The sequence below is a fragment of the Panthera uncia genome, chromosome F2, assembly GCF_023721935.1.
Source record: "Panthera uncia isolate 11264 chromosome F2, Puncia_PCG_1.0, whole genome shotgun sequence".
Lineage (NCBI taxonomy): Eukaryota > Metazoa > Chordata > Mammalia > Carnivora > Felidae > Panthera > Panthera uncia.
The window spans coordinates 32,620,479-32,692,567 of NC_064812.1; positions in this window are offsets into that span (position 1 = coordinate 32,620,479).

Consider the following 72,089-nt stretch of genomic DNA (forward strand, 5'->3'; position numbering starts at 1 on the left):
AGGACCCAGAATTCTGTGTTTTAACTAACATTTTGGGTTATTTTAATGCCCAAGTCTGAGAAACAAGAAATTGTACTATATGTCTTCCGTAATAGCAATGTGTCTGACATTCATAAACAATTCACATTCAAAATTCATATTCATTTCACATTCAAAAGGCTCCATAATGAGCTAACCAGTAAGTTTCTTGGCTAGCGAAGTTCCGTAAATAACATCAATAACACACATCCTGATAAGAACGGAAGGCAAGAAAGTATTTGGAATCTAACTAAAGGTTCGAGTCTTTTGCACATCACTGTATTCATTTATTCTGTGAGAAGCAAACCACTTTTCCAAGGGAAACGGATTTATTGCCCATAATTTATGGGAAACCAAAGTGTACATCATTAACTGATTGGTTCAACTTCAGCCAGTCAAGGTGTCACAAATGAAAACAATAACGACCAGTAAAGATTGTGCACAAAGTGGATTCACAACTGACCTGGTTGCTCAGACAGTCGTAATTTGATAATTCCACATGGTTCAAGGGTTGAGGGTGGGCAGGGAGGGCGAGAAGGGAGGATACCGCAGAGAAGACAGCAAGGCAAGGTGGGAGATACTTCCTTCCACACAAATTCAAAATCCCAGCTTTTTTGTGAGACGTATGTGCTTCTGCCCTGCCCATCACCCAGCACTTGAATATCAGGTCTAGTCAATACACTGCAAATAACCCGTATTAATCTGGTGAATTTCATACTATTGAAGCCGATTTGGAGCAGCCAGTGCAGTGTCACACATTTCAGAAAATAAGAACGAGAGAGGAAACTAGAACACAGGTTTAGTGAAAACATGCTTCTTAATTTATATTAACTGCCTATTAGGATTGTGCTTACTGATGTGAAAGGTTTGGAAAAACTATGAGATATCACATTAAAACAGGAAACAGATGGTGCTTAACTGGGTATGCAGGTGAGGAAGCAGGAGCTTCCTCATGTGGCTGCGGGACGCTCGACAAGAACAGCAGCGATCTGTTTGTTCTTTAGTCCGAGTCCGAGGAAAATATCAGTATGTTTGTGAATTATTGTTCATCATGTTTAAGATGTACTAATTTACTTACATAGAATCTAACACGATAACCAGAATATCATCTGACCACGAAATCAGTGAATTGTGGTTTATTCTTGCTATTACAATTATTTCTGAATATCAAAACCATTCCTTCAGATGTTAATATAGAGCATACTGGGTTTTAGAGCATGAAAGCCTCTGCAAATTTAACCATTTGCAAGTCAGGTTAACACCGAAATAAACTAAAATAATTTATAGAATGTACTAAAACTGAATTGCAAGGAAATTTATGATAGGTAGTCACACAATAATAAAAAACCAAAGATTAATTAACATAAAAATTCTAGCTGTCATATTTCTCTAAGTAGAAATAATTGTAATGTAATTTTATTTCACTGATTGAACCTCCAACTAGGTCCTGGGTAAAGTCAATATGAAAATGAAAGCTATATGAAAGGCACCTTTAGGCCAGAAGGAAAACAGGACATGATCTCACCAGCTTCAGAATTAAAACCACTGAATTATTTGCTACACACACACACACACACACACACACACACACACACACACACACGGTAAGAGAGAGAGAGAGGAAAAGAGAGAAAGAGATCCTTTTAATGATATTCATGATTTCTTCCAAAGAATGGGAAACTTGAAAGAAAAATGAATGAGGAGACTTTAAAAAAATCTGTTTAAACTACTTTGGGAAATAGTGAAATAACTAATATATTGAGTTCCATTTTTAAAAAGGCAAAACATGTTGGCCATTTTATTAATTCTTAAGATATTGAAGCATTGGAAATAAAAATAATTTGTTTATGGAACTGTAACCAAGAAATTAAATTATTGAACCAAAATCAATCATGTGTGACATTTTTTCCTATCATAATATGGAGATATCACACTATAAGCAAAATAATAATATCAGTTTCTCAAGCACAGGACTTCTAGGTACTAGACAAATGTCTAGATTACTGCAGAGACAGCACTGGTTTTCAACTTCCTATTTGTGTCTCTGCAACCCAATGCCTGCCTGATGCACTATTGTTGCTCAATAAATATTAGTTGGACCAAGCAGGGTAATTTTCTGAAGACATGTTGGCGGAGCCTAATACATATAAGAGTGTAATGTTTCTGAATAAAAGGAGAAGCTCACCCTTTGAGTTCTCATTGTGGGCTCTCATCAGGGGCTCATCAACACTCTCTCAGGGACCTGAGAGACCTCATTTTACCCAATAATGCTGAATCACACTGTTTTTTTCCAGACTTTTGGTTAATGGAAGATGCAAATACATTCTCTATATTTAGGATGATTTGTGATACATTTGTGTGGTTTAAAGCACATTGTGAACAGTTGGCTGGTATTGGGGAAGTAGACCCCTGAAGCAACCCACAAAAATGATCCACAATCTTATAAATGTAAAGATTAGGCAGTTTTGTAATTTTTTTTTGTATTTGATAATAGCATACGAATCGTTATTTTAGCAATCATGTGTTTCGGTTTACTCTCACATTTTTTGAATCAATTTCTAAGAATAAGCCTTGGTAAAAATTTAACTTTGAAGAAATGTAGTCAAAAATCATTATTATAGTAATGTGTGCCCTTTGTATGGCAACTGAAACAAATGCTCTCCTCTTCTACCCACTATGACCGATCCCTAGCCTCACAAATTGAGAGACTTGGATTCCGGTCCTGCTAGCATCCCAGGTCTTTTGTTATATTCATATGTAAAGCAGTACTAACAAAACCTATATCATAGAGAACTAATGAGGTTTGCATAGAACGAGATACTATATGTGAGAATGTTTAAATAGCTAAAATTTTACATAAATGTAGCACAAAAGTTTTTGGTGATAAGGTATTAAACCTTGAATGCTCAGAACATGAGAGAGTAAAAGTGCTGGGATACCTTTATTGTCTGGTTAATGGAAGTATAAAAGCAGAGTGTAACAAAAACAAATCATTAATGGTTAATGTTACTTTATCTTTGATTAGTATTAAGATTAGAATTCCTGTTCCGTAAATATATTTGATTTATTATGAAAGCATTAGAAAATATCAGATATCTTGGACATTTTTTACCTAGTTTAAGTTCAAAAAATATCGAAGAGTGAACCTCTCCATAGCACTGCTATCCAAAGACTTACCAAATTCATGGGCTAATTGGATTCAGAAATTTGAGTAGCATTTTCTGAAGACTGAGAATGGGCTCCCCTAAGAAAACTAAAATGAACAGACTTGTGTGTGAACTTGAGAAGCCCACAGTCTGTAATATCCAGCTTTACCAGAGGCACTTTATCCATTTGAGGTGACATAATTTAATTGTGGGATATAAGTTACCTGAATATAAATAGATATATTTAAAATGTGTTCCACTGTATTTAAAAGCTGGATGATATTTTTATTTTTAAAACATACACATGGTATTGAGAAGAGTGTCTCTTTTTATTTCTAGTTTTACTGTGAAATAATTGACATATATCACTGTATATGTTTAAGGTATAGAGAATGATGGTTTGATTTACATATATTGCGAAAGGATTACCACAGAAGGTTCAACCAACACCATTTTTTTTCTATAAATACAATGAAAAGAAAAGAAAGTAAAGAATCAAGGGGAAAAAAATCTCATTCGATGAGAACTCTTAGATTACTCTCTTAACAGCTTTCCCATATATCATACAGCAGTGTAAGCTCTAGTCGCGATGTTGTACATTACACCCCTAGTATTGATTTATCTTACAACTGCCTATCCCCTGCCTTGGGTAACCACATATCTGACCTCCTTTTCTATGAATCTGGTTTTAGTTTGGTTGGTTGGTTGGTTTTTTGGTTTTGTTTTTGCTTTTTTTTAGATTCCACATATAAATGAGATCATATAGTACTTGTCTTTCCCTGTCTGATTTATTTTACTTAGCATGATACCTTCAAGGCCCCTACATGTTGTCATACATGTTAGGATTGTCTATTTTTTATGGCTCAATAACATTCTACTGTATTTAGATACCAAACATTTTTATCCATTCATCCATTGATGGACACTTAGGTTGTTTCCACATCTTGGCTACTGTAAATAGTATTTCTATGAACATGGGGTGCAGATACCTTTTTGTTAGTGTTTTTGTTTCCTTTGGATACACTCTCAGAAGTGGAATTGCTGGATCATACAGTAGTTCTATTTTTAATATTTCAGGGATCCTCTATACTTTTTTCCATAGTGGTTGTATCAATTTACAATTCCACCCACAGTGCACCAGGGTTTTCTTTTCTCCACATTAATGCCAGAATAAGCCATCTCTTGTCTTAATGATAGCCATTCAAACAGGTGTGAGGTGATATTTCATTGTGGTTCTAATTTGCATTTCTCTAAAGACTAGTGATGTTGAGCATCTTTTCATGTACCTGTTGGCATTTTGTATATCATCTTTGGAGAAATGTTTGCCCATTTTCAAATTAGGTTAGTTGTTTTTTGTTTTTTGTTTTTGCTATTAAGTTGTATGAGTTATTTATATTATAATTTTGGATACTAATGCCTTATCAGATACATGATTTGCAAATATTTTTCCTATTCTGTAGGTTTTCTTTTCCCTTTGTTGATGGTTTCTTTTGCTGCACAGAAGTTTTTTTAGTTTGATGTAGTCCCCAGCTATTTCTTTTGTATTTTGTTGCTTATGCTTTAGGTACATATCCAAAAAATCATTATCAAGTCCCATGTCAAGGAGCTTTATTTCTACCTTTTCTTCTAGGAGTTTGCTGGTTTCAGGTCTTACATTTAAGTCTTTAATCCATTTTGAGTTAATTTTTGTCAGTGGTATTAGATGTCAGTCCAGTTTTATTCTTTTATGTGTGAATATCCAATTATCTCAGCTTCACTTATTGAAGATTATCTTTTATCCATTGAGTATTCTTGGCTCCCTTGTTATATATAAGTTGACCACATGTCAACTTATTCCACTGACCTATTTGTCTGTTTTTATGCCAGTACCATACTCCTGATGACTATGGATCTATAGTATAGCTGAAAATCAGGTAGTGTGATGTCTTTTGCTTTGTTCTTTCTCAAGATTTCTTTGGCAGTTTAAGGTCTTCTGTTGTTCCACATAAATTTTAGGAGTACTTTTTCTACTTCTGTAAAAAAAAAAAAAAAATGTCATTGAAATCTTGGTAGGGACCGCACTGAATCTATAGAGGGCTTTTGGTAGACTTGAAATTGTAACAATATTAATTCTTCTAATTCATGAACACATCTTTGGATATCTTTCCACTTACTTGTGTCTTCTTCAATTTCTTTCATCAATGCCTTGTAGTTTTCAGAAGAGATCTTTCACCTCCTTAATTAAATTTATTACTAACTATTTTATTGGTTTTGATGCTATTATAGATGGGATCAATTTATGTCTTTTTCAAAAAATGTGTTGTTAGGATAGAAACACTACTGATTTTTGAATGTTAATTTTGTTATACTGCAACTTTATTGAATTCTTGTTAGAGTCAACAGTTTTTTGGTTGAGTCTTCAGGATTTTCTGAATAAATTTTATCATTTGCAAATTTCTTCCTTTTCAGGTCTGATACTTTTTCTTGCCTGATTGCTCTAGCCAGGACATCCAGTATTTTATTGAATGGGAGTGGTGAGAATGGGCATGCTCAACTTGTCCCTGATTTTAGAGGACAAGCTTTCCTTCTTTCACCATTGAGTATGATGTTAGCTGTAGGCTTGTAATTTATGGTCTTTATTATACTGAAATATGTTCCTTCTATGCCAAATTTGTTAAGTTTTTACCATGAGTGGATGTTGAAATTTGTTCAGTGCTTTTTCTGCATCTATGGAGACAATCATATTAATCTTTTCTTTCATTCTATTAACGTGGTATATCACATTGATGGATTTGGGTATGCCACATATGTTGAACCGTATTCACATCCCAGGAACAAATCCCACTTGATCATGGTGAATGTTCCTTTTAATGTGCTGCTGAATTCGGTTTGCCAGTATCTTATTGAGAATTTTTTTGCATCTATATTCATCAGATATACTGGCCTATAGTTTTCCTTCCAATAATGTCCTTTTTGGTTTTGGTATCAGAATAATGGTGGCTTCATAAAATAAATTTTGGAGTACTCCCTCCTGATTTTTGGTAAAAGTTTGAGGATTGGTGTTAATTCTTCTTTAAATGTTTGGCAAAATTCACCAGTGAAGACTTCTGGTCCTGAGCCTTTTTTGTTGGGAAGTTTTGATTACTAATTCTATCTCCTTACTAGTAATTGGTTTATTCAGATTTTCTATTTCTTCCTGTTTTAGTCTGGAATGTTCTAAGAATTTTTCCACATTTTCTAGGTTGTCTAGGTTTTTTGGCATATAGTTGTTTATAGTAGACTCTTACAACCCTTTGAATTTCTGTGCTTTTAGTTGTAATGTATCCTTTTTTATTCATAATGTTGTTGATTTGGATCCTTTGTCTTTTTCCTTTGGTTAGTCTAGCTAAGGGTTTGTCACTGTCGTTCAGCTTTTCAAAGAACCAACTCTTAGTTTGGTTAATCTTTCTATTGTTTTTTCAATTCTCCATTTCATTTATTTTTGCTGTAGTCATTATTATTTCTGTTCTTCTGCCAGCTTTGGTCTCAGTTTGTTTTTTTCCTGATTCCCTAGGGCACAGAGTTAGCTTGTTTAGTTGAGATCTTTCTTGCTTCTTAATGTAGGCATTTATTATTATGAACTTCCTTCTTAGATGTGTTTTTGTTGCATTTTGTAAATTCTGATATGTTGTGTTTCCATTTTTGTTTCTTGCAAGAAATTTTGTCTTTTCCCTTTAAATTCCTCTTTGACTCTTTGAGTGCTCAGAAGAGTGTTAGTATTTGTGTGTGAAGGTTCAGTTTTTTATTGGTTTCTAGTTTCATGCCATTATTGTTAGAGTAGACACTTGGTATCATTCCAATCTCTTGAATTTGTTAAGACTTGTTTTGTGGCCTAATATATAGTCTATTCTAGAAACTGTTCCATGTATACTTGAGAAGAATGTGTATTCTGCTCTAGTTGGATAGAGTGTTCTATGTCTGTTAGGTCCATTTGGTCTATATTGTTGTTAAAATCTAGTGTTTCTTTATTGATTTTGTCTAGATGATTTATCCATTATTGAGAGTGGATTAAGTAAATTTATTGCTGGCAGCATATTGTTAGATCTTGTTTTTCATTCATTCAACCATTCTATGCCTTTTGACTGGAGAATTTAATTCATTTATGTTTAGAGTAATTATTGATAGGTAAAGATTTACTATTATGTTTTTGTTCATTGTTTTATATTTGTTTTGTAAATTCATTGTTCTTTATTCCTTATTTGATGTCTTTGGTGTCAGTATGCTTTGACTTCTTCATTGTATTCTTTTATGTAATTACTACAAGATTTTCCTTTGTGATTACCAAGGAATATCTAGTTTTTAATTATGCCTATAGATAAGAACAAGACAGTGCTGCTTACTATTAACTTTCTAAGGTGTTTATTTTAAATGGATTTTTTTCTCATAAATTTTCTTGTATTAACAGATAAATAGATTGTACAAAAATAAATACTTAGGCACATTGTTTGCTGATTGTATACCTGTTTACTCTCAAAGAATATGAGCAATTTAAGATCGGAGATCATGTTCTACTTGTTTGTGTGATATTCAAAATAGTTAACCAACAACATGACATGGACACTGACCTATCAGAGCTGAGGGCTGGCCTAGGTGCGGGAACAGGGACCTAGAATACTGTTGTTGTGTACCCAGTATTAATCTTTTAGTTGCTGAACCATAGGGAAGTCTGAATTCCAAAGGAAGTGTATAACATGGCTGAAAAATGGCTGGAATGGATGGCATACCCAGACAGGATTTTAACAACTTGCATGGACATATTTCCATACTGGCTGAAAATCAGTTTCATGTCTCTCTTCAGTGCTTAGTACAGAGGCTGCTGCATAGTTATACTCAACTTTGTGTTGAATGAGCATAGTAAGTTTATTTCACCCTCACCAATTAAAGTTGAGAGAAGCCAGTCTGAGAGTATTCTGGGTGAGAACAGGAATACAGTCAGGTATGAAAACATTCCTGCATATAATCCACAAAGGAAATAGCACACAGTACCTATATACACAGACACATAAACATCCTATTGAAAATGAATTGTACACATGGAGAAAAAGAATGGTTATGTACCAATGATACCAACATCCTTTAGTTTTATAGTGTGGGATCTAGCTAAAAGTATTCAGCCAGAAAACCATTCATAATACGGGGTGAGTTGTCACCCAAAAGGCTGAGAGTTGCCTGGCTTTAATTTTTGCACCGACCCAAATTTATCTATTTCCTATGACCGAGGAGGAAGAAGCAACAACTCCTCATTAGCACTGAGTCAAAATTAATCCTCAAAATGTGAACATTACTAATAGCGTAAGTTGGAAGCAGAGGGAGAACAACACAAAAATGGTAGAAACAGTAAGGAACGGGGCGCGCCTAGGTGGCTCAGTTGGTTAAGCGGCTGGCTCTTGATTTCGGCTCAGGTCATGATCTCGCAGTTTTGTGAGTTAGAACCCTGTGTCAAGCTCTGCACTGACAGCCTGGATCCTGCTTGGGATTCTCTCTTTCCCTCTCTCACTGCCCCTCCCCCTGCTCACACTCACTCTGTCCCTCTCAAAAAAGAAATAAACTTAAAAAAGAAAAAACATAGTAAAGAACTGCCATAGCAAATGAGCAACAGAAAACTTAATGTTTTTAACAAGACTAAGGGGAAGGGTGTAACTTGTGCTAAAGTAAACTACCCTGCTTTTGGCTAAAAAGGACTCAAACACCTTACTGGAAGAAAGGCTTTGTAAGGACCAACCACTATTTTCTCATAGAGTCATTTGTCGAATACCTAGGAATTAAAGAATATCTTATGAAGAAATTATCAGTGTCAATAATGATTACTCTGTATTCATACACATGTGCTCTCCATTTGCAAGGCAAACAATGTTTTTTACGTTTTTGGGGGTTCTTCTGAGGAGAAAGCTTCATGGGCAACAATGCACTTCCTTTAAGCCTTAGAGACAGGTGCAGTTTTTACAAATGATCCCTGTGTATCAAAGCTTTGGCAGGGAGTTTGAGATGCATACATCTAATCCAGTACATCTTCCTTCTACACTTCTCACTTTTAGCTCAAACCAACTTCTTACGTCTTCCTGGGCAAGTCCTACACTCTTGACATTTCCTTTTTTTTTTTTTAATGTTTATTAATTTTTTGAGAGAGAGAAGGAGTGGCAGAGGGGCAGAGAGAGAGAGGGAGACACAGTTTCTGAAGCAGGCTCCAGGTTCTGAGAGGTCAGCACAGAGACCAACATGGGACTGGAACCCAGGAACTGTGAGATCATGACTTGAGCCAAAGTTGGAAGCTTAACCGATTAAGCCACCTGGGCATCCCTGGACATTTCCTTTTAAAGTCTTCTCTCTGTCTGGAACTTCCTTCCCCATTGTTCATCCCTATTTGACTCTCAGCTTATTCACACTTTTGCTAGGAAATCTTTCCTGATTCTCCAGGTGAAATGTGTCCCAAGAGCCCCTTTTTGTACATCTAGGATATGGCATACACTGTGCTCTGCTTCAAGTTGTTCTGTCTGATCTCCTTAAGGTACGAGGCCATGAGACCAGAGCCTCCTTCGTCTGTGGATCCTTCATTCCATCTAGTAAAGTGTTTAGCATAGAAGATGCTTGACAAATTTGACATTTTTACCATTCAGAGTGAACAAAATGGCACAAAGACCAACATTTCTGAAGGTTTCTACAGTATGTACAACACAAGGACTTCAAATCCTCATTATTTCTGCTCCAATGAGCAGGTATTGAGATTTGTTACAAAATCTCATTTAAGGAATAGTGCACAGTAAGGTGGATGGCTCCATGAGTCACAGCCATAAAGTGGACTCATTTTGCAGCCCTGTTGCCAATCTCAGACTGACATTCAATAAAGCACCTAGTGTCTATACACTTGTGCATTTTTTAGAATAATACCTCTGCTACCTCCTTTGAATGATTTATAAGTTATCATTAATAATCACTTTCCATGTTCCTAAAAAGCACTTCTATAAGAGGCTTTGATCCAGCAATGAATAAATTCAAGGCTGCCTTCCACGGATGACCCACTTTTCAGTGACCTACCCAGCTTTCTCACACATTATACAAATGACTGTTTCATACGTTAGATAAGAATATAGAAAACAGATATTAAAGAAGATATAACTGTTGCATATGTATATATGCATGTATATAATTAAGCTTCCCAAGGTAGTAATTCCTAATCAGATGTGTTTCCTGCTTGTCTTTTTTGAAATCTCGTTTATGTTCTTTTCAAAATTAAATTGCAACAAAAACTTAGTGATGGACTAAAAATATTCAAAGAGACCGTATCTCAAACATGTAGTTTTTTTTTATACTTGCGTGTGATTTAACTTGATGAATTAACAGCACTTGTCAATGAATGCTAACCTTCAGAATCTTAGACTTGTAAATAAATAGAGTTAAGATATCCAAATAAGCCTATCTGCTTGTGGCATTAAAAAAATCCTTATGAACAAGAAAAATAAAGCATAAGCAAGAGTACATTGCAGGAAAATAACCACATATTAAAATAATAACATAGATTTTTACACTTGTACAATGTGTCATCAAGGCTAATAGAAACATAATCTACTCTACCTGGCAATTCTCGCCATACAAAAACACAGGTATTTTAAAATCTAGATACTCAGCAATGATGAATGTCATCAAAAGCAGCCATGAGAATGACCCTCATATCTATGCTTCAAAACCTTGCCAAGACATGTATTCCCCATGTTGTCCTAAACAATCTATATGGCTTCATTATCTGCTGATAAACATTTCCCATCAATTCTTTTGAAGTACATACTATTGACATACTTCCAGATAATAACAGATAGCCTAAAATAACATTTTCTTAGCCCTCTTCTTTAAGGTTTTTTTTTTCTCAATAAAAATACTTTTAAAATCAATGTAGAACCATATGATTGGAAATTTTATTTTGGCCACAAGCTTCTACTAAATAAAACTGTATGTTGAGCACATTCAGTCTTTTCAAATGCTTTCACACTAAACATCACATTTTTTCTTCTGCAACAAAAACTGCCAAACAAATTAGCAAGTCTGCCTAAAAGCCTGTTCCGAAGCAATATCTTATCAAGTGCCATTTTTTTCTATTTGACTTAACTATTAAAGATCACATCAGTGTTCCCACCCCACCTCACCACTAGTTATCAGCAAACTACTGATCTATAAACTCATAGAGCCCTGGATCTCCAGACTCCATTTGTCAATCAATCTACCTACTTTGTATTAACCACAGGCTTTGTGGCCAATGTTTACTATGCCGAGGAATATTTACTGAATTAAGCAAAGTTGTCAAAGTGATAATAACCTTGTGTCATCAGTATTAATATTGACTCATCATACCTCCAAAACACATTTTAATAAATTACCTTTTCCTTGAAGAAAACAGAACATAATATAAATTTAATTTAACATAAAATCAGGAAAATCCTGGTATGTTTATTATAGGAAAGCATCAGTGGAGCCATGCTCTAGGAAGAAGGGAGGAAGGCGTGCATACTTTATCCTCTTCTATAAAGAGCTACTGTCAACTGGACGGGAAATTTACTGTCTATCACTGAATGGCTATAGGACACACCTAACTTGTAGGCAGGCTACCATCCTGTGTGTGCACTTGGACTATGCTGCTGGATTGGGCATGAACTGTAGTCCTTAGTGAGGAATCTCATGACGTGGCTTATGCGGGGCTATAGAAAATTGGCCTAAGGGAAACGAAAACTCCTAAAGGAACAGTCATAGCAAAGAGGCCGAATTCCCGCTAGGCAGGACCTATATGAACTTCATTTTCCTTTGGGATTGCTGGGACCCTCTACCTTGTTTGGTCAGGCATGGTGCCACGAAAGCCCAGGGTTCATGCTTTCCACACCGTCTGGTATGTCAAAGCACGGACCGTCTAGTTTTACCTGTTTCTCAAAGTAGTGACAGCCTGGTGATCATTAAGAGTATGCATATGGGTATCACACAGATCTGGGTGTAAGAACTAACTTCACCACCTACTAGCTGGGTGACTTTGAGAAATTTACCTAATCTCTGAGATTTATTTTCCACTTGGTAAAATGGGGATAAAACTTCTACTTCAGAGGATCACTATGAGATTAAATAAGATACTGCCTGCAAATCACTGTTGTTAGAACCGAGGAAATATACAAACTACTGCTGCTGCTACTTCTCCTTCTCCTCCTCCTCCTCCTCCTCCTCCTCCTTCTTGTTCTTGTTCTTGTTCTTCTTCTTATTATTATTCCCCAATTTGAAATGCTACCTAATTCACAAAAGCATTGTGGTAAATGTTCATAATATGTTTACTTTGATATCGCTTGTCATAAAACTCAAGACAGGATACTGAAATTCACAGAATGCTAAACTATCAAGAAAACTGGGCAGGGTTTACAGTTACAATGATGGGCAAGGCATTCAAACTAATTCAGAGCTTCCAGTCCTGGTGAGAAGAATAGAGGCAAAGGTCAATTTCAATACAATGAAATATTAATAAGCACAGTGCCCTATGGACACATACAACCGAGGCTTGGGGGGTCAGTGTGTGGTGTATTCTGCAAGGTTTACTGGGCAGAGACTGGAAGATGACTGAGACCTGACAATGAGTAGGAATCAGGTAAACACAGCGCTGGGGGCAAAGGTGTGAGAGGGTGTGTATGGTAGGGAGCTACCCTTACAGACAACAAAGCAGCATTATGAATTTGTCTTTGTGATGGGCAATGAAATGGCACTGTGGCTGGCACAGCCTCTGAAGTCACATCGGAGTGAGCATGGGGAGGGGAGGGTCAGTGCCTGAACTCCACACTCAGAGATCTGTATTCAATTGGTTTTGGGGAGAGTCTAAGTGCTGGTATTGTTTAAAAGCATTCTCAGCAACCAGTATTTAGATTTAAACGAAATCCAGGCTGACCTATCAAACGGGAGCAGGGGCACTTAGTCATGGATTTCATACTGAATCAAGGACAATGGGGCTGTGATGTAGTGTTGCATTTTCATGACATCAATAATATATCCTTAGGGCCAAGAGCAGATTCTCATAAGCCCAACTAGGATCGCATCTCTGCTTTCAAAACCAGTCATGGTTGTATCCCAGGTATCTGTTTTTATTTATGCCTCAAGATGCATCTTTTGGAAATAAAATAGAAACATTTGGAAATAATTTTGCTAGATAATAATTACCTATGGCAAATAGTTGTCCAGTGCCCTGGTACACTTGAGGAAAGCTAACAGAAAAGAGATGCAGAGCTTCCGATTTGCTCTGTTATTTTTTTAATGTGGCCTGTTTGCTCTCTCTTTGTTTTTCCATACCCCAGGATACAGGGACATGGGCTAAGTCATAGACATAATTTACTCTGAACCAGCACTCATGAATTGGCCATAGTTGGTAGCATGTTGCATTTATATGCAAGGAGCCTTGCTCTCAGTGTGGTGGGAAAAGTGCTTCCAAATTTGTTTCTCCCGGTGCTCATTACACTGGAGTTCTCTGTGATGAATAATTATTTATGTGAATAGTAACGTTCCTTTCTTAGACAAGCCATCACTGCATTCCCACCTATATCCCCTATGTGAGTTAGAAGCAGTTTGGTGTGAGATTCCACTTCCATCCAAACAAAATTATATCAGCTATATTTTATTTTCACTCTTCTGTTTCCTGGAAGTAAGAAGGGAGCCCTTGAGCTGTCTTCAGATATTCCCACCATTCATTCTCAGCCTTCAATCCCCCACACACTCAATGCTCTAAACCTTATATCCAGATGCTGCCAACTCATGACTGCCCTTCTGAGAGTTGAAAATAGAGACCCTGTCATTCTGTGTGAAGTCATATTTGTTCACAGTGGGGGTTTGGGGCTTGACGTGAGTGAGGATGAATTCAAAAGCAATATGCATTCAGATTAGTAATAAAATAGGATCACCTTTTTCTGGAACTTTATAAGTAAAGTATGACTAATTATTTCAGCTAATAAGCCTAGGTGATTATTCAAGCAAGAGAAAACAAGTATATCTTACAGGATTTCTCCAAAGGCAGAGGGGAAATGCTGCAAAAGATACTTATTTCTTATGTTTAAATAAAATTCACTAAAAGGGAGTTATTACACCGGGCACACAGCTTTAGTAATCAATCAATAAATAATAACACAAATTTCCAAAACAGAATAAAAAAGCTCTAGTACCCGCTGCTCAAAACCTGCCAGGAAACACATTCCCCAAGGAAAAAAGGTACAAATATCAGAGGGAAACTAGCAATATCTCCTAGGGATCTACAAGATGCCAAAATGTGAATGCCATTTTCTCACCAATAATCTGCACTTTAATCTTACATGAAACAATTTTTCACAAAAAAAGTGTCTGTTCTCTTGTATTTGATAAAGAAAAAGAATTAGAAATAGGCCCAATTTCTTTTAGAAAAGTAGGTTTCTTCAGCTTTCGATTGGCCTTTCTCATGACCCCCTATACAAGAAGACAGATAATAAATATAATGATTTATACTGAAAAGAGAGCAGTGAGGATAATGGCCCAAACAGTGCTGTCTTTTATTATGTTACCATAGTAAATAATAGCAGTACTGCTCACACCGTTATACTTAAGGTTGTAGCAGCGAGTCCATTATAATTCCTGTTTTTCAGAAGTTTATAACTTGGTCTTGACAATATACTCCAGCCTGAGACTAGCCTTTTTTTTTTTTTTTTGTCAAAGGCTGGTTTTCCTTGATTGTCACACAATTATTTAATAATGAAATTGGAAAACTAAATAGTACTTGCACTATTTTTTCTGGCTATATGTTGCATGTATATATCTCGAAAACCTCTTCTGGAACACACACACGCACCCACCACGGGTTTGTCTGCACATTCAACATTTATATTTCTAAAAATGGAGAGCATTCAATACATTCAATGTCTGTTAATTGGGAAGACTGCCATAAAAACTTACTACAGAATGCTTAAAAAGACATATATTAAAAAGTTTTTATATACTTTTCCTAATTCTGTGATGATAGGATGTTTGATTTAGGTATATGGTCTCATTTAAAGACCAACATAATTCAGCTGAAGGTCGGGCAATCCAATTCAAGACAAAAACAATAATGAAGAAATCTAATATCTTGATAAGCCAGAGTGAAAACAGGCAATTTTTTCATTGTATCCCTTTTGTACCCCTAATATGAAGACAGATATGAGATTAGACTCTAAGTTTAGTCTGTCTTAACTTTTACTGTTCAAACAATTTACTCAATTTGGGACATCACATTTTTTAGTAAAAAAAAAAAAATGTTACCTGTTCAATAGCAGGAGATGATCAGAAACTGTATAAAATTTTTTAAACAATAAATAACCTGTGTCCCACAAAACCTGAAACTTAAATGTTTCAGGTTAACATCAGTTAACACTGATGTTAACTCTGTTGACCTAAACAGACAAAGTCTTTCGGTATAAAAAATAATGTCTTGTGAATGAATAATTAGGAGGAAAACTTCTGACTCAATAGCTCTTGTTTGGGTCTAAGGAAGCAAAGGCCTAAATCCACACTGTTCCCTATTAAAAATAAAGGTTCTCTTTATTTTAGGTAAAGAGCTAGTTCAAGGATTCTATCTTACTCTTTCTCCTCAGTGCCTAGGAAATACAGTTTTGCCTTACAGATCAATAGAAAATGGAACCTTGACTTTTATAGCAGATTTTTCAAGACTTAATCTGCAAATATTAAGAACTGAGATTAGTTTTCTAAACTAAACTCCCCTCCAAGAGCAGCGGAAGGGCAAAGGGAGACGGAGAATCTTAAGCAAGCTCCACACTCAGCGCAGGGCCCAACTCAATATCGAAGCTCTGAGACCTTGAGCTGAGCCAAAATCAAGAGCCAGAGGCTTAACCACTTAACTGACTAGCCACCAAGGCGCGCCCCTTCTGCCGAAATACATTGTGATCACCAATAATGGAAAACCATCAGGAGTGCTTTGCCTGTCTTCAGGATCGCAACACCAGGGCATGCATAAATCTGCATATCTTAAGCCTAATGAATAATAGGTATGAAGAGGAGATTCAGATGTGTCCCAAATGCAGTTTTGAGTTTGAGAGTAAAAATGAGATTAAAACAAAACAAAACAAAACAAACAATGAAAGCACCCAAAACCATGGGCGGGCAGGGCTGGAAAGATGTGGTTAATCTTTACAACAATAATCAAAGAGAAATATCACATAGGAAAGGCAGGATGGTATAGGTATTATGAGTACGAACTCTATGGTGAGGCTGCATGGGACAGACACATGGCAGCTGGGTGAAGCCACGTAAGTCACTGTACATCTCTATGTCCCAGCTCTCTCAGCTATAAAATGGGAGGGATAACAAGATCAACTCTTGGTAAAAATTACATACCATTTGCTACTATTTCAGTTTCGCAAACAACAAAATAATGATCAGGAAGGAAAAGATACTTGCTTAAAACTACATCTATAAAAAGTAGAGCAGGGAAAAGGGTTATGCCCTCCATTAGACTTTAGAGACCTGATGATCTCTAATACCTCACAACACCTCTTTTGTTTTTCTGTCATTAGACACCCGAGAATTAACAAAAATGACTCTTGACACTTCTTCATCTTGACAAGTTTGGGTGTAAAAGGAGAAAAATGGCATAAGGTGGAGCCTCCCCAGACCTGAGTCTCCTTGGGGACTAGACGGCAGTGTCCTCACTGCCCATCCCAAAGTACTGGAGGAGAATCACTTCTGGACACAGGATTCAGGGCTCAGTGGAATGTAATCTCCAATGGTAAGAAGGCAAAACTACCCTCTGAAGAGGAAATGTTACTATACCACTCTATCTCCCCAAATAAGAAGCTATTATTATCCTCAACTGTGCCTGTGAATTTTTCACCATTCGTGGTCACGTGACCCGAGTAACACACTTCACCAAAAGTTATTATTTGCTTTAGAAGTATATTTTTGCAGAATGACCAATAAGTATGTTTCTACTATCAATCGGATTCTATCACACAGTATTATGATTCTTTGGCGGGATTGGAAAGATGCACTGCATTTTAAAACTGATCATTAAGACAGCATAATTACCATCAATTGTTTAAAGGAATGAGCAGCTATTTATTATACAACACACACACATGAATGTGTTTTCTTGTTCAATTTGTGTTGATTTAAGTGCTTATTATAGGTGAAGGATATTGATCAAGTACTTCTACACATGGTCTCAAAACAGAGAGAGAATTCCCTTTTTCTTTTTCACTACCACAAATTTCAACAAGAAATATTTTGCCAGTATGCTATGAACACCAATAGTATAACATAAACCATGGAAAAATTCCAGGCTGTGTTGACATATTTTATGAATGTTATGGGATGGCAGATTGGAGGTGTACATCTGTGGGGGTTGGCCAGTCATCCCACTGCCGTCTGTGTATCTGTATGCTTAAATGAATTAGCTAATATAAAAACAGTGCATAAACAAGTTTAATGTCATAGAATTTCCTTTATAGGGTACAGAATATTCAAATTTCAGTAAAGAAGTGGAGAATTATGTTCAACTGCTATTACTTGGGAATAGGGAATGTATAAAATGGAAAAGCTGTGGCACCCAAACAGAAATGCCTTACATATAATGCTTGGCTGTTCTCCTTTCCCTTTATTATATCACCCTGTTTTACTGGCAGCAATGCTTTTGCAACCTAGGATAGTGAGCAATGATCTTTTATCAGAGGACTGGAGAAACCATTCTGCACCTCAAGGTCATTCAATGACTACCAAATTCCTTTCTTCCTGAGGAAACACCAAGGCATAATATGCAACCCTCAACCCTAGATTCTCATCTCTGAATTACTCTTTATATAACAAACATGGTAGTCACTTATCAAGAGAGGCCCCCCTGGTAGCTGATCTAAGAAAAGAATCACTTAGCAATGTGACATTCTTGTCCTATCCTTTACATACATATAAAAATCCCTCAAAGATAAGCTCCAGCTACAGGGCTTGATGTCAAGAGCTTCACACTGAATTCTCTTCTCCCCAGCTCGCATTTAATTCCTTCATGATGCCTTTTACTGGTTAAATAGCAAAAATGACTTCGACTTTCATTATGTTTTCTCTTAATTCTTAAATATTTTGGTTGAGCAATTATTTCTCCATGGGTTCATTATCTGCTAAACAATTGGGGTGTGTGTGTGTGTGTGTGTGTGTGTGTGTGTGTGTGTGTAATAACTATACAAATGAATAAAAAGAAGCAACAAATGATCCCTTAGGGGAAACTATACATACACACATACAGTAGGTATAATTGGTGTTAATTTCAATGGTGGGATTTTTAAGTTAGACAAGAAACAATAAAACTTTTATTTTTAGCTAACAGTTTGTGGGCTAATTTAGTCCTTGAAATCCTTCCAAGCATGATAGCTTAAATTTGCCCCAGATGGACTTTCTCTTCTGTTCAAACTGCTCGACAGCAACATAACAGCCATTTATAACAGAGTCTGCAGAAATGGGCTGGCGCTTCTAGTCTTCCAAATACGTTGGTCTGTTTGTAAGGAGAGTGCCCCCATAAATCACCATGAATTAAAGAGGAACGCATGCATCCCAATCAAAACATCAGGAAGAAACCATTGCCCAATAGATAAGAACACAAACAAGTGCAAAGCATCACTTGAGTTTTTATAGAAGGCCCATATTTTTGGAAGGCAACCAGTGCTGTTTCACATGCTGTACTTTTTCTAATCTGACTGACTCACAGTCTTGTGATAGTGAGATAAGCTAGGTAGGCAAATTTTTATAGAGTTGCAATTACTGAAATTGTCATTACGCTGCTCACTGTAAAATAAATATAGATAGAAGTGAAATTATGCACAGGCTAGAAGTAGAAAGTGTTTTGCTTCTGTTTGCTAAATTAATCTCTTCCTAAATGGCTGCAGGCCAGGTAGGTTAGCATTTGTGGTTTCAAAGGTTTTCAGCGCTTGCAATGAGCCATGAAATTACTGCATGCTGCTGAAAATGGCAGCTGATGAAAGGAAAAGAGTGAATCCCAAAGGCAGAAAGACAGGAGGAAGCAAAATTACAGGCAGAAAGTCTGATTTTTGATGTTGCTCATTGTGAAATGTACACCCAAACTTTTAATAAAACATAAAACATTAATAAACCTGCTAACAATTCCTTACAATTTCTTTTGAAGTCTGAGTATAATTTCTGAATACTTATTAAAACAAGCAATGATTCAGAGGGGGCTGAGCAGTTTTCTATCTATGGCATGTGCTGTATTGGTAGATATTCTACTTGTGACTTTTGAAATAAGATTTTTATTGATGTTTTTAATTGAATCACACAAAAGGATTGATTTGCAGTTAATAAAAGTCCCCAGATCCTTTTAGTTTCTGTTAGGATTAGCTAGTTAGACAGTTAGACAGTTTTGCTACTGTCACCAGCATGTGCTACCATCAGCGCGGCTGCCCTGTTTTAAATCATCTGAACTTCCTCAGAAGAAGGTAATGCCTGAGTCTCCATGCACAGGTTTGAAAACTCTCACAGAATGCCATGTCCCATTCTCAGGGAGAACGTACATCAGTTGGGTTTTATAAAACCACAAATGCTATACCTTGCTATACACAGGCACGTCGTTCATGTCACAAGTAAACATGTTCCCAGTCCCCAAGCTTCGCTCTTGAGGACCAATTTCAAATGGACAGTTGTAACAGTTCTTAAATACATTTATAAAGGTGTTTCCCACCTCGTAACAAAAACCAATCTCTTAGACTTTCTAGCATTTCCTAACCAGGAAGAAGTTCCTGAAAAATGAACTGATCATCATTTAAAACTCCAAATTTCTGGATCTCCAACAGACTCTGTCTCTGTGTAACTGGAGTTCGTCCATACTAAAATCATCGTGCCACTGCTAAGGAATGCAAAATAATTACACATTCTCAGAGATTCCAAGCACTTACACTTGCATGATTTTATAGATTAATTACTAGGAAGACAGAGGATTGTAAAAATCTTTGGATTAAATTCTGTCACAGAAGGCATAAATAATCTAATGATTACTATGCATGCCTGGTCAAATAGTTACTGTCACTGAGTTGTCAGAGTGCTGTTTTCACTTCTAGCAAGGAAATGATCTGAACTGCAAACTGAGCTCAGCTGAAAAGAGGAAAAGCTTCAGTCTGAGCCCCCAAACCTTCAACAAAGAGGGGAGCAGCCAAGTCAGTAACAAAAACACACAAGAAGCATTCACTTATTCCTGAAATGTTTAAAGATAAAATCCTCACACACGAAATGCCTATCTACCTACTACAGTCATTTTGCATCCATCTTTAAATGACCATAAAAATCTCTCTAGCCTGCATTCATGGTGTACCCCCATTTTTTTCTTTTTAAAAATAGTCACAGTTATGCTATTTCAGGCAGAAGTAGTTTATTAAAAGTGCATTCAATTTGGAATGGGAAGAGCACAGCTTTGCCACTTACAAGCCATGTGAACAAGTGGCAGAGGGCACTACCTCTGATTTTTGGGGGATTCCAACTAATGATAGAAACACTTAGCTAATAGATTTAAATGAATGCACTTTCCACTTTGTAAACTAGAAACTTTCATACAATCGTAAGTGAAGATTTTAAAATGAGCATTTGAGACAGTGTTAGTTTTCAAATAAGATTGATGGGAAAGGTAACCAAGAAGTCTGGAAAATTAATCAAGCTGAGGATATAGACTAAGTGGCCATGTGTAACGGGGCTCCTTTGTCATATACATGAACTGCTCCCTGATTTCTGGAAGAAGTAATATTTTTTCTGCCCTATTTCCTAATCCCACCTTACTGAATTTTGAATTGAGCTACAATTTTCAAACAATTCTAATAAAGTTGCCATAATTCCTGATTTACCCTGATTTGTTTCAGCACCAAAGCTTCATTGACAAAGAAAGAAAGAGAGAAAGAAAGAAAGAAAGAAAGAAAGAAAGAAAGAAAGAAAGAAAGTCATGCTTGCCCCTTGCTCAAGCCAGCTTGAAAGAACATTTCTCGGCGTCACATTCACATACGGATCAGAAAAGATGTTGACCTTAGCAAAATAAGGTATAAGTTTTACCATCCAGTTCAATTTAGTCACAGTCATACCTACTGTCAAGTTGGATCTAAAGTCAAATTGTAAATTCAGAAGGAATGGAACTAGAGGAAGCTAATCATACTGATGATGCCAAAGGTATTTGAAAATACAGCTATTTTCCATTTAATGTTTCTGTTGTAATTGCTATTGTTTATAGCAATCCAACAGAATTATATTTATAAGTTAAAAAAAATCCATTACAACAAACCCTCAATATTCAAATAATATCAGAAGCAAACATTTCCCTCAACCTCAGAACTAGCGACTAGGAAGTTAAAATGCTAAGAAATAGATAATTCATGAATGCTTTATTAAAATCCTATTGCAAATGTGAAGGATATTTGAATATGCCTTGAAACTTTTCTGTCTAAATTTATTATTTGTCTATTCATTCAACAAATGTTTATTGAGTGTCTAGTATGTTGCAGGTATTGTTGTAAACATCAGAAAGCGAAACAGACAAATCCACACTCTACTGGAGCTTAAATTCTAATGAGCCCCATTATACAATAGGGATGTAAATCAATTTCACTTTGATTGTCTATGCACATTAATTAGAGATAAGCCTGGAGAACTATGTTAAAAAGAACTGATAGTTGTATGTAAGTTTTGAGGAAACATTGCCAGGATTGACTAGTGATGTCTGCCATGGGAGCAGGATAGAGAAAGACTGGCATGCATGCCACATTTTTGCTACTCCTATTCGAGGAAATTACCATGCAGCTACAGGCATCAAGTTCAGAATTGTTTCCCATGGAAAATATTGGTGCTAACCACACATTCCTCCTTGACCTACTTTGATGTCATTACTGTTGAGGTAAAATAAGAAAAAGAAACTTCTACTTACATTTCTATGTGCCCCAAACTAGGCTTTTGGGTTTTCACAGAAGAATAACCTTTTCTTCCCCTTGGCTGTTTGTCAAAACATAAGGCTATGCCCTTATTCATCATCAGAATATATCTGCCCTGGGGTGCCTGGGTGGCTCAGTTGGTTGGGTGTCTGACTTTGGCTCAGGTCATGATCTTGTGGTTTGTGAGTTCGAGCCCCGTGTTAGGCTGTGTGCTGGCAGCTCGTAGCCTGGAGCCTGCTTCCGATTCTATGTCTCCCACTCTCTCTCTTTCTCTACCCCTCCCCCACTTACGCTCTGTCTCTGTCTCTCAAAAATTTATAAACTATAAAAAAAAAAAAAAAAAAAGAATATATCTGCCCTTCAGTGTTTTACCAGATAATGCCAACTTCAAACTTTCTGGTATCTAATCATAACCAAATCCTTGATCACATTTTCAGGTTAACCTTATATTAGGGGAGTAGCCACAAATCAAATTTTGGCTAACTTGATAATAAAGTACTTGTGAAAATATACAGGCAAAGGATGGGAACTGACAACTCAAAGAGGAAATATAAACACAACCAAGCAAATAAAAATCTTTGACCACTAGTAACTAGGAAAATGAAAATTAAACAATAACATAAAATTTTTCCCTATGAATTTGGCAACCATTTTAAAAGGATGGATATATAGTATTGGCAAAGTTTGAGGCCAAGAGCACATTTATACTTGGAGTAAGTGATTCTACCTCTTTGAAAAAAAATTGTCATTATTTGAAAACATTTAAAGTATGTATACTCTTAGAAAGCATTTCCATTGTTAGGCCACATTCACATAGGTACATCTGTACGAGTATATATACAAGTATATATATACTAAGATAAAATGTACATTGTAGAATATTATATATAATATGATCCCATTTTGTAGAAAAATGTGTGCTTGTACATGTATTATATGTGTGTCTATCTATATGTACATAGAAAAATATCCAAAAGCATATACACCATACTGTTAAACAATGTTTTTCCTAAGGAGTTAACATTGGGAAAGGAGGATAATCTTTGAGCTTTCACTGCATAAATTTCTGTATTATTTGAATCTTTTTAATGAGAATTTAGTACTTTGTAATCAAAAGGGAAGACGACAATGAGCAAAAATTTATCAAAAATATTTAAATAAAATTGAAGTAAAATGGCATTGTTAATTTCAGACAAATAAAATGTGAGCACTACACCCACCACAAGCCTCATCCAACAAAGCGTATAAATTCAGATTAATAAAAAGCACATTAAAGGTATAACAAATGTTGTGTCCCAAATAGCACTATATTAATACTACTCAAAGTATAGTATTTGAATTACTATATTAGTACTATTACCAAATTGTAGGCAATATAGGGCACAAAAGACTAGTATTTTATTAGTGCTATTCAAAGCAAAAACTGCTAGATTTAAGAAAAAATATATAGGAATACCATCTTTAGACTTTGAAGTCTCACTCAACATTTCACATTTCAAATAAACCAAAAATAGTGACACAGTAGGGGCACCTGTGTGGCTCAGCCGGTTAAGCATCTGACCCTCAGTTTCAGTTCAGGTCATGATCTCACAGTCATGAGATGGAGCCCCGCATCAGGCTTCATGCTGAGTGTGGAATCTGCTTAAGATTCTCTCTCATTCTCTTCCTCTGCCCCTCTACCCCCCCTCTAAAAAAATTGACATAGTAAATAAAGGCTAAGACACAGTATTTATCATGTTTTTCCTGTATGAATGTCACCTCAAGATAACCAAAAGAATGAGGAAGGGAATTTTTACCTAACAAAAAGTAAATTAATGAGTAAAGAAGAAATGATAAAAATAAAATATAATACATTTTAAAGTAAAATAAATAAATAAATAAATAAATAAATAAATAAATAAATAATGTAAAGTAAATTTGTCACTATTTTGCAACTCTTAATGAAATAATGGAGCTGGGCAATGATGAAAGTCTGCTGACATCACGAACTACAACAACCAAGCAAGAAGTGCCTCCTAACAGAAGAACTCCCACCACCAGTGAAGCCATTTTGATTGGAAAAAAAAAAATTGACCCAAATCTGATCAAGCATTTCTATCTAAATACGATATTACAGGAAATAGAGAACAGAGGACCATTTTAAGCCAGACCATAGGGATGGAATCAACAAAATCCAGACTGGAGAACTATAAGACAAACAACCTGATTTCTTCAACAAACAAATTGAAATGACGCAAAATCCTAAGAGGTGAAGGAAAAATCTATAGTTTAAAACAAACGCAGGAGGCACAAAATCCAGTCACAATGTTTGAACCCAACAAAATGTTTAAAATAAGAAAAAGAAAAAATTATATAACAATCGAAAATTTCAAAACTGGGAGATATTTCATTTGGAGCAATTACTGTTAATTATCTTTAGTTGCAATGCTAACATCATGATTATGTTTTCAGAGTTCTTATGTTTTAGAGCTATATGATGTCTAGGATTTACTGAAAAATAATTCAGGAATGGGGGACATTTCAACGTTAAGGATGAGGCAAAACCAACTGTGAGTTGGTAATGTTGAAGCTAGGTGTTGAAAAAAAAAAGGAGGTACTATTCTATACTACAGAAAGTACTATTCTATATGTTTCTGAAATGAGTTTTTGGATAATGCAAAGCTTAAAAATAGGGATATAGACAATAACAAGATTGATGTTGTTGTACCAATGCAAATATTTCTCTCTCAAATATCTTTGAAATATTTATAAAAATTAATCGTTTTCAATGTACAGAGAAGATATTAATAATTTCAAAAAGAAATTTTCACAAGCAATAGTCACTGGCAACAATAAATATTCAAAAAATTAGTATCATTGGGAAGAATGTCAGTTTTCCCCAAATTAATTTACAGACTTTACTATTTTAACAAGATTTTTATTGAGAAACCTTTAGAACATTTCTCTGTATTTCATTTTGAATTAAAATTCAAAATAATAACAAATGCAATTGTGAAAAATGAAAGAAAAAGAAGGTTGCCTCGAATAATTATGTAATAGAATTAATTAAAACATTATGTAACTGGCATAACAAATGACAGATAGATCAATGGAACAGAATAGATAACCTCAAAATAGACCACAATGTGTAGAAGAATTGAATATTTGATAAAGATACTAAACAGTGGAGGAAAGAAATTATTCAATAAAGATGTTGAGGAAATTGACTATTTAGAAACATAAATCCTGTTAAATATAAACCTAGATGTATTTTCTGCTGTCTGCACAGTCCCCAATTTAGGGAACCTACCTTTTGTACAAACAACTGAATCACTACAGCTATCCTCTGTACCATATGATCACTTTCCCTGGGGCCATAGTTTTCAAATCAGGATATATGATTTATAAGATACATAGTCTTCTATGGTCTGGACTGCATCATTAGGTTCAAAAATATGAGCTGACTATCAAACTACCCTCTCAGGAATACAAAGCTGAGAAGCTGAAGAATTTTGGCAGTTAGCAGAAGAAGCATAAAGGATTCCATAAAGTAATTGAATATTTATGTCATGCAATATCATCAGGGCCATGTTAATATCTGAAAATCTCTTATGAATTAATAAATGAAAGCCAAAGCTCTATTAAACACTAGAGAAAATACTACAGATATCTCACAGAGTAAGTAGAAATGACAGTCCGGGAAAAAAATGGTTAAGCTCCTTTAGCACTCATAGATCTACAGATAAAAATAATAATGAGTTACTAATTTTACTATCAGGTTAGAAAAGATAAAAATCAATAACGTATCTCTGAATACTGGTAGGGTTGTGTTGAGGTAGGTCCTGGCTTATCCATTGCTGGTGAGAGTATAAATTTGTAAATTTAACCAATAAATAAATTTTCTGAAAGAAATTTGGGTATAATCCCTGAAGAGCCTTAGCACAGTGAATGTTCTTTCATTGTCTGATCCAGAAATGTCATTTCTAGGATTCTATACTAGTAAAATAATCAGAAATATCTGCCAAGAATACATAGAATGTTTCTGCATCATTTTTCATAGTAGTGAAAAACTGAGAAATGAGAAAATGTTAAATAAGGGCGCCTGGGTGGCTCAGTTGGTCGGGCATCTGACTTTGGTTCAGGTCATGATCTCGCAGTTTATGAGTTTGAGCCCCGTGTTGGGCTCTGTGCTGACAGCTCAGAGCCTGGAGCCTGCTTCAGATTCTGTCTCATTCTCTCTCTGCCCCTCCCCCACGTGCGCATGCACTCTCCCTCTCTCTCTCTCTCTCTCTGTGTGTGTCTCTCAAAAATAAGTGTAAAAAAAAAAGAAAAGAAAATGTTAAATAATTATGCTTCACAGCAATAAAACAATTGGTCGCTAACATTTAAAAGTGTACTAAGTGTCAGAAACTATGTATCCTGATTCAGTCTCACAACAACCCTTGGAGGTGGGTACAACTATTATCTCTACTTTCCAAATGAGGAAACTGAGACACAGAGAGGTCAAGACAGCTGGTAAATTGCTGAGCAGGATATGAACCAACAGTCTGGTTCCACAATTGGCACTTTTCACTAGTGCACTATAACAGCATTTGCGGAGTCTTTTAATATGCCAGATGCAACGCTAGCATTTTACAATGCATTATTTAATACAAAGCATAAAAAAATTCTGTTGATATTGTCATTATGAGCATCAGAAGGCTGAAGCTAAGAAAGTCAGTAACTCATCAAGGATTATAGAGCTAAAAGTGACACAGAGTTTCAAAGAGGTTTGATGCACATAAAAATGGCCATGTTACGACATGAGCATTTGTTAAGTACAATACTAAATTGTAGGGTTTGGGGAAATTAACTCTGTCACTGTGAGAAGCAGAAGTGACACAAACTTTTTGGAGTTTGACACTCTCACAAAATTATGAATGTGCAAACCATCAGTCAGCAATCCAATCCAATTTTTGCACTCAGTCCTATTAAAATGCCAGCCCACGGGCATCAAAGTATGTGTGCAATGATGTCTATTTCAGACTATTTGTAAGCAAGTTATGGGAAATAACTCAAATATCCATTAACAGGGGGATGGTTAAACAAATTATAATCTATCAGTACAATTCATGCTATGCAACTGTGAGAACGAAATGAGGTTGATTAACATGCACAGGCCTGGAGAGAAAACCATAGCCTGTTAATGTAAAGGGATGTATGAAGTAACCTCTTCAAGATAATGTCTGCCACCAGTGTCCACGGTCTTAATCACTACATAATATGGCTTCTTTAAAAGCATGAGTTTTAGTGGATATATAATACTGTATAATGCTACTAAATCACTATTTATCTACTTTTGCCCTATTTTTTTCCACATTCAGTTATTCTAAAATTTTAAGATAAACATCTTTATACATGAATTTTTGTTTGAATCCATGATTTAAAAATAAGTCATTATGTTCCCTTGCTTAACCAAAATAACTTACCATAAGATTGATTAGCTCCTTCCTAATATCCACATTAGGAATAGAAATTATATTTTGGTAAGCAGAAATCATATTCAATAAAATGTTTGCTTGTACTCTGGGTTTCAAACACTACAAATCCCCTGATAGTCCTTTTTACTGCAAGGAAAATTCTAACTCAGAATATTAGGAGATATGCCTAGAGAATGCCAGCTTCACAAGATCAGGAATCTTCTCTATCTTGTTCATTATGAGTCTCCATTGTCTAAAGCTTATGTGTGCACAGGGTTAACAAAAAAACATTGAAAGAAGAAAGGAAGGAAGGAACAAAGGAAGGAAAGAAGGAAAGAAGGAAATCTGTATGGGAAAATAATTCAAAATAATGACTCAGAGCTTACATTGTTGAGGAAGTTTATTCAGTTGCTGTGATGAAAAGAAAATAGAACTCTTAGGCTGGAAAAGGGCATACCCAGAAGTCTCAGGGAAATCCTTCTTTGTATGATGAAAGTGTGTACCAATAGCATCAGTTTCATATTGAGCATTTTTGCTGGAGCCTGTACAGCTTGCACCACAATGCTAACCACAGCCAGATCACCTTTCCTTGTACTACTAGCCACGAGACAAAGACCCTTTTCATCAAGTGTCCTTCAGAACCAACTCATAGGCAGTCCATGTTGAGGGCCAGAAGCTTCCAAGTTCTGCCCTAACAACTGCCTGGCCTATTTAATTAATTTCACATTCTTCCACAAGGCTGGTGATCCCTTGACGTGATGAGCTGATGGGAACTGCCATCTCAGAATCCCACTGAAGCAGTTGCCTGGAATCTACTATACCACTTGTGAAATAAATGACCACCAGTCCACCACATGAAGCTATAGCTTCCGATCCTCTTTAAAATACAACAGTTTTCTCTAGCCTACAATGCGCTATATCATGAATACTTAAGTGGCCCATCCAAACTCACCCCAACCATGTTCCCCTAATTCACCACAATCAAGCTACCTGGGCCATTGTTTCACCCCTGAAAAACTATTTCCCTCTGTGTGAGTATCCTATCTAGAAACCTCCTGTCCTTGGGTCTTTGCACAGCTGGCTTCTCTCTCGGTTTACATGTTGCCTCTTATGAAATGACCCTTCCTATGAGCCCTGTCTAAATAGGATTCCACCTTCATTCCCAATCACAGAAACCAGTATGCAGCTTTCTACTGTCAGTTCAAACTTGTAATTACCTATTTATTACTTTGCCTACTTTATGTCAACCACCCCTACTAGGCAATGGGTTGCATCTGAGCAAGAACTATGGCTAGTGTGCTCACAATGGTCCACCAGCACTCCATTCAGTGTTAGCACTGAATTCTGAATAAGTAATTCTAAACCATGGTCTCCCATACACTCTGCCATCATGAGAAGTCGTAAATAATAGATAAGATGTGGAAAAGAGAACCTTTAGCTTCTAGAACTCACTTTGAAAGAAAGCAAAACATGATGAAAAGAACTACAGGCTTTGAGAGCGAGAGTAAAATTCTGTCTCTTTGCTAACTTGAGAAAGTTCTTGCTAGTGTGAACTTTGATATGCCTCTTGCCCTATGTTAGTCCCCTTATACTGTTTGTAAAGTGAAATGATTGGACTATTTGATCTCATATCTACCTTACAGTTCTAACAGATCTTTGAAGATTTTTTAATATAATCAGACATCTTTAGATTTGCATTTTTCAAGTGTGGTCCCTATGGAGGACAAAGAGTTCAAGTTCAAATAATTTTGGAATCGTTTGGGTTAAACAAAATTAGATAGCTATTTTTACTCTAGAAACTCTCTTGGCCTTTAATATGCTAATGTGTACTGGGGTTCCTGAGAGTGAAAGACCGTGTACAGCAATTCCCAAAAGCACTGAAGCACTGATTCCTTGTTTGTATTACCTGGGTATAGGATACATGGGACATTTGGGGAAAACACATTATGGATATTTAAGCACAAAAATTAATATAGACTTTCAGAAACACTAATCTGATAGTGGTAAGTAGAATGAATCAGAAAAAATGATAAATTGAGCAATAAAATTAAGAGACTTCAGGAAGCATGAGGAGATTCAAGAGAAAGTGACTTGAGACATATCTATTTTAATTTGCATTGAACAGCACAAAAGTTTTGATTAGTCTTTCTTGCTGCAGAAAAAATCATCAAGACTTAGAGACTGTTTTAAAAAAAAGTCAAGAATAGGGATAGAGATTCTATATTGATGCCTATAATCTGAAAGAATTTTGATAAGATTTCTTTAGCTGACATGAATTCAATCTACACTTAATACAGAAACAATTAGACCTATTTTGGCCATCAGCTCACAGTTTCAGTCATAATAGATAAGGATAGTACCATCTTCCATATTTCCAACAAATAAAAATTTAGAAAGTTATCAATAGACAATGTGATTATTTGCCCACATATTCGGTTAATCATATTTTATTCAATGATGCCTTTTATTGGTTAGTTTCTAATCAGCAAACACTGTCTTGTAAGCTTTGTAACAATCTATTCCTACCATCTCCCGGATTTTCTCCAGATTTTTTGGGTCCACCATCTCCTCAATTGTCCACAGTAATGGTCAAAATATTTAGCTGCTCACTGTATAAAAAAGCAGAATCAAGGCTTGAGGTGATATGGGTATGATAGGTAGGTTCATACCCACTTCCTTCAATACTTTTTTTAATGTTTATTTATTTTTGAGAGAGAAAGAAGGAGACACAGCATCCAAAGGACACTCCAGGCTCCGAGCTGTCAGCACTGAGCCCGACACGGGGCTCAAACTCACGAACCTGTGAGATCATGACCTGAGCCAAAGTTGGACACTCAATCGACTGAGCCCCCCAGGTGCCCCTCTCCCAATACTTCTTGATTGAATACTTGGAATAAGCACCAACTCACAGATGATTGATTCTCTTCCTTCCTTTTTTGGAAAACGTTTAAAATTTCCATCTCTATCAGGAATCTAAACTCATCTTCTCAAATACCAGAGAGAAGAACTCTTCCTTCTTCACTGATTCCTACTCTAAATACAGTTCATATCCTGTTCTATACTAGACCTGCCATATACTATTCATGGTACATAGCCAGCTATAAAGTAGGATTTAACATTTGGATATTAAACTCACTGCTTTGAGTATGTTTTACAAACCAAGGTGTTATGTTCATATGAAGCCCAGTACCGTGTGAATACAGCATGGTCAGTGTTGCCTTAAACGGTGAGAGCTTTCAAACCCACATGAGCCTTTGGGGAACTATGTAGTCATGTTTCTGTGAATATTTATTGAAAACCAGCTCTTTTCTTAACTTTGAGAATGCGGGAATTTTTAGCAGCATAAAGAAAATACTGTTTTCTGCAAAATTTCTTTGGCCTTGTTGTAAACCAGGCACCCAGAGATGGGTTCCATGATGCATTGTGGCATCTCATATTCCTTCCAAAAGTTCTCCACAATGACAGTTGCTTTCACTGAACAAAGTCTTTCCAGGAATATGCTCAGTTAGTTCATTCCTCTGTATTATCTTCACCTTCTATGATTTAAAACACAAACATGACTTGACCATTTTTAAGTGCCTTTGTTTGTATTCTATTGCTTAGCAAGTATATTTGTACATTTTATAGGTAAAAAAAAGAGAAACTTTCTGTGAGACTACACATGGATATCTTATTAGCTCCCACTGATGCTTGCCTTCTCTAATTCACTAGAGACAATCACTTTAAAAGAAGCCCTGGTTTACAAATTAAAAGAATGTTAAAGCACATGGGTTTTTAAATTGAATACTAAAACCAAAAGGAAAGATTGGTCATATTTTAGGGCCATAACTCATAACAAATTGTTGTAAAGTTTTCTTCACTCTGCTAGGAAATGCAAGTATTTTTTGTTATATTTAAGAGTGGAAAACAGAGTCAGAATAAGTAAAAAAGAAGAGAAAGAAGAGAAAAATCCCTGAAACAGCACAGCATTTGTTTCATCAGCTCTTTGTAAAACTCATGTTTAAATAAAATATGGCTTTCAGTTTCATTTCTACACCAATGACTCCCAAAGTTTTATTTTTAGTCCATATCTCTTACATAACTCCAGGCACATATATTTGACAGTTTCCTTGTGCCTCCGTTTATATGGCTAACAGGCAGCTCAGACTTAACACATCCAACTTAGAACTTTTTATCCTCTACACGAAACCCATTCCTCCCCTCATCTTTTCCATCTTAATAAATGGAAACACCATTTGTCCTATTGTTTCCATCAAAAGCCCAAGTGTCATCGTTGAGACCTCTATTTGGTCCTATTTCTCAACTCTATACTGCACCTACCCCCTTCCCTCATCTCCATGCTACCATCCCAGTCTAACCCATCACTGCTGGCCTGGATCTCTCCTGTAGCCTTCTAATTAGCTTCTGTATCTACTCCCCACTTAGCAATCTGGTTGACCTGTCTCCAAGTTATTTATCATCAGTCATATATCAAGTCAAGTGTTGCCTCCCACTAGAAAGGACTTTGTTCAACACACTATTTAGAGAAGTATCTTCTCTCACCTCACCCCTTTTATACCCTTACATAGACTTCACATATCTTCTCATTGTCTTTTTAACACAAATCACCATGTGAAAATATTTTGACTATTTGTTTACTTTTTTACTGCATGTTTCTCCTTCCCATTCCCCAATTTGATTTTAAGAAGCAAGAGAGCAGGGGTACCTGGGTGGCTAAGTTGGTTAAGTGTCCGACTCTGGGTTTTGGCTCAGGTCAGGATCTGTGGGTTTGTGAGTTCAAACTCCGCATGGGGCTCTGCGCCAACAGCCTGGAGCCCGCTTGGGATTCTCTGTCTCCCTCTGTCTCTGTCCTTCCCCTGCTCATAGTCTCCACCTCCCCTCCCCTCTTTCTCAAAAATAAATAAACAAACATTTTTTAAAAATGAAAAAACAGAAGAGAGCAGGGACTGTGTTTGTGTATTCTTATCAGGTACAGCTGTTCCTAGAATATAGTAGGTAAGTTAAAATATTTATTCAAGAGGGAATGGAGTGGGGAAGGAGTGAAATAAAGGAGAAAGAAAAGAAAGAAGAGAGAGAGAAGGAAAAGGGAACAGGGAGAGAGAGAGAGAGAGAGAGAGAGAGAGAGAGAGAGAGAGAAAAGAGGGAGAATAAAGAGAGGGAATGAAGAAAAAGGAGAGAGAGTGAACGAATGGAGGAAAAGGAGGGAGGGAGGTAAAAAAAGGGAACAGAAGGGGAGAGAGGGAAGAGGAAAGAGCAGGGGAGGGGAAAAAAGAAGTTGCCCTCCAATAGACTATTAATAACTGCTAGGTTTCAAATCTAAGGATAAGTAACTTTAGTTCTCTAAGGTTGGAATAACTCATTGCACAATGGGAATAATAATAGATCAAAAGAAATAAGGCATGTAAAGTGTTAGTGGAGCACTTGACATATAATAACAGGAAATAAATGTGTTAATTCTTTGCACTTCCTCAGATTCTTCCAACCTTCAGCCACTTGGTCTGACATAGTCGCAACCATCCAACTCTGCTTACACACTGGTGATCCACTGTCTAAAGCCAACCAGACACAAACCCGAAATCCCCAGTGTCTTTCCCCCTTCTAGACTTCAATGTCACACCCCACTGAGAAGTGTAGAGTCTGGACTCTGAGCAGCTGCTGAAGGGGTGTGTGTGTTGGGTGGGAGTGGGATGTTCCCATGGATGAAATCTGACCAATAAGAAAAAGGAGATGGGAGGTGCTGACGTCCAGACAAAGTCCTTCTCCTTCTTCCCTCCCACCTTCCATTCTGAGGCATTTCCACCATGCAGTCCAATCAGAAATACCTGATCTCTGCAAGGGGGTGCACCTCCCAAAGCAATATCTTTGTCTCTCTTAGGTTTGTCATAAAGCAGTGGCCAGCAAGATAACATGTCACCTTGCATTGCTTCCTATCCTTAACAACATCACTTCCCCTTTTCTCACCTTCACTACCTTGGAATTGTGCCCTTAAATAAAGCATCACCTCTTAATTCTTTAATTCAGGCTCTGTTTTCCAGGGACTATTGGATAAGACTACTTTTAGTAATAAAATAGTCATACCAATTTATACTCCTATGCTCAGCACTCAACAATTGGTCAGGCCATCTTTATTTTTAACTATAGTTAAACTAGTTAAAGTCCTATAAAATACCTGCCATGGCATGAATCCAGTGGGGCATTATAGTAGAATCCCAACCATGTATTAAAATCAAGAACAAGAACAAAACTTTCTTTTGCTTCAAAATGTTTCATTAAGGACACCAAAAATTCACTTCTCTTATCTTCAACTACCCTTACTAATCCCTCTATTCCTTTAAACATGTTTTTCAAAGCCTGTTACTAACTCCCACCATTAAGACACAGCCTCTGCCAGAAATGACACCCCTCCCATCTCTGCCAGCTATCTATCTCCCACCATAGAACCCATTCCAGAAGCCCGCCCCTGCCTAATAAAAACAATGATAAGGATTATGTAATCACTAGCTGCATCATCCCTAGCGTTCATATGCATATACATATTGCATATTTTCCTGCTCTAGTGTTTTATATCTCGATTCTAGTATAATATGAGATAATTTTTTTGTAGTTTCTATAAGATCCATGTATACTAGGGTGCCTGAGTGGCTCAGTTGGTTAAGCGTCCACTTTTGGTTTCAGCCGAGGTCATGATCTCATGGTTTGTGAATCTGAGCCCCTCATCGGCTCTCTGCTGTCAGTTCAGAGCCTGCTTCAGATCCTCTGTCTCTCTTACTCTCTGTCCCTCCCCCACATGTTAAAAATAATTTTTTTTAAAGAGACAAGTATACTGAGATATTTACCTCCATGATCATCACCACCTGACCTACCCAGACCAGGTTAAAACAGAGAAAAAGCAGCCTTCTCAAAAAATTCTTCAGATGCTGTCATTAAAATTCAGTGCATAAAAGCTAAGCAATCTTAATTCTTTTATTGTTGACCATTTGGAAATATCTCTTTTCTATTAGACAGATTCCTGACAGACAGAGTAGAGATTAAATACAGTATAGGCTCTACCACTTATCGACTTCTTCTTGACAGAAGGCAAATCACTCAACATTTCTCAGTCTCAGTTTCCTCCTTTGCAAACAGAGATGATTGTACATATTTACGCACCTGCTGTTAAGAACTATATCTTAAATTATGAAGCACTTGGGCCATTATTAGGGGTAACAGTAGCATTCTTAGAAATTCCCCAATTTCTTAACCATCGCTTAAAATTGTAATGACTTGATATTGATGCAAGATTCTAATAAATGTCCTATTCATCATTTGAATTTAGATTGTGCTGTCCTTAAATGTAAGGATTTTTATCTTAATTATTTTTCTATGGTTTTTAGCTGAGTTGATTTGATATCTAATAAATTAGTACTTGAAAGTTTCCCTTATTTTATTTTATATTTTTAACATGTATTTATTTATTTTAGAGAGCTGGGGAGGGGCAAAGAGAGAGGAGAGAGAGAACCCTAAGGAGGCTCTGCACTGTCAGCATGGAGCCCAAAGCGGGGCTCAATCTCAGGAACCGTGAGATCATGACCTGACCCGAAATCAAGAGTATGCCCCTTAACCGACTGAGCCACCCAGGAATCTGAAAGTTTCCCTTATTTTAGGTTGTCTTTGCATCTACAGCCATACTACAGTGGAATACATCCCTGCCTATGAGATGATTATTCTTACCAACTACTGGGCTTTGGCAATTTCATAAGACAACTATGTATTAAACATTAGACTATAAGAACTCATGAAGAAATAAATTATGCTTGTTCATTCCCAAATCAGCCAAAAATTTTGTACAGAGCCTGGCACATGCATAAATGATTGAACAAATAAAGAAAAAATGAACAATTTTTTTTAAAAAAAAACCTCTATTAAGTATAGTGGGAAACAGCATTTGCTTAGATCCATTATTAATTGGGAACACTCTCTTATTTTTAATTTAGAGTATTTTCCAACTCACTCAGATATCTAAACCCAAAATCCATTTTTCAAACACTCTAATGACACCAAAGTGTCAGTCACAAAGAATGATTGTCCCACAGACTCTTGGCTGATTGATACTTATCTTAGCAATTTTTACTCACTGATCATAGCTTTAGATTCTGTGGAAAGGAAAAAGTTGTGAAGCACTCTGAACTGATCCAAAATTAAAACTTTTATTTGGCTTCTATTCAGGAATGCAAAGAATGAAAAACTCTGGCTCTTCTCTCAAGCCTTCCCTGAAACAGACACCCTCCCACTCCCCCCTATTCATCACACCTCTGGCTTACTCTTATCACTGCATGTATCATAAAGCATAACAAATATTTGTTACATGTTCTGTGAGCAACTGAAGGCCAGGAACCAACAACGAATTTCTTTCTTTCTTCCCAGTACTTAGGACATATTCAATTTTTTTTTTTCAGGGCTGGGGGAGTGGGCATGTGGCGATATTGACTAGGTCCTCAATAAACAAAGAACTATTGAAATGATCAGACTTGTGATCTATGATAGTATCTTCTTGGTGAAAACTCAATAAGCTTACTGCAGGGTGGATCTGAACAGTAATTAGACATGATGTGAATTGTTGAGCCCTTAGGTTATACCCACCTCCAATTTAACTATGTAAATAGCTTATTAACACTTATAGGACAGTCTAAGAGATGACGCCATCATGAGGTCCACCACTTTCACAAAGCCCTTATAGAATCAACCCAACCATAATGATTTTACTCTTTCAATGCTTAGCATGGGGGCTTCACATATTTTATGAAATAAGAAGGTTATATATAAACAAATATAAAATAAGCAAACCTATTTATTGTTTATATAACCTTTTTATATGTTTGATTATAGGTTCTCATGAATTTTTCATTATTTAAATTCTTTACATACCATTTTTTAAATTTATGTTTGACTTGATTATTGAAATCTTGCTAACTATACAGATAACTCTTTGAGGATAAGAACCATATCTCCTCTGATGATGTTCACCTGCCTAATGTCATCTCAAAGCCTTGCATACAGCAGATGTCAAATGCAACTTTATTGAATACATGCATGGGAAACTCTCTCTTTTAGCAATTCACATCGAATGGAAGAAACAGCTATAATGAAGAATTTTACACTTTCCCAAATTCCTTTCCTTATAAACAATGAAAAGTGAAGAGATATTTGACTCCTACTCTTACATTAGCAAGGCAAATTTAAACTACGGTCAAATCCTTTGAAGATTCACTTACACAGCATAGCTAAACTTTTCTCAGTGAGATAAAATGTTCGAGATAATAAGACATTAATAGTGTGTGTTTTCTATGGGTCAGTACTTTATATTTATTATTTCTTTTAAATTTCATTACAACCCTATGAGAAAAGTCCTATCACTATTGTCATTTTCACTGATGAGGACACTTGAGACCAGGAATTTAAGGACTTTGTCTGAGGCCACAAAGCTAGTACCTAGTAGGGTTGGCACACATACCCCAGCACTCATGCTCCAGTACTCTTGTTCCAAAGACCATACCAAGCTGCCCCTCAGCTCTCAAGAAGGCTCATTCTTAGATTATGCTGATCATGGTCACAATTTAATTTAAAATTCCCGGATCAAATTTATAAAATCACTAACGTACAACATTGAATATCAGTGCTTATTGCTGTCTGGGTGGAGGTATTACATAAGGCTTACAATTGACAAACTAGCATGTGATTTACATTGAAAATCAGAAGCAAACGCAAGCTTATATCATTTAAGTATATATAGGCCTTAGTTAGACTTGTTAAATTTTGGTAAAGAAACATTTGTAAGCACTTTTAAGTTTAGAAAATCAGAGCAGTGACATACATTCAAAATCTGAGAGTTTATACAAATCAAACTGAAAAGCATAAAGAGTCTGTCTTCATGAACAGTCTCCATAGTGATAATTTTGCAAAATACTGGAAAAACATTCAAGGTATTTAGAAAGACTATAAAGATGTTTTATGAAGATGGCACAAAAAAAAATACGTTCTCATGAGCAGACAGGGAGCCCAACTTGGAATTTCAAATTAACTTTTTGTATGATGCATTATTTAATAAATGTTAGCATTAATTTTTAAAGAGTTTAATTTGCATACCATTACTGGGCCAAATGGTTGACGAGGATCACAATTAAAGAAAGATGCACCATTCATTTTACTAAGAAGAAAAAATCCAACAAAGTCAAATCTTCATCATTAAACTGAATAAAGGCAGCCTATAACTGCCAAAAATGTAGAACTCCCTGACAGATGCAATTTAACTCCTGTGATGATTTAAATCAGATTCCTTTATGTATGACCCTAAGCAAAAGCTCAATATCCTCTCAAGGAATAAGTATTTTTCTTTAATACTATGGACTTTAGGGGGGCAAAAAGACATTAGAAAAGAAAAGCAAATTAGGAAATTGGGTGTGGGAATATAAATATAATTCAAAAGAATATGTCATCACCTAATGTTACACCACGGACATAAAACACTCATGCAAAATGGAAGATGCTTCACTAGCACATTAACTAGCTCTTAGTTCCAACATGGTTCAAGCTGTGTTTAGCCTCAAGAAGTTATACAGAAAGGCCATAGACCCTACTGTCTTATAGTTTATCATTTAAACCAAATTTATTTTCACACATACCCCTCTCATGATCTTCTAAAGAAAAACATACTATTTATTGAATTACTATTTGCAAGGCAAAGGATTGGTGCTCATGTGCTAAGTGACAGACACATGGTATATGTGACACAGTTAGTGTATAACCTGCTTGTAATAAGCTGCTAACAAAGCGTATCTAGAGTGCTGGGGCAGGATCTGGAAGCACCCACTCTGCAAGGTGTCAGTCCTTCACAGGGATTATCATTCATACCCTGGTTCTAGACACTGGCTGGGGCACTAAGTACATTTCACTCCTGTAGTATATGCTTATATGTGTCATGAACTTTGTGTAGTTGTTAGGCTTGAAAAAAACTTAGGACAGACTGTCCCATCCCTAGATGTGTCCGTCAGAACACAGAACAGATGGCCTTGTATCAGGTCTGTTCGGCCTTTACAAAGTCCAATGGGGGCCAAAGCTGTGGAAACAAGGACCTCAAACTCACCCCGCAGTTGGGCAACAAGGCCAATGGCCCCATGTTTGGGCAAGAGTCCTAATACCTGTTGAGAAGGAGGGGCTTAGGAGGTTCTTTTTGTTTCAAATAACTTCAAGTTGTGATCAAAGTAACTCATATTCACTCCAGAAAAATTGTAAAATAAATGTTTGGGGGAAAAAAGCCATGATGACCATCAAGAGACAACCATTAAAACATTCTGGTGTTAAGATCCTAATATATGTTTTTATACAAACATGCAGTCGAAGCCCTCCGATCTGATAGCCAGCAGTCTTTGGTTAATAAGAAAAGGTTTTAGAAAGTATAGAATCCTTAAAACTTATATACAGACAATCTGAAAGTTAACTTAATATATAATCATTTCTTCACTAATCTTTTGATAAAGAACTAAACTTTTTTTTCTAGCTACAGGTCTTTTGATGGGAGCACCATGTCATCTTTATAATATAAATCATATTCCTAGTGAGCCACAAATTATTTCTAGATTAGTTTCCCTGAAGTGGGAACAATATTATAAAGGCGTTTGAAAAATATTAGTGCAGAATTCTAGATTTTAATCCTTTACCCTGGTGTTTCACAGTTTCCTTGTTCATACATAATTTAAGCAAATTCTCTTATTGGAGTAACTACATTTATTGACTTGTATCAAATAATTCTCTTCAGTTTATATCAACAATTACTCTTTTAGCATTCAAAGTTTACTAGGCATTTTAATCCATAATTAGACTTTTTAAGTATAACACCAAGTAAAATTACATATATATGTAATTATATATATATAATATATATAATTTTTCAAAATTTTATAATACATATTATATATATAATTTTTCAAAATTTTATGTAAATTCTAGTTAGTTAACATATATTATAGTATTGGTTTCAGGAGTGGAATTTAATAGACAAAAAAACAATCTATCTCTGTCTACATATGCAAGTCAACTGGTAGAACAAAAGTGTTGGCACTCTAGGGAGCTTCCAGCTATCTGTAAGTATTGATATTGGGGAAGATATTTTATAAAAGGAGGAGGAAACACCAGATGTCTGTATAGTAGAGGTCAGGTCAAAGAGCTTCTATAAACATATTTTTACAAATTAAGATTTTATGCTCTATCATTTATTGATATCAATATATTCCTTTTAATCATCTACATGTATTGTGAGCATTTTCCCACATCACTAAACATATAAAATGTAATTTTTTTACATAGCAGCAGAGAATCTATTACCATACACCATAAAATATTTAGTTCCCTATTGTTGAGTATGTAGGTGGCTGCTATGTTTTTATCATCATATAATGGTACCATTTTAATGTATATTTCTATTTCCTTAGACTTTATTCTTTGAATATTTGGTAAATTAATGAATAAATATTTTAAAGGCATGTGATACCTATTTTCAAATTGATTATCAGAAACATTTTTTTTATCTACCACTGGAATACTACCATGAGATTGCAGGTTTCGGCACCTTACTCTATATTTGCTATTAATCCATTTTTCAATTCAGTATTGAAAGGAGTAGGAGTCTAAATTTGCATTTTTATTAAAATGAGGGTTTTATCATTTTATGACACCTGTTATAAGTATTTATTTTCAGGTGGTTGACTTTTAGTTTTCTCTATTATGGACTTTATTTTTTATATCACTAATTTTTTTGATTTAGATTTTATTTTTATATCAAGCAGTTTTAGATTTCTTAGTCAAATGACTACCCATCAATCTTTCCCTTTCTATTTTCTTCTTTCCTGTTTTTTAATGTTTATTTATTTGGAGAGAGAGGGAGAGCACTGAAGTGGGAGAGCAGAGAGAGAGGGAGAGAAAGAGAATCTCGAGCAGGCTCCACGTTGTCAGTGCAGAGCCCAATGCAGGGCTTGAACTCACGAACCGCGAGATTATGACTTGAGCTGAAATCAAGAGTCAGAGGCTTGGGGCACCTTGGTGGCTCAGTCAGTTGAGCGACCGACTTCGGGTCAGGTCATGATCTCACGGTTTGTGAGTTTGAGCCCTGCGGTTTGTGAGTTCGAGCCCTGCGTCGGGCTCTGCACGCTCAGCTCAGATCCTGGAGCCTGCTTCTGATTGTGTGTTTCCTTCTCTCTCTGTTCCTCCCCCACTCACACTCTGTCTGACTCTCTCTGTCTCAGAAATACATAAACATTAAAAAAATTTTTTTAAAAAAACAGTCAGAGGCTTAACTAACTGAGCCACCTAGATGCCCCTTTCTTCTTTCCTTTTATTTTCCGTTGAAAAATCCTTATTTACATATCTCAAAATCAAATAAATATGCCTCATGTTTTCCAATAATTTTACAGTGTATCTTTTATATTAACTCTGTACTGTATTTGAATATATTTTGTCTTAAGTTATAGGGTAGAGAAAATCTGATTTTTCCAAATTAATAAATTAATTTGGGACAAGTTGACATGTTTACTATGCTACAGTCTCTTTCAGGAACAAGACATTTCTCTCTGGTTAGCTAAAAATATTTAGCATAATTATGTATAAATATCAGGCCTCAAAATGAATTTTAGTTAATAAAATTTAAAACTATTAAAATGTTGAAGTTTCATGTAGTTTTTCTTTTTTTTTTAATGTTTTTTCAATGTTTATTTATTTTTGAGAGGGAGAGAGACACAGCGTGAGCAGGGGAGAGACATAGAGAGAGGGAGACACAGAATCCAAAGCAGGCTCCAGGCTCCGAGCTTTCAGCACAAAGCCTGATGTGGTGCTTGAACTCACAGACTGCGAGATCATGACCTGAGCCGAAGTCAAATGTTTAACTGACTGAGCCACCCACGTGCCCCTCATGTGGTTTTTCTTATTTTTCTATGTGATTCTATGATAACTATGATTCTATTTCAAGCCACTATTTGTCAGCTGAACATTCTGACATTTTAGGTTCCTCAACATGCACACCCTTGCTGACTTACAACCGAGCACTTGCAGATTCTTGGTTAGCTCTGCCATGAGTTCCAAAAGTAAAAATTGACAACTTTGATTTATGTTCTGTTTTGCTATTAACTATATGAAATAATGAGCATGGAATATCTTGCTCCTTTCTGGACTGGAGTAGGAGGAGAAGGATCATCAAATAATAGGAATTACCAGGAATATAAAACATTATTAAGATTCACTATTGTAAAGTTGCCAATTATTCCACAAGTTGAACTATACATTCAATGCTATGCCAGTCAAAACCATACCGGATATTTGGTAGAAATTGGCCAGCTGTTTCTAAAATTGATATGGAGATTGACAGAGCCAAGTTTAACCAAGACACCTTTAAATGAACATTTAAATAACAATTTAATTAAATAAACAATTAAATTTTTTTTAACATTTATTTATTTTTGAGACAGAGAGAGACAGAGCATGAATGGGGGAGGGTCAGAGAGAGGGAGACACAGAATCTGAAACAGGCTCCAGGCTCTGAGCTGTCAGCACAGAGCCCGACGCGGGGCTCGAACTCACGGAGTGAGAGATCATGACCTGAGCCAAAGTCGGCCGCTTAACCGACTGAGCCACCCAGGCGCCCCTTAAATAAACAATTAAATAAACTTTTAAAACTCATGAAAGAGAATACGGAATACAGAATTTGCAATTCTTACAAATAAATAAGAAAAAGTGAAACAATTCAAGAGAAAAATAGGCAAGAGACTTAAAAAGGAACTTCAGAAAAGACAGCAGGCTGAAAACCAAGAAATATGTAAAGATGCTCCACCTGACTAGACACCACAGAAGTATAATTTCAAGATACCACTGTGCACCATAACAGAATGGCTAAAATTTGAAGAACCGAAAATGCTACGTTGGCAAAAATTAAAGAAGAACAGAAACTGATAACTAATACACTGGTGGCGGCGGTAAACATTGGTACAATTGTTTAGGAATTTTGGCGTTTTCTACAAAATGTAACGTATCACACACCTGACAACTTCACTCTAACAGAAGTGTGTCTGCAGATGCATCAAAAGACATTTATCAGAATACCCATCGCATTATCATAATAGCTCAAACCTGGCAACAGATCAAATGTTCATAAATAGAAGGGTGGACAATTATTTTGTGATATATCCATACAGTGAAACACCTTACAGGAATGATAATAAATGAACTAAAGCTACATATAACAAATGGATGAATTTCATCAATGTTATGTTGATCAAAAGCAACTAGAAGCAAAAGAGTATGTGCCATATGATTCCTTTTACATAAGTAAAGCTCAGAACAGGCAAAATTATTCCATCAGTCAGAAGAATGGACATGTTTGGACAGGAGGGAAGGGATAGAGAGTGAGAAGGTCTCAAGGGAGCTTCAGGATGTTGGTAAGTTTTTGAATTTCTTAACCGAGGTAGTGGTTACATAGGCTCTTTCATTTTGTGATGATTCACAAATTATGAACAATTATGATCTGTTTCTGTTTTGTATATTTCAGTGAACTAAGTTTAAAAATACATCACGTTTATTATACCAAAGTCTTATCCTGGTACATTCAGTTATCTTTTCTGTCTAGGAATATGTATGACTTGTATCAATATAATCTACGTAAATATATGCGAGTGTATGTATATTAAGTGATAGACATATAAATATATTATTAAATATGTATGTGAACTTAATTGTTATTGTTCTGTAGATGATAACATATCCCCCCCTTTTATTTTTCCATCATTTCCTGTTGCATTCTGGATGCATTCGCAACTTTTGTTCTCTTCAATATCAAGGGCCCTATTTCTTGGGATACTAGTTACCCTCCCACTGCTATTCAAGCTGCCGTCAGTAATGCTACTGCATCTTTAGTTTCCTTGAGGACTTTACTTAGTTATAAACACTCCTCCTTACCTTCTGACATCCTCCAAGCCAGCTCTTTCTGTTTTCTCTACCATATATATTTTTATATATTGTTCCATAAACTCTCTATTTGTAAATTTAGTAATGAACCAAAACAGATGATTTCTTCATCTGAATTTTTCTCCACACTCCTGAGGAAAATCATTTCCTCAAATTATTTTTCTTCTGCACCTAGAGTACTAGGAATAATTACGAATTTCAAAATATATTTATAAGCTGCTTTTCATATTTGTCGTTCATTATTGAAAACATTGTGGTCTGGTCAGTAGCACCATCATGACTTCCCTTTAGAAATTCCCTGACAGGCATTAAAATCCTGCTAAGATCTTAACCTGGAGCCAAGTATTAGTTATACCTTATTATACTATTCAGTTTTGAGGGAAAAAAAAAATCTCTCGGCACCCCTGCCCGGCTTTCGGGAAAAACAGCAGAATTTGATCCTGGACAAAATTATCTATTAGTCTTTCTTCTCTTGCTAGAAAGGTGAATGGAAAATTACAAACCACAGAGCATACTAATTGCATAGTCCTTGTAGTCTTTGTTTCTTATTCCTGTCTAGCTCTTCAATGCTAATCTCAGAGACACAAAATTGAGTCATTATTTCTGTTCCCAGCCAAGACGTCCTCTTGCGTCTTGGTAAAGGGATGAGGAAAAAAGGAAAAAAAAAAAAAAAAAAAACTTTTTTTTTTTTTTTTTTTTTACATTTTTGGTGAGAGTACGGGAGAAGATAAGGACCTAAGTGGCCCTTCTCTTTTTATAAAGCAGCTCCAAGAGCAGGACCAAGCTCCCTTCTCCATTATCAAAACCTCATGAATCTGCCTTTTGTGTGGAAAGGTAGTAGAAGGAAAGGGGATTACGAGACTCTTACCATCTGCCTACCTTATGAGCCATGTTCTTTGGTAAATAGATTTTCTTTCTCTCAGGTCCAACAAATTGTTCATTATTCCTGTTTTCCATTGTTCTTAAAACTTGGCATCTTATTTTTCATGACTACTCAATGTAGAGGCATGATAGAGTAAATCAAGCATTTTGTCTCTCTAATCATCATATTCCAGAAGCATTTTTTTAAGAGGCTTTTGCTAATGGCAACTTAACTTACTTCAGTAAGGAAAATTGTTTCTCCCCACCTGTCCCGGTGTCAGTTGAGTCCAGCCATGGGAGTAAAAATACACAGAAGTAATGGCAGGAGGCATATCAGTAGCAGAAAGGGTATCGGCAGGAACTGTTGTCTGACACAGAGAGGTAAGTGATTCAGTGTCTCCAGCCACCACTACTCTCCAGGTTCAGTAACTTTTCCTCTCTAAACTTCATCCAGTAACCTCCTGCTTCTACTTCACCTTCAAGGTTTGGTCCCAGGAAGGTCCCAACACAGGTCACTGTGACTCACAATAGAAACATTAGTACAAGGATAACATTAGAGCTATCTATGGATTATTCGGCTTTTTCCTGAGGAAATCACCCTTATTACTTCTATGGAAAAAGAACCCAAGTTACAAATAACCAACTTGAAAATAAAAATTTTCAATTATTTTTTCTTATTTGCCCATGGACAGCTGTCTGACCAGGTTGAGTGTAAAATGTTCTCTGGTGAATTAAAATTAGAAACCAGGGACACCTGGGTGGCTCGGTTGGTTAAGCATGCGGCTCTTGATTGTGGCTCAGGTCATGATCTCACAGTTTGTGACATGGAGCCCCACGTCCGACTCTGCACTGACAGTGTGGAGCCTGCTTGGGATTTTCTCTCTCTCCCTCTCTCTCTCTGTCCCTCTCCTGCTTGTGCTCTCTCTCTCTCTTTCTCAAAATAAATAAATAAACATGAAAAAAAAATAAAAAAGAAATAAAGTTAGAAACCAACTTATTTTTAAGGCAGCCACCGTACAAGTAAAAGATTGCTTTGTGAGTGTGTGTGTGTGTGTGTGTGTGTGACTTGATTTTATAGTTGCTGGCATACTGGCAGAGAACCAATGCTTCAAACTATGAAGGTAAAACTACCATCCAGTTGACTTACCCCTATAAACAATTCACTTCTCTATTTTATTGTCTAAGTTTCTTGAGTTAGTATTACGATAATAAGATAATTTAGGCAATTACCAAATTGCAGCACAATTTTACATGCGAAAATGGAGATGTTTTTAATTTGAACTAATTACTGGATAAAGGCTTTAGGTGTCTCTATTATCACACAGACAAGATATACGGCAAAGCAAAATTAATTAAATGTTGCCTTACTAAAGAAATTGGCACAATGACCAAAATTGGCATCTGATCATCTTTCCTTAAAAATACCTGAACGTGCATACTAAGAAAGAGGAAAAGTTCACACATTTCTAACCTGGTAGAGACACATTTCAATAAAATGAGGAGAGATATGTATTCAATCACCAGCTATAGCAAAGGAATTCTTCAATATTTGGCTTACAATTTTTTTAATTACTGGAAAGGATATCAAATACGCACAATAATTCTGAAAATAAATTAATGAATCCTAAAGAGAGAGAACAGAGATAAGAAGTCAAATTCTTATTTTGGCAACAAGAATCTATGACTTTGAAAATTATTTGAACAGATCTGGTCTTAAGTGTCTTTGTCTTTATAACCATACGATCTTTGAAGTCCCTTTCAGCTTTACCATGGCATGATTATAACAAATTACACATTCTAAAGGAATGAAAAAATAACAACGGATATATAAATGGTAGTTTCTGTAATACAAGAAAGGTAGCCAATATTTATGGGAATACCTAATTTTATAAAATATATTTGTTTCCGAAAAATTACCTATAGTATTGAAGCCAGAACAACAATAATGACAATAATAGTGGCAGCAGTATGATTGAGTGTCATTTATATACCAGGCACTTTACTAATCACTTCACAAAGGAGATTTTGTTTTTTCTTCCTAATGGCAATACAAGGTGAGTTACAGTCATATCTCTATTACAGGGATGCATAAAATAAGGCTTGGATAGGTTAGTTTCCTAAAGTCGTCCAGACAGAAAGTAGCACAAATAGTTCCATAATATACGCCTCTGATCTAAAACCCTCTTTTTTTTTAAGTTTTCTTTTTTTTTCAATATATGAAGTTTATTGTCAAATCGGTTTCCATACAACACCCAGTGCTCATCCCAACAGGTGCCCTCCTCAATACCCATCACTCACCCTCCCCTCCCTCCCACCCCCCATCAACCCTCAGTTTGTTCTCAGTCCAAAACCCTCTTAACACTAGTGCCAGTAGCCTCTCTGCAGAGAAAATGTTAGCATTGCCTATCTTATTTATTAATTGGCTTTCATCATAAAAAGTAGGTATTTATATTCTGTAAGTTAATTTTTCTCCAAAATTTAATATACATTTTGTTATTAAAACTTTTAAAAGGAAAAAAACAAAACTTTTTTTTTTTTTTTTTGAGAGAAGCACAGAGACGCAAACTGGGGAAGGGCACAGAGAGAGGGAGAGAGAATCTTAAGCTGGCTCCACACCCAGTGCAGAGTCTCATGAGGGGTTCAATCTCATGACCATGAGATCATGACCTGAGCCAAAATCAAGAGCCAGATACTTAACCAACTGAGCCATCTGCATCCCAACAAAACTTAAAATTTTTTTTATGTTTATTCATTTTTGAGAGAGAGAGAAAGAGAGAGAGAGAGAGAGACAAAGCATGAGTGGGGGAGGAGCAGAGAAAGAGGGAGACAGAATCCGAAGCAGGCTCCAGGCTCCGACTTGTCAGCACAGAGCCCCACACAGCACTCCAACCCATGAACCACGAGATCATGACCTGAGCTGACGTTGGATGCCTAATCAGCTAAGGCACCCAGGCGCCCCAAAATAAACCTTTTAAGAGAATATTTAAGCAGAAGATAATGTTTACGTACATAAGGATGTTCACTAAAATAAAATATACTGATTTTAAAGTAGAATAATATAGGATAATGTTGAATTGAAAAATATGTCTGAAGTCAAAATATTATCAATTATCAGAACATAATGTAGCTGAACTTAAATACCCATTTTTATCAAACCTCAGTGTGTGACCTCAGAGTTTGATTTCCAACTTATTATTTGTGTGATTTTGAACAAGTAATTTATCCTCTCATGCCTAAACTTTCTCTTCTACAAGTGATTTAAAATACGTATTTTAAAAAACTCTTTGGATTATTTAGTGGCATAATATATATGAATTCACGCTGCAAAAGTTAAAGCACTAACAACAGTACTGATCGAGAGAATACCATGTAAGACTGTCTGTCTTTCTGACACTATTTCTTTATAGGGGTCTGTGACACAAAATAAGTAGGTGAAACACTAAAAAATGTTGATAATACTAGAATTAATCTGAAAACTAGCATCCTTCTAAACTGTTGCTGGGGAATTGATATAAACTTTTGACAACGTCTTTTGAAATTGTGAAATGCGCCTACCCTTCGATCCATAATTTCCACTCTGGGAATTTACCCTAAAGCAGTATTTGCAAAACTTCCAAAGGACCGAAAGTTTTTTATACTAACAATAACAATGCCCCCCATATATGCCCCACATTACAAATTATAATTCATCCATACATTGGAAAATTATACAAGATATAGGAAAGAAGATCTTATAAACACTGAAATATGAAGTCCAAGATGTATTGTTACATTAAAAAAGGGAAGTTGTAAATTTGTATGTATATTGAAATACAAGTTTGGTAAAAACAATTTATTTAGGTTTGCGTATGCACTGAAAATGGATTAGAAGGCCATACAGCAAGGGATTCGCAGTGCCTGGCAGTGTGGACTGAGATGGGTGATGTTGGGCAGGGCAGATTTCACATCTTATATGCCCTGGTTTTGTTTTTTTCATTATAGATAGGTATTTTTTTTTTAATGTTTTTATTTATTTATTTTTTTATTTATTTTTGAGACAGAGAGAGACAGAGCATGAACAGGGGAGGGGCAGAGAGAGAGGGAGACACAGAATCCGAAACGGGCTCCAGGCTCTGAGCTGTCAGCACAGAGCCCGACGCGGGGCTCGAACTCACCGACCGTGAGATCGTGACCTGAGCCAAAGTCGGACGCTTAACCGACTAAGCCACCCAGGAGCCCCTATAGATAGGTATTTTTTAGGAATTCGATATTTTAAATAGGTTGCTACTATGAAAGAAAATGTACAAATGGAAAGAGAATGAGGTCAGGAACGAGGCAAAGAAGAGAAAGCAATATTTTGTTTATCCAAGGAAGAAGCACTTGTTTTCTGTAACATGCTCAGAGATAAATAACAGAAACATGTATTTATAAAATAAATATTGGTCTAAAACTATGTGTGGTGAATCTTTGAGATGCTTCTGTTTCATGTTACAGAATTTATAGCACTACAAATTTTTTAGTAGTACTTTTGAGATTTGAAGGCCACCTATGGTGGAATGATGGCTTAATGCTGAAAATGTGGTGTATGGTTGAGAATATAGAAAAGTCCATATGAAAAGGAGATTTGCCTTTAGATGATGGACCAGGAGCTCAAGGATTTAAGGCATCATGTTATTATTATTTGATTCCAAATGGAATTTCCCTCATCACTGACTTTTCCCTCAACCAGTACAAACAAGCCCATGTCAAATTGTTCACGGAACAATGCTACCTCAGTGCAACGTCATTCCTTCCCCGTAGAGCTTCTCTTCTTCATCTATATAGTAGTCCCCCTTATTGACAGGGGATTCATTCCAAGACCCCCAGTAGATGCCTGAAACCACAGACAGTACTGAACCTTATGCATACCATGGTTTTCCTGTATGTAAATACCTATGATAAAGTTTAACTTATGAATTAGGTATAGTAAGAGATTAACAGCAATAACTAATAATAAAATAGAACACTTATAACAATGTTACCCTAATAAAAGTTATGTGAAAGTGGTCCCTCTCCCCTCAAAATAGCTTTTTGTATGTACTCACCTTTCTTCTTGGGACCATGTGAGATGATAAAATTTACCTGTGTGAGGAGATGGTGGGACGTGAATAACGTAGATGTGACGTAGCATTAGGCTACTACCGTCCTCCGACCCAAGGCAGGAGAGATCATCTGTGTCAGGACTGCGTGATGGTGGTAACTGAAATCTGCAAAAGCAAAACCACAGATAAGGGGGGATGACTGCAATCTAGAATCATCATCTCAGCTGTGTTGACACCCTCACAAACTACCTTCCAACCATGCCTGATGTCTCAAAAGTGTCCGATGACTCCTAACTGTGGCTGTGTTCTCAGCACCAGGGAATTTTCAAGGCTCTATTTCTCAGTCCCCACTCAGCTCTTGTTTACCTGATTATTTTATCCGGCATTATACCCTCAGACACAGCTGAGCCTGCCTGTCTGGTTAAGTTTGCGATCAGACTGTCACTGCTTCCTCGTCTTCTCTTCCTTTAACTCATCAACCGTCTGCAGTAGGAGTTTCATTCGCATCACAGTCATCTCTTACTAAACTCTTGGCAGTAGCCTCTCAGACCTCATTCTAAGTGTCACTTCGTTGTGATCCATTCTCCACAATGCTGTCAAGTATTTCTTTGTAGATCTGATCATATCATTTCCTTGCTCAAAATCTTTGCTAGCTCCCCACTGTCTAAAGTACAATCAATTGTTGAGGATATCAAACCAATAATTACACTCTTTAAGAGAGCGTTTTTTAGGAAAGCACTGTATACTTAACATATAAAATATAACCAAAGCTATTTTTTAAAGTCGTAATTGTAAATGTCTTTTAAAATTAAAAACAATGAATACAAATGAACTTAAGAATTAAAAACCAGAAACTAGAAAAAGAGCAACAAAATAAACTAAAGTATAAGAAATTACAGAAAATGGCAAATAAATCTAGTAGCTGTCTCTTTGGGGAGAAAAAGCAATGAAGTAGTTGTACTGTGGTAAGCTTAATTTAATATAAAAGAGAAAACACAAACAATAGAATAAACAATGCAGAGCAGATTTAAAATTGTAACAGAATAATAGCTTTAAATCTATTCAACTCTATTTTTCTAAAACAGGAGATCTTGGTTAAAAAAACATTCCTAATGATTTCTTTAGGAAATAGAAATTAATGAAACTAACTCAATAATTCTAGGAGAACTAGAGAATTACCCACAAAAGGTACATGACCTAGGTAGTTTCAAAAGCCAGTTACATTAAAATACCCAAGGAATTTATGCAATCTTATTAAATGTTTCAAAGCATACAATAAAAAGGAACACTTTCCAATTCATTTTATAAGCTAATTATAACCCTAAGAATTTAATAGAGATAGAGTAAAAAGGAAATAAGCAATTAATTTCACCTTTGAAATAGAGGCAAAAAACCCACATTTAATAAATAATATGTAAAAAAAAGCATATTTTAGAATAGTATTGCATAAACAATTCAATATTAGAAAATTAATAATTAATTAAAACATCCGTGTGATCATATAGATGCCAGCAGATGTTCCATGGTAAAAACACTAAGCAAAACAGGAATACAAGATACTTATTAAACATAGTAAGGATGTTTTATTACAAACCAACAGTCCATCATCGTACCTAATGGTGAAACAATGGATACACAAGCCATGAAATCAGGAAATAGCCTAAAATTATTCTCTTAACTCTGTTATTTACAGTAATTCTAGAAGTGCTAGTCAATGAGGCCAAAAAACAATGTATAAATTAAAATGTATAAATGTGTATCTATCAGCTGTATTGACATTATTTACATAAATAAAATTTGTCTTTTTTTTTTTTTGAGGCACAGAGAGAGAGAGAGCAAAAGAAACAGCACACAGGAGCAGAGGAGAGGCAGAGACATAATCTTCAGTAGGCTCCATGCCCAGTGCAGAGCCCTACATGGGGCTTGATCTCACAACCATGAGATTATGACCAGAGTCAAAATCAAGAGTAGGATGCTTACCTGAATGGGCCACCCAGGCACCCCTAAAATTTGCCAATTTTAAGTGTACAATTCAATGAGACCTGACAAACATACACAAGTTTGTCACTGTGACCATAATCATGACATATGCCATCAACACCAAATGTTCCCTTGTTGCCTTTCGAAATCAACCACTTCATCTTATGCATTACCCTAGCAACCGCTGTTCCACATATGGTCACTATAGTTTTGCTTTTTCCATAAATACACGTAAATAAAATCTTACACCAAGATAAAGTGTTTTGTATTTGGACTCCTTCATTTAGCATAATGCTTTGGAGATTTATTCATGTTGTTGAATTTATTAGCAGTTAGTTCATTTTTATTACTGTTAGTAGTTCATTACATGGATATACCACAATTTATTTACCCATTAACTTGTTGGTGGACAACTTGGATTATTTCCAGTTTGGAACTACTCAGATAAAGCTTCTATAAAATGTTATTGTATGAATATATGTTTTCATTTCAAGTAAATACCTAAAAGAGGATTGTGGACTAGTGTGTAATTGTATCTTTAATTTAAAAACAAACTGCCAAATTATCCCATAGTGGCTATAAAATTTTGCTCTCTCAACTGGAAAGCTTGGAAACATTCAGTAATGTCTTTTTTAGTTTCAGCAATTTAAGAGGCTATGTACAGTTATCTCCTTGTAGTTCTAATTTGTGTTTCCTTAATAAATAACGATGTTGAGCATCTTTTCATGAGTATATTTGACATTTATGTATCTTCTACAGTAAAGTCCTTGTTTCAAATCTTTTGTCCATTTTTTTATTGGTTTGTCTTCTTAAGTTGAAAGAGTTCTTTATATATGCTGGATATAAGCCCTTTATCAATTATATGTTTTGCAAAGGTTTCTTCCAGTCGATGATTTACCTTTTTATATTCCTAATGGTATTTTTTGAAGGACAAAAGATTTAATTTTGAAATTTAATCTTTTTTCTTCTTTTTTGGATTTTTGCTTATGTGAGTTATGTGTAAGAAATGTTTGCCTAACCCAAGTCACAAAGATTTTTTTTTCTTGTTTTTGTATAAAAGTTTCATGTTACATCTTACATTAGGCTTGTGATTCATTCTGAGTTGATTTCTATGTTTAGTGTGAGATAAGAGTTTTGCATGCAAATATGCAATTGCTCAGCATGTGTTGAAAAGATGATCCTTTTCCCATCAAAATACCTGGGCACCCTTGTCAAAAATAAATTAACCATGCATTTGTTGGTCTTTTTTCTTAGGCTAACTGTTCTGTTCTATTTATCTATATGCCTATCCTTATGCTAATACCACATTGCTTTGATTACTGTAATTTCACTGTAAGTTTAGAAATCAGGTAGTGTGAATCCTTCTTGGCTCATATTTTCAATTTTTTTGGGGGGATATTCTAGGTGCTTTGTATTTCCATAAAAAGTTTAAAATCAGTTTTACAATTTCTAAAATAAAAACTATTGGGATTTTGAATACGACTGTATTAAACCTATTGATAAACGGGAAAAATTGACATCTATAAACTTGAACCACGAACAAAGACATATCTCTCTGTTCATATGTCTTCTTTAACTTCTTTCAGCAATGGTTTGCAGTTTTCAGTGTATAGGACTTGTATATACTTTGTTAAATTGATTTCGAGGTATTTCTAATTATGCATTGTTAATTTACAGATACACAACGGATGTTTTTATATTAACCTTATAACTTCAAACTGCTGAACTCATCTATTACTTCTAGTAGATTTGTTTGAGAACTCTTAGGGCTTTCCTAAACAGACATAACCATAAATGAAGATATTTTTATTTCTTTCCTTCCAATCTGTGAACTTTTTTTTTTCCCTTGTGGCTCTGGCTAGGACCTCCAGTACAATGTTGAACAGAATGGTGAGAGTGGATGTCCTTGCCTTGTTCATGATTTTATAGAGAACACTCCTTTGTTCACCACTGCAAATAATATGAGCTGTAAATTGTTCCATAGGTGATGAGGAAGTGTCCTTCTTTTTCCTGAGAATAATTTGCTGAAAGTTTTATCACTAATGGGTACTGAATTTCATTAAATCCTTTTCCTGTACTATTGAGATGATCCATATAATTTTTCTCTTTTATTCTTTTGATATGGGAAACTATATTGATTTTTTAATGTAGAAACAACCTTGCATTTCTAGGATAAATCCTATTTGGTACAATACCTTATCTTTTTTTAAGTTTACTTTTATTTATTTTGAGAGAGAGAGACAGACAGACAGACAGAGAGAGAGAGAGACAGAGAGAGAGAATGCACCCACATGTGCAAGTAGGGGAGGGGCGGGGGGGGGGGAGAGAATCCCAACCTGTCCCCGTGCTATCAGCCAAGGGCCCAATGTGGAGCTTGATCCCAGGAACCATGAGATCAAGAGCCAAATGCTTAACCAAATGAGCCACCCAGGCACCCCATAATACATTATCTTTTAAAAATATATTATGTATAATCATCCTTCCATATTGTTGAATTCATTTATGGGACGATGTTGGTCTGAAGATTTCTTTCTTATAATATATTTGTCTGGTCTGGGCACCAGAATAATAGTGACTTCACAAAATGAGTTGGTAAGTGTTCCTTTCTTTTTTATTTCTGTAAGAGTTTATGTGGAATTGCTATTATTATGAAATGTTCGAATTTACCAGTAATGCTATATGGGCCTGGTGTTTTCTTCTGGGGAGGGTTTTAAAGTATAGGTTAAATTTCCTTAAAAGATACAGAGCTATTCTGGTTATCTTTTTCTTCTTTAGTGAGCTTTAGTAGTTTCTGTATTTCAGGGTACGTGTCCACTTTATCTGAGTTGTCAAATTTATTGACTTTAAGTTGTTCATCATAATCCATTATTATTCTTTTACTATCTGCACTTTCATTATTTTTATTGATCTTTCTAAAGAACTAGCTTTTGGTTTCAGTGATTGTTCTCTATTATTTTTCTGTTTTCAATTTTACTGATTTTAGCTCACATCTATATAATTTCCTTCTGCTTTGAGCTGAATTAGCTTTTCTCTTTCTAGTTTATTACAAGTAGAAACTTAGATCATTGATTGAGACCTTTCTTCTTTTTTAATATAAATAATTACCACTAGAAGTTTTCCTACAACCACCGCCTTAGCTTCACCCCCCAAATTTATATGTTGTGTTCTTATTTTAATTCAGTTGAAAATATTTTCTAGTGATCTTTTAGATTACTTTGGTTATCTACAGTTTGTGTAGAAGTGAGGTGTTCAATTTCCTATTATGTGAGGATGATTCAGATATTTTTCTGTTATCAATTTCTTAATTCTGTTGTGGCCAAAGAACAGATTGTATAATTCTAATCCTTTTAAATTCACTGAGATTCATTTTATGTCCCAGAATATACTCTATCTTTAATGAATTTTCTGTCAACTTTAATGAAATGCATATCCTGTTGTTATTGGGTGGAACATTCTGTAACTATCAATTAGGTAAAGTTAGTCAAGAATCTTCTTCGTGTCTTCTATATACTTCCTGAATATCCAAATTCATGTTCCATCAATTGTTGAGAAAAGACTGCTGAAATCTCCAATAACATCTCTGGATTTGTCAGGTTCTCTTTTCAGTTGAGTTTTGTTTCATGTAGTTTTAAACTCTTATTAGGTATGCACTCATTTAAGTGTTTTGTCTGCTTAAAAGTCCCTCTTTATTCCAAGTAATATTCCTTGTTCTACAGTCTACTTCACCTGATATAAATATAGTCTTTCCAGCTTTCCACTGATTAATATGTGCATGGTATATCTTTCCCCATTCCTTTACTGTTAATCTATTTGTATATAGATTTAATTGTGAAATACTTTTGCTTCATTTCAAAGTCCATTAAGATTTTCAGTGAATGTACATAAAATTTATAGATTTAGTGAGAAGCTTCAGTTCCATAATATTGACCCTTCCCATCTAACATAAGTAATTATCAGGGCACCTGGGTGGCTCAGTCAGTTAAGTGTCTGACTTCAGCTCAGGTCATGATCTTACAGTTCGTGAGTTCGAGCCCTGCGTCGGGCCCTGTGCTGACAGCTCAGAGCCTGGAGCCTGCTTCAGATTCTGTGTCTCCCTCTCTCTGCCCCTCCCCCGCTCGTGGTCTGTCTCTCTCACTCTCAAAAATGAATAAGTGTTAAAAAAATTAAAAAAATAATTATCCATCTATGCAAAACTTTTAACATAATTCTCATGAAAAGTTTAGACCTTTTACAAACATGTTTTTCACATTTATTGTTGTCTTGTGTTTTTTAATGCATGGTGTTATTATGAATGATTATATAAATACACATATATACATATATTTAATCTTGCATTGAAAAATAAAACATGCATCTAAAAAGTGCAGAAAAATATAACTAATGTTTATGAGATGTACACTCATTTAACCACCACTGAGGTCAAGATATAACATTCCCAATGTTCCAGACACCATTTATGTGTCCCTTCCCAATCATCACCCTCTACTTCCTTCCAAAATTGATCAGCAACCTGAGTGTGTGATTATCATCCCATTGCCATTATTTATTCTATCATTTATGTGTACATCTCTAAGTAATATAGTTTAGTTTTGTTGTTAAACTGAAATAGTCATTATATTTTTTGTCTAAACTTGTGTCATTAGTTACCTTCACATTTTAGCTGATGCTATTTTCAATATGTTGATTTTCTTTCTTTTTTGAAGAATTAATTTGTCTTATGTCATCAGTAACTTATGTTATTTATCTTCTCCTTGCCAGTGTTTGAACCTATTAGGTTGTTCTTGACTAACATTGATTAAAAATAAGAAAACAATGATAAATAATCGTAATAGTGAGGATCCCCATTTCTTTCCCGATACTATTGGCTGTCCTTTTAATGTTTCTTCATTATTACAATACTACTGGTTGTTTTGAGATATATATTTGTCAAGTAAAGCAATATTCTTTTATTCCTACTTTCCAAGAGATGTTTTTCAGAAAGAATATAAAATGTTATCATGTGACATTTTCGTGTCACTCAAGGCAATCGTTTGGCTTTGTTATTTTGAGTGCTAAATAAAATTTATAGGTGTAGTTGGAGAGAAAATTTATTTTATACGATTGATATTGCTACCTGGAAACATGATATTCCCTAACTTAATATTCTTTGGGAAAATTGAATAGTTTTCTCTTTACTTCTTACTCCATATTTCTTAAATTTACATGCAGTGATTCCATATTTTTGCAAGTATTGTGAATGACGTCTTCTAAAATTATAATTTATAACTGAGTTTTATAAATTTAATTTATGATTGGCTTCTATAATGACCTACTTTATTAGAAATAACAGCTTTTTCTATTCATTTTCTTCTTAAAATTTTTCAGTAAATAATCATAGCATCTGTAAATAATAATTCGTTTTTCCTTATAGATATTTCTAACTTTGTGACTTCTACTTCTGTTCAAGATGCAGGTAGCAGGGACCAGATTAGTCTCCCACCTTAAACAATTATAGAAATGAACAAAATTTATAAAATAATGACTTTTTCAAACTGTATTTTTCCAGCTATTAAAGTATTATTGAGAAATAAAAAATGTGTATATTTGGGTTTTTTAATTGAAGTATAATTAATATACAAAATTACTCTCCTCGGGCAAGGGGAACAAAAGCAAAAATAAACAATTGGGACTGCATCAAACTAAAAGCTTTTGTACAGCAAAAGAAACCATCAGCAAAATGAAAAGGCAATCTACTGAATAAGAGAACATCTTTGTAAAAACTGTATATATTTTTGATGATTTGATATACATTGTGAAATAATTACCATTATCAAGGTAATTCACATACCCACCATCTCATAGTTACTCTTTTGTGTGTGTGTGGTGAGAATACTTAAGCTCTACTGTCAGCAAATTTCAAGTGTACAATACAATATTGTTAACTTAAGTGACAATGCTGTATATTAGAGCCCCAGAATTTATTCATCTGATAACTGATAGCATGTACCCTCTGACCAACATCTCCCCATTTCCATCCTTCTGTCCCAACACATGGTAACTACTATTCTTCTCTTTTTTTATGGGTTTGACTCTTTTATATTCCACATAAAAATGAGATCATGCAGTATTTGCATGAGTTTCTGGAACACTGAAAATGTTATATCTTGACCTCAGTGGTGGTCAAATGAGTGTACACTTTATAAACATTAGTTATGTTTTTCTGCACTTTTTAAATACCTGTTTTTTCAATGCAAGTTTAAACATACTGTGTGTGTGTATATATATGTGTGTGTGTGTGTGTGTGTGTGTGTGTATTTATATACATAGTATATAGTATATACACATCCTATATGTATATAAAAATATATGGAATATACATATAGTATATATATATATATATATCATTCATAATATCATACATAAAACCACAAGAACTTAACAATAAATGTGAAAAATATATTCATAAAAGATCTGAACTTTTTATGAGAATTATAAAAAGTTTTGCATAATGACAAATTACTTATTTTAGATGAGAAGGGACAATATTATGGAGCTGAAGCTTATCACATAATCTATTAATTTTATGTAAGCGCTCTGAAAATTTTAGTGAATCTAAAATTGGAATGAAGCAAAAGTATTTCAAAATTGATTCGAAAGGCTAAGCATTATAGGGACATGTTTTGTCTATTGTTAATATTTATTTTAAGCATGATAAATAGATATAACAATGTATGATAATTAATATATGAAAAAACAGTATTTCAAATTGATGGAGGTGGGTAGAGAGTCATAACGGTACTGGGAAAATTTGGGGGGGGGACCTCTAAATGAATTGACTGACTTCTAGATTAAAAGAAAACACTACTAGAAAACATTATAAAATAATTCTATAATTTTAGAGTGCAGAAAAAAACCTTTAGCAGAAAGGTTATCAGAAAAGATTGATAGATTTTTCTGCATATATGTTTTAAAATTAGCCCAGTAAAATCACCATAATCAAAATTAAAAGTCAAATAACAATCATGCAGCAGATCAAGTGTTAATATCCTCTAACATGCAAAGAATTCAGTGAAAGAAAGATGAACAATCTACTAGAAAAACTGACCAAGGACATCAGAAGGCAACTTACAAATGAAGAAATGATAATAGTCAGTAAATATTAAAAATAATAGTCAATAAATATTAAATACTATCTCACTGAGTCTAAGATATATAATTTAAAATATCTTTTCTCTATCTTATTGGTAGAGATTTAAAATATTATTATATCCAGTGTTGGCTAGAGTGTGGGAAAATGGATATTTATATACACTGCTGATAAAGGCAGGAATTCGTATTTATAAGAGACAATTTGACTATATGTATACTCTTTTACCCAACAATTCCATTTTTAGAGAAGCATATTGAGGAAATAATTGGACAAGTGAGGAACACTCTATAGAAGGATGTTCATCACAGCATTATTGTAACAGCAAACAGATAAGAAATAACATAAATATTCAACAATAGGGAAATTGTGAAATACACACAATAGAATATCATTTTGTCATTAAAAATTTTTATGAAATATATTGTTGGTGAAAATCGCATGTATTGTATAGTCCCATTTATTTAAAAAATCATATGCATGTATGCATTGAAAAATGTTCAGAAGGCTAAGCACCGAGATTTTATTTTATTTTTTTTTAGCACTAAGATTTTGACATAGTTATCTCTATGTGACAGGATTTTGAATGATACCTTCTTCTTTATAATTTTCCATTTAATAAAAAAGAATATTAGAAAATACAAACATCAACAAACAAGTTTTTTCCATCTATTAAGCTGGCAAAAGTTTTTTAAAATGTGAATGCACTGTCGGTGGGAGGATGGGTAGGTATACTGTCTCATACCTACCTGTGAAATTATAAGTTGATAAGAATTTTCAGAAAAGCAATTTCTCACATGTGTCAAAAACAATATTAAATTTAATAGTGAAAAATTAGCAACTGCATTGATAGTGGATTGCTTAAATAAATGGTGTAATAGCCACAGAATGGAGTTCTATACAGGCATTAAAAATGATGATGCGTATTTATCCATAGCAACATGGTAGAATATTCACAGTACATGAGAAAAGTCCTATGTAGAAGAGTAAATTTATGGGATGTAATATAATTAAATACAGATAGATATAGTTATGGGTAGATATAGGTATTTAAAATTTCTTTTAATTTTTATTTATTTTTGAGAGAAAGAGGGAGACAGGGTGCAAGCAGGGGAGGGGCAGAGAGAGAGGGAGACACAGAATCCAAAGCGGGCTCCAGGCTCTGGGCTGACAGATGCAGGGCCCGAACCCACAAACTGCGAGATCATGACCTGAGCTGAAGTTGGATGCTTAACCGACTGAACCAGGTTAAGGTGCCCCTAGACATCGCTATTTTAACAAATGTCTCCAGGTGGTGGACCCTGGTGGCTGAATTTTAATTTTTTATGTTTATACTATGAAAATAACATATTAATAATAAAAAATAAAAATGACATGTGAAAATCTTATCATCCACAACTGCCGTGCTGTTCTGCTACTAGTGGTCTTGGGTCAGATTGACTTCTAACATGCAAGGTACAGCTGGTTTCACCAGGCACTGATTAGTAAGGTTTAAGAAAGAAGGCAGGGGATGAATGAGAACCATGTAAAGCAACAAACAAGAGGTCTGGTGACTTCCAGGCAGAGTTTCCGATGTCTTGGTCATTCAACACTCGAGTTGTTTTCCTTCACAAGAGAGAAGTCTCATTGTGTGTGGATAATTAGAGGTCAGAGAATACATGGGCTCTGGGGTCTCTTTGAGTTTTATACCTGGCCAGCCATGTAGCTCCCTCAAAGGTGCAGAACTAGCACTCATTCTCCAGCGTAGCTCCATCTTATCAATGCTGGCCACTCGGTACTAAATAAACATCTGGACAATGATGTACAGGTGTTCCTTCTGATACATTCCCCTCAGATAGATTCCCATCCATCTTCAAGCCAGTAAGGTAAACCAACACCTAACAATTACTTGAGTTAATATTGCAAGGGCGATTCAAACCCTCCCATGTTCCTGAAACTAGAGATAAAGCCACAGAACTAACTGCTTGCCCTTTTCTTCTGATATGTCATTGAAGTCATTTGAAAAATCAAATTTCACTCTTTCCCACAAGCCCCACGTTTCATGCATTCTAACACAGGATTAGATTTTGAAGCTTGCCTCACGGGGCCAGGATATTTTCATGTTGTTCTCTCTCCCAGGAATACTTTCCCAACCTGTCATTAACATGACCATCTGGCTTAAATCTAACCTCCTCTGTGAACCCACCTCACCAAACAGATCACTTCTTATTTCATGTTCCTATAGTTTTCTGTTCATACTTTACATTAGAAGCTAATTCATATTTCCATACCACCATCATTACAACCTGGCATATAACTCCACCAGTGGTTATTTTATAAATAATGGAAGACAGCAGCAAAGATAATTTCATAAATATAAGCAATCATGTGCATACATAATAAATAGTGATTTCAAAAGGATGCTGACTGTTACATCATTTCAATGCATGTGTAGATACTAGTTTTCTTATGTTCCTCTTTCCTCAGTCCTAGTTATAAATTCTCCAAAATCTCAAAAAAAAAAAAAAGTGATTGTGAAAGACACATTAGCTTTCAAGTCTTCAGGTTTACTTAAGCTAAAGCACACAATGAAAAAATACAAAACAAAACAAAAACACAATTGGCTTGTATTCTTACGCTGTGGTTTTACAGTCATTACTTGGCCAATGTTTCTACTTTGATAGGAGTGACGTTTGCAAGATTAGGTCCAGGGAGGGATTGCATTTAGCTGAGGTCTGGAGAATCACTTAATGAAGCAGGCAGTGAAGGAATCAGAGAGATTTTGTACATTTTTTTTTTTTTTGCAGGGGTAAGTGTAGTGGGGAGGGTTGCCTTCGGCCAACATTCTAGTAGTAACAATAGTAATGCCATGTCTCCAAAAGAAACTCATGATTATGGCTCACATTAGTTTGTATTAGCATCTACAGACGACAGGTCCCTGCCTGCCAGTGTTCATACACTCATAAGCACAGTAGCAGCTGAGAAAAACCTCTGACTATTTGTTACTTAGTGATACCGCCTCTGGCAGGGTGGAAGCAAGTCTCTCTCAGGGGAAATTGCCGATGTTACTATTTTAATTTGCAAACTGCATTTTCTCTGGATGATGATGAGATTTCAAATAACCCAGACAAAACAGACCCTAGTTTAACAAGCTGAAAAAACACAAACAAAAAAAAAGCAAACAAAAATATTTTTAGCCTTTCTCTCTAATTGTATAATTGAAAAATCAACTCTCCCAAAAGCATCTTGCGAGGGTAACACCACAGACATGGGCACCAATTTAAAGCAGCAACCAACCTGAGTCCCAATTCTATCCACTCCAACATTTAACCTAGTGCCACCAAGAACTGAAAGGTAAGTATAAAGGTAGATGGTATTTAAGCACGACGAAGAAATATACATTAAAAAAAATACTCCAATTGTAGAAGTGTACATTTTAAAGAATAATCGTAACAGATGTTTCATATGATATGGCTCATTTATTGTGTCTACTGAATGGAAGATGTAAGACTGTTGAAATATTTTACCTTTAGAATAATAAGCAGTTTATGCATGAATTTTATATGCATATTATGTATTTGTATTATATTCACAAAACACACATATTCCACTAAAACCAATTAAACTGTAATATGAGTTAGTCACATTTATGGGGATGAAAAACACATCAAGAGACTATTAAGTCCATCTGTCCAAACTTCACATTGAATAATCTTTGAAATAATATAATTAGGAAATGTGTCTAACTCAAATAAGAAACAAAGGAGTATTGGAGATTAGTTATAAAAATAAAATGCTCCTCAATTAAAGCCTTAAATTACATATATTTGAGACACCATAACTATAGCTTATTCATTATTATAAATACATACATACATGTATAAAACACATGGAACTGAACCTCCAATTTTGTTATTGAAAAGTCACTCATTATTTGTTTTCAATGAATTTAAGGAGTAAGATTCAGGCATGGAATAACTGCTCAATACTACTCATGATCATCATAAGGGCAAAGTAATTAGATGTATCACTTTCTCTGTATTTACACCTTGACAACCTGTGGTGAAGTTTGAGAGCCTGCTGTCTATCCAGGAAATATGCGTCTGACCAATTCTGTCTTGGTAAAGCAGATTGTTTCCCTACTGGGAAGAAACATTTTTTACAGATACCTGTACAATATTTACATGATTTATCTTAACCAGAAATGCCCTTTCCAATATGGCTGGCTCTTCTTGGCTCTGAGAAGAAACAAGCAGGAACTTCTTCTGTTGTTTCCCAGATTCCCTTCTTAGCCCAGGCATATGTTCAGGTGAAAAGGACAATTGCTTAGCTTCTCTTAGTCCCTTTACAGTTATTCAGCTCTTCAAATGCAAAACTCTCCTGTCATTTTGCCAGCTACCTACATGTACTGATTGGTTTGGTCTCTCATGAATTGAAGTGGGGTAATTCATTGCTTTCCAACTCAAGAGTTGGGGCTTCTTGGAGATATTGAAGTTTTTCTATATTTGATCTAATGACAGAGATTTTCTCATTTTCCTAAGCTGATTTTTCACTATGGACATGGAAGGTGATATCTGTGGAAGAGAGAGGATGAAAGATGGCTAGTGTGTACCTGTGTGTACATGTATGTGCATGTTGATAGATATAAAAATGACTCAGGGCAAAATTATAAATGCTGTCAAACATGATTTTCCTAAATTTCTTATCCATCTCTAGCATTTCCTTGGAAGTGGCGCCCTCATTCCCACTGGCTGTTGGGTTTTACCACATTGTCCCTGTATCTGGGATAGCCCTCTTGGGATGAAAGGAATACAAACTTCAGATATTCCTCACTACTTACTTGCTTAGGAATTCTGCTAACCGGAGAAGGGTAGTAAAGAGATATTTGTAACTAGGGAATTTCATCCCTCAAATGTGAAAATCTATTTGTATATGGGTGACTCTGAATGTAGATATATGTTGTCTGAGAACAAAGATGTGGGACAGGGTTTGAATGAAGAGAAGGCTAATTCTCCATCTTCTCTGTGTTCTCTCATATTCCAACAAGTTGCATATATTAAATTCAATCTAACCTAAACTTTCACTGAGCCTACAGTTCTGTTCCCAAGGAACTCAGTGTCAAAAGACAGAAAAAGACTAGGAAGCACCAGTAAAAGCTACCTAGCAGGCCTGCAGGGACCTGCTGTAAGTGTAGACCATTTCCAGTTGGACATTCAGGAAGAAAAGGGAGCCATTGCTCTCCTTAACCAACAAAGAATTGTGAATACACCAAGAACCCAAGCTAGACAGCAGCATTAAGTTGAAAATTGTTCCTGGATGACACTAAAGTCAATATAACAAGAGCAAAGAGAGAGCACCAAGGAATCTGCTGCCCAAGGAATTTGGAAACATTTATGAAAGTTTCATGGAGAATGAGACTTTGGGAGTTAGTACATAAAGGCTCAGAATTTAAATACCCCACATAGAAAAAAATGCAGTGTTAAAAGTGGCCTTTCTCTGTGAAAGCACTACTTCCTAAGTAAAAACCTGAGGTATGTCAAGGATAGAAAAGGGCAATACCTATTCTTAAGATAATTTTGCAAAATAAAGGAACCTGAAGAAGATAGAAGTTTTAGGGAGGGAAAGGTAGTGATAAAACAACAGTAATAGACAAAATTAATTTACTAACATTCTGCACTATGTTTAAAAGAATGATAAAACATAAGGTTTTCAAGCCAATGAAAATTGGAGTCAACTGAGAAATGTCAGCAGCGAAAGGAAGCTTCAAGTAACAGTGGGTGACAAACACCAACTGAGGTGTTCAGATGGGAGCGTCAGCAGAAGACAAACATTGAGCAGAACTTGCTGCCCGTGTTCTCCTTCCCCGGAGCTAACCTAACAACTGGCCTCTCATCCTGATCAATCAGGGTCCAATCAGGAGACAAAACCACACAAGCTACTTTAGCCAGGACCAGCTTCGTAGACAAATGACCAATGCACTCATATAGGGGCCATGCTCAAGTTCCACATTTGAAATTTAATACTCTGTGGTTGCTGCATTGAAATTCTTGATAATCTTACCTTTGAATTTGTGTTTTGTAAGTAGGACAATGAAGTGGGATGATGGGATAATAACGCATGTTCCAAAGGCTTAGAGCTTCAGCTCACGCATGGTCCCCACTTTTGTCACCTCTCCACACTGGGTTCTCAGCTTCCCACTCCTCACTCTGGTGCCCTAGACCCTAACTGGCCTCGCTCTCCCCACCCCTGTCCAATGACTACTCCTCCTCTACCCCCAGCATAGTCCTGGGCATGGGGGCAGGAATGTCAGGGCTGGATACATGTATCCCACAGACTCATGGGGCCTCCCTTGGCCGACCAGCCCTGTCTGGGTGGATTGAGCCTCTTTCCCACCCCCATCTACATGAGTTTTAAACCTTTTACTGAAGCTTAAAGATCTTGAGGGCCACTGATCTGTTGTAGTTGGGTGACAGGCCCATGAAAAAGGGTGTCACCTGGTTTGATTTCCCCAGATTCCACATCTGGCCAGGCTGTGCCACATCAGTTTAGCTGCCAGCGAGAAGGGGTATCCAATAGCCATCAGGCCCTGCCTCTGCAGGTCCTAGGCTCCTATGAGAGTATGTACCACCGTGAGCCTCGCCATGCCTGCAAGCCCTCCCTTAGCCCTCCCAAGCTCTATGTCTGGGATACCCTGTTCTCAACTCTCCAGACTTCCTGCATCTCACTTGCCTTTGTTCCTTCTGGTCAGCTCAAAGCACCCTCCAGGAATGAGCTACAAAATACAAATTGTGCGATTCTGGAGATTCCACATTTGAATAAATGGTCTGACATTTATAGTCAAAACTGACATTGTACACTGTAAAGATGAATGGTCAAATTCATATTAATTCTTTTATTTTAATTTTATTTTTACTTAGAATGACACTGAGTAGAAAATAAACGACAGTATGACAAATTGAGAGAGAGACCAAAGAAGAAAGAAAAAGATCTTATTATGTGCCTTTACTGGCACTTTTACTCTACTTTTTGAGTAAGACCTGCATTTTCTTTTTGCATGAGTCCCCAGTTATGCAGCTGGCCCAGATTTTCATAGAGAGAATTTAGTATAAAGAATTGTTACCAAGGGGTACCTCAGTTGCGTAAGCATCTGATTCTTGTTTTTGACTCAGGTCATGAGCTCATAGTTCACGAATTCCAGCCCCACATCTGGTTTCACATTGACAGTTCAGAGCCTGCTTGGGATTCTCTGTCTCTCCCTCTCTCTCTCTCTCTGCCTGTCCTCCCCACCCCCTATGTCTCTCAAAATAAATAAACTTTAAAAAAAAATTAAAAAAAAAAGAATTTTTACACAGGTATTAAGGAACTGCAAAGACAAAAAAGGAAATAAGGTATCATGGAGGCAGAAACTACAGGAAACACTTGCCATCTTTATGGAGGAAGGAACATAGAGAAGAGGTTGAGATTATCAAAATTTACACACTTGGAGGAAAAACCCACAGAATGAAAACTCAGACTTCTGAGAAGTCAGCAGTGTTTAACTGGAGTTAGACATCACCACTCTTCAGTAGAACTATGCTCTCCACATGTGAAGCACTATTGAACCTTTGAGAAGCTGAATTTTAAAATGTTATTCAGTGTTAATTACTTTTAATTTCCACATATAGCTAGTGGCTACCATATTAGTTAACACAGTGCTAGAGCCTCTGAGTTTTGAGAAAGAATCTGTTGGCTCTGAAATGCAGACTTTCCAGGAGGATGCACTTGCCAACTGGTGTTAGTGGTTACAGGGTGACTTTGTGAGTATTGAGAAAACTAAAGAGTGAATCAACAGCGACTACTGGAGTGAACTGCAGTTCTTGGTGTGAAGGAGCACTGCTGTGGTGATGGGGACAAGAACAGAGAGAGTCACAGAAAGGAACAAGTCCCTTCATCCTCCTCAGTTTTCCAGTATCCCTCTAGCGCCCCCTATTGGCAGTTCCTGGGAAGGCACCAACAAGGAAAGCAGAAGTCAAGTGTGGAGAAATGAAGTGTGAATAAGCGTCACAAGGTCGAGACTGGAAGGGTGGAATGATGCTAGCACACCATCTCAGCATCTTCTTTGGACCCTGACTTCTGGAACTTTTTAGATAAAATTGAACTCCCTCTTCACAAACTTTTGCACCAGTCTCATCCCTAATTCTGCTTCTCTTCTCAGCCTGCCTTCATTTCTAATTGTACATTAATGGGCACTGACCTCGCAAGTCTTAGATGTATCTCTGCTCAGTCCGCAAGATGTGACACGTGAAAAAAGTAAAGAAGAAAACCCCCAGAACTACCAAAACATGAATGAAGATCTTAAATGTGAAGGAGGGAAAGCAATGATAATACGAAAGAGGTTAGCCTGCACTAAAATATCTTTTTTTCATCTCTAACCATTTTTTCCTGAATAACCCAATCCCGATGCTATACCTACAAATACAGTTTCTTGTAAATTGTAATTTCAGCTTACAACCTGAATATGGTTATTGCTAAAACCTACAAAGTAGATGAGATTCCTTGGGAAGTTCTTATTGTAACTGAAAACCTAACCCTAAGAATTAGGCTCGCATGATATCGATAAACTCTATTTCCCACACTCGTGGGACTTTCACTCTAGTAAGAAATTTAGAAATAAAAATATAAGGGGATTATGATTAGGAAAGACTCGACACTCTAGAGCAGAACAATATTTCAATTTGTCTGCCATCTTACAGATTCAAAACTAGTCACTTGAAACAAAAAAAGGCACAAGGAGCTTACATATCTGCACTCAGGAAGTGCCCCAGTTCACCCCAATTTGCCCCTAAACACCAATTAATTCCACGTCTCCTGCAACTGGCATTTTAACTTCAAAAATGCTCTTCACCAGCACCTGTTTACTAAGACCCCGTGAGGTGATACTCAAGTTTATCCTACTTTGAGGTGCCAATTCTCCTCTTTAATATAGATCACTTCCCGTCTTCAAAAGTTGATTGTGCGTACGGTCACAGTACTCCCCTTCCCCCAAATACATCAGAGTACATCCTGTACTCAGACAGGAAAAGATAGTATTCCCTGAAGAAAAAAAAAAAATTACCCTCCTGAATCACAAATGCAACTTTTCTTGGTGTTTGTGGGGGCTGCATGAAGCATAAGAGATGAATCTACGCCACACTATTTCCTGAGAAGTTAGCTTTATCTTAATATAGAAATTCTACTGAGGGTCAAATATAACAATCAATTTTTCAGTACATTTTTTCACATAAGAATTTCTCCAAAATAATATTTTATTTCATCTTATTATTATTTCCAAAGATCTTATATAAATTAAAATCTAGGGTTATAAGTGAGATATCAATTAACATAAGAATCAATTTAATGGTAATTTAAATAGCTAACTGTTATAATTTTTGCATAATGAAGTGGCCTCTGGGCTTGAAGTCCTAATCATGTCTAATTAATTTAAAGGATGTTACTTTTTATTATCATTGAAATTTCTGACAGGTGATAAAACATTTAGGGTTGCCATCACAAACTTTTTACATCAGCTTTACTGTAAGTTGACAAGCCATAGATCATCCCTCTGCAAATGACTATTTAGGAAAAAAAAAAACTCAACTACATTTGTGAAGTTATAGCATGGAGCTGCTATATTATCCATGAAAAGGAAAGCAATTCTAGTCTTTAAAATAATGAAACAGTTGACATTTTATTTTCATGATCTCAATAGCTGTAATCAACCTTCATAGGGAATAATCAATTTCAATTTCAGAAAATAATCTTCATAACCCCTTGAGTTTATATAGTACCTATATTGCCAGAAACATTAATATGCTTTCCATTGTCAATATAAAAAAGTCTTGATCTTGTGAGGATCAGATAGCAAATAAATCTAACTGCAAGTGGATTAACTGAAAGGCTCCTCACGTCTTTAAAACAGAACATTAAAATATCTACCATTAAAGGCATTCTCAGTAATGTAAAATAATGTAAGGAAAACTATTCTAGATTCTATGGTCATACAAAATCCAAATCCAAAGCATGGAAAGCAAATAGGTAAGTCTAAAGCAGACGCAGGCTGACATGGGATTCAAGCGATGGTGGAAAATGGAGGCCTCCAGCCAGCCTGACCCCAAGATCTGTACCACAGGGCTGTTCTTTCAAAGAGAAAGAAAAGAATTATTTTAGAAATCCCGGAGAGGGATTTTATGTAAGATAAGCACAGTCAGAAAACAGAATGAGCAGTGAGCAGCTATAATCTGAAGGTCAGTCTGCTGGGCAGCACTTGTTAGGATGGAGGGAGAAGGGACGGTGCAAGCCACACATTGAGGCATCATGGCCAAGCAGTCAGCAACATGGACTTGGGCTCCGGCAATGGGATCTCAGGCAAGTCCTTCAACCTCTTTGTATCCCAGCTCTTGCTCTGTAAGATGTGACTGCTGATAGAGAACATGTTCCCAAGGGGTTGTAAGGGGGAATTGAATGAATTAATATGTGTAAAGCACTTTAGAACTGTGCTGGATACATAATAGTGCTTCCTGCATGTTTGCTGTTACTGCAAATCTGAGCTTAATCTATTTAGCATACTCCAGGAACTTCCAGAGCCCTCCGCTTGTGGTAAGAATATGCTCTAACGTTATGGAGGCAAAAACACTTTCTTAACCTTGGGGTCAAATGTGATCTGCCTAGATTCGGCTTAGTCTACTCTGATACCTGAAAGATAACACAAGCAACTTACGATGGCAACAAAGTAAAAGCCCCGGACTACAGGTCACGAGGCCACTGACCTCTCATTTATTTTTGTAAGCTTTAAGAGATATGAAAAGAACAAGAGCTTTGGGGTCAGTCACAGCAATTTGAATGCCATTTCCACCAGTTCTGGCTGTTTGACCTTGGACAAGTAGTTCACCTTTCTAATGTTCAGTGTTTTCATCCATAAAATAAGAATGAGAATACCTAATTCTTTTGTGAATAAATAGAATAAATACATTAAATACTTACAAGAATACCAGACCTGCCAATCATGATACGTTAATTCCATTCCTTTTCTCTTTTCTGAGCCTCAATTTCCATCCATACGATGAAAATGTTAATATCCGATGTAAGATAATATTAAGACCAACATTTTCTTTTCTAATTTCTCCTGTTTTCAAGACTTTCATTGCTACACAAAAACTTTTGTGATTACTGCTGTTTCTTTGCTCTATAGTTTTTGCAGGGCATGCCATTTAACCCAAAAAGCATATATAGTACAAGTCAGCTGCTAAGCTTAGGTCATCCTGGGGGTAGAAAATTCCAGAAAGCTACTTAGGAGAAAACACAGTATTAAACATAAAGAAGAATAAGGAGGAGGAAGAATCCTTTAGGCTTCACTCAGATCAGGAGACACTATTTTCCTTCTTAAGAGTGAAAAGAATGGGACACCTGGGTGGCTCAGTCCATTAAATGTCCAACTTCAGCTCAGGTTGTGATCTCACCATTTGTGGCTTCGAGCCCCATTCAGGCTCTGTGCTGACAGCTCAGAGCCTGGAGCCTGCTTCAGATTCTGTGTCTCCCTCTCTCTCTGCCCCTTCCCTGCTCGTGCTCTGTCTCTCTCAAAAGTAAATAAACATTTAAAAAAAAAAAAAAAAAGAGTGAAAAGGATATAGGCTTAAGAATGAAAGACAGTGTAACCTCTCCTATTACAACAGGATATAAGCCCCACAAAGAACATGCAAAGGAAGCCATTCAGAATATCCCCACCTAAATTCCTGCAAAGTGAGGGATTTGTGAAATAGCAAGAGAAAGGAAAATTTAAAACAACAATGAAACAACATTATGTACTAGAAATCTGCCTCTGTACAATGTGTGGTAGGTCAGGTAGGGACTTTCTTCTCCTCTTTTAGAATTCAGCTTTGTTCAATTGCATATAAATAAAATGTAGGCTGAGAATGTTTTGTAATTAACAATGGGATAGCATATGCCTGATTCAGGGGCCCCTATAACTCCTTTCAGATTCCCTGGCAGAACGTTTCACTTGACTAGGGTCATTTCTTCCACTGGCTCTGGCCTTCAAAATAATTCTGACCACAACATCCCGGGTGGGCACTGCAATTCAACTATATTTGTCAAACTACTCAGCTCTCTTCCTAGGGCACGACCAGACAAGAGGACCAGAGTGGGGACTGAAAGTAGACATTGGGGGTAAGACTGAAATCACGCCTCTCTCTCCTCCTCTTTAGCTTTATCCACATCCCTGCAATCTCCCGAATATCTCCAGGGTTGCCAGGTTGGGTTATACACCATATAGGTACTCAACAGTAGGGGAAAACAGGTACTAAAATCAGGCCCTGTATCAAGGCTACCATGAATTCTAGGAAGAACTCCTTTCAAATCTACCCAGCAATGCTAATGCTGCCAATCCTGCATTAATTCAGGGCTTCACTGTTTCTCAAATGGACTTGTAATAGACTCCTAAAAGAGCGGTTTTCAAAAGCTGCTGTATATAAAAGTTACCTTGGGAACTTTAAAAAGATTGTAATGCCCAGGGCACATCATAGACTGATTAGCTACAATATCTACAGGTACGATCCAAGCAGAAGTAGTTTCAAAGCTTCTCAGGTGACTCCTACATGCAGACAAGCTTGAGAACCAGGCTTCTAAACAGTTCATTGATTGTCTCTAATTTAATATCCCTGTGACCCATCCTCCTCGTTATCCAAAGATAATGAAACTTACCTGCAAATAATCTTTTCAATGCTTCCATTGCCTACAGCAGTGTTCTCGAAGTACGGGCTGCAGACCAACAGAATAACCTGGACTGTTTATGAAGATACAGATTCCTGGGGCTCCTGGATGTCTCAGACAGTTAAGCGCCGGCCTCTCGGTTTCGCTTCAGGTCATGATCTCACAGTCTCTTGAGTTCAAGCCCCACGTCCGGCTCTGCACTGACAGTACGGAGCCTGCTTGGGATTTTCTCTCTCTCTCTCTCTCTCTGCCCCTCCCTCTGTTGTCTCTCTCAAAATAAATAAATACATAAACTTAAAAAAAAAAGAAAAGAAAATATAGAGTCCAGCCTTCACTTCAGGGTTGGGGATGAGGGTTACATTTTTTAGTTTTTAAACAGCTATGCCAGGGGCACCTCGGTGACTCAGTCGGTTAAGCGTCTGACTCGATTTCGGCTCAGGTGCTGGCAGCTCGGAGCCCGCTTTGGATTCTCTACTCTCTCTCTGCACCTCCCCCTGCTCACACAGGCATGCGCGCGCGGTCTCTCTTACGCAAATTAACTTAAAAAAATAGAAAAGAAACAGCCATGCCAGATGATATCCATGAATCTTAAATTTGAGAACCACTGATCTCCAGGATAAAGGTCAAATCCTTTAGTATGGGACCTGACTACTGTCCTTGCCTGGATCCTATTTTGCTGAATCACCTGTAGTTTGCGTTCATCCCAACACCCCATGTTCCAACAATCCCAAATTTGCCTTTCCACATGTTGCCCCTCCACCTAGACTATCCTTAGGTAAGTCACTTAACCTCTCTGAGCCTGTTTCCTCATCTGTAAAATGGGGATTATAATATGC